The sequence below is a fragment of the Tachypleus tridentatus genome, chromosome 9, assembly GCF_004210375.1.
Source record: "Tachypleus tridentatus isolate NWPU-2018 chromosome 9, ASM421037v1, whole genome shotgun sequence".
Taxonomy (NCBI): domain Eukaryota; kingdom Metazoa; phylum Arthropoda; class Merostomata; order Xiphosura; family Limulidae; genus Tachypleus; species Tachypleus tridentatus.
The window spans coordinates 33,203,085-33,275,173 of record NC_134833.1 but is presented as its reverse complement, the minus strand read 5'-3'; the positions used below and the strand labels follow the sequence as shown (position 1 = coordinate 33,275,173).

Here is a 72,089-nt window from a genome sequence, read left to right as displayed (position 1 = left end):
TTTTTTTTTTACACTTCTGGGTGTGGGGGTCAAAGGCAGCCTGCACGCGCTTCCCTCAGCTTCAGTCACACATTGTCCTATCGGCTAGTAACGAGTGAGATTCCCTGTGATAATTTTATCCTCAAACTTCCCCAAAAACCCTTAAATATGAGCGTTCTGTATTTATTTATTCATTTATTTTCTATGTCTTTACGTTGGGTTATATTAAGTTTTAAAGAACGGCTGGTATTGAGTATGAACACTTTTATTGATAAGCAGAGAACAATGTTTCGAACTTTCTAGGTCATCTTCAGTTTAACAAAGAGAGTTTAGTTGTCCTAGAACTGTTCCTCTGGAATACATCTTACATCCATAACACTAAATCAATGTGAAAATAGAGGTCGATCTGCCTAACTTTGTATGTAAAGGTAGCCACAATGTAAGTGAGAGAACTGATACCACACATCCATATCCGTACGGGCGCATGTATGTGTGCATGAGAGGACTAATACTACACATCCATATCCGTACGGGCGCATGTATGTGTGCATGAGAGAACTAATACCACACATCCATATCCGTACGGGCGCATGTATGTGTGCATGAGAGAACTAATACTACACATCCATATCCGTACGAGCGCATGTATGTGTGCGTGGAGTCCATACACATGATTTTCCGGTAGTTCAGTGGTGTTCTTGAGGTTCATAATGTTAAAGTTCGAGGGGTTTGATACCAGTGGTAGGGTCACAGCACAGACGGCTCATTGTATAGCTGGACACTTGGAGCCAATCAGAGAAATAAATAAATCCAAACATGTTTATAGCTAAAAATGTAGTAATGCAAAATAAAAGAAGTAATAATTGCAGAATAAAAATTATTTATTCTTGGCTTTGTTATGTTGAATAAGTGATATATTTTTTAATTTGCAAAACTGGCGAATAGATGCAGGATATTTCAACCAGTTTAACACTTCGGAAACGTAAAACAGTTTCTTTTCATTTCTTTATTTGGTCCCCCGCTAGTACAGCGGTATGTCTTCGGATTTACAACGCTAAAATCAGGGGTTCGATTTCCTTCGGTGGGCTGAGGAGAGAGCTTTGCTATACGAAACACAACAACATCATTTCTTTATTTATATAAAATGGGAAAAATAACCACAATAATAGATAAAATACGATTAATACAACTCAAGACATGGTTTCAGTTGTTTTATGAGATCGAAAGCTGACCTCGTGCAACAGAGGTCATTATAACATGACCTTTTTCTAGACCGCATGCCAAAAGATATACACTGCTGGCCAAAATCTTAAAACCAATGAACATAAAGAAAAAATATGCATTTTGCGTTGTTAGACTCAGCCACTTATTTGAGTGGAGCTTCGAATGATGAAAATAAGAAAAGGGAAAATCAAAATAAAAAAGTTTAAGATCATACCAAAAAATAAGTCTTAAACAGGGTAGGAAATGCCCAACAAGAGGTCTCAGTAGTGAGTTGCACGGCCGTCATTCCAAATAACTGCAAACATTCGTTGTGTTATGGTCGATATAAGCGTTTGCAGAAGGCTGGCTGGAATATTATTCCAAGTAGTCAAGATGGCTTCACAAAGATCATGCACTGTTTGGAATTGACGTCCATTTCTATAGACTTCCCTCGCTATCCACCCCCAAACATTTTCAATGGGGTTCAGTTCCGGCGAACACGCGGGATGGTCCAAAAGAATCACGTTATTCGCCATAAAAATGTCCTTTGTCCTGCCGGTATTGTGGATTGCAGCGTTGTCGTGCTGAAAGATCCAATCATTTCCACACAAGCGAGGGTCTTCAGTTAATAAGAATGCTCTCTCCAACATGCCAACGTAGCTAGCTGCTGTTTGACGCCCCTGTATAACCTGAAGCTCCATTATTCCATGAAAGGAGAAAGCATCCCAGATCATGATGGAACCTCCTTTACTGTGTCGTGTAGAAAATGTCTCCGGAGGAATATCCTTATCGTGCCAGTACCGTTGGAAGCCATCTGGACTATCCAGGTTATTTTTTTTTCTCATCAGAGAACAAAACCTTCTTCCACTTTTCTACGTTCCATGCTTGGTGATTCTCGGCAAAGTTTAGTCGAGCTGTTTCGTTGTATGGAAGGAGGCATGGCCTTTGAAGACGTTTACCGCTTTTAAAGCCTTTCTCTCATAGATGCCTTCTTATTGTTCTTGAGCTGCATTCTTCGTCCGTAAGCGCCTTAATCTGGTTTGACGATCGGCTGGTGTCTTGCCGGACAACCCGTCGAATCCTCCTGTTCAACGCCGGCGAAATTTTATTGGGCCGACTACTTGAAATTCTCGTTCCGTATCCCTCAAGGTCTTTTAAGAAATTTGCAACAGCAGTTTTACTACGCCCAATCTCACCAGCGATGGCACGTTGAGAGAGACCTTGCTTTTGTAGCTCGACAATTCTGCCACGTTCAAACTCTGTCAACTTTTTAACCTTTGCCATGTTTTTACCCAATATAACACAGGAGATGTCAGCGGGATATGTTGACAACGCTAATGCTTGAACAAAAATGACTACATTTCGTTACGTCTTTACCGATTAACGCTTTGTTTCAGTATGGTCTTTAACGTTTGATCAGCTAGTATTTAGGCTAATTTCATAGCGTTCACATTTTCCCTATTAAATGCTAAATTTTTTTTTATTTTTATTTCCCTTTTCTTATTTTCATCTTTCGAAGCTCCATTCAAATAACTGGTTGAGCCTAACAACGCAAAATGCATACTTTTTCTTCATGTTCATTGGTCTTAAGATTTTGGCCAGCAGTGTTTTTCCGTATAGTGAAGATATTCTGAAGAGTTTATTGAGGGTAGAGATTTTATAAGATTTGACAGACAGTTATTGGGGGTTTATTTAAGATCTTTTAACAAGAGCCTGTGTGATCCAATAGAGAGAAGTAAAACATGGTTGAAATTTAGTTGTATCAGTTCCGCTCGAAGTACAAATTACATTCTGCTATTCGCGGATTGACTAAGGTAGTGAATTAAGGTTACTAGTATAACATATTAAAATAAACGTACAATACGCTTATCATTTATCCCAGAACATTTACTTTCATTTTTAGAAGTGTTATATTTTGGGATGTCATAATCCAGTTAATACCAAATTTATTTAAAAACCAGGCACAAAACTGAGGTCTATACTATGTAAAAAATACGCTGACAAACACAACACCAACATTATTTATAAAATACAATCTGATAACTGCCACGACTTCTATATTGGAGAAACAAGTAGAAAAATGGAAACCAGGCTCAAAGAACACAAAAAGTCACCTTCACACTTTTCGAACACTGCAAATCAAATAAACACAACATAACCATAGAAAACACCCAAATATCAAATAAGCAAACATAAACAAACGCAAAATTAAAGAAGCCTTGCTTATGCAACAACTCAAACCCAAAATAAATCAATACAAAGGAACCTATATTAATAAATATATCCAACATCTAAGCACGCCCTCTACATTTCTACACTTTACACAACCGCCTTCAAACATGTGGCCAGCTACCGGTCAGTAACCCTTTCTTTCTTTTAGTTTGTCTGTTTGTTTGTTAACTAAACTATACAATCGTTTCATGTGTTGCTTTGTCCACCGCGGCAAATCGATCTCAGATTTTTTAGTGTTGTAAGTCGGTAAACTTTCATCTGTCCCGCCAGAGGACGTTTATTCTATTTTTTTGGAAAGCATGTTTAAAGATCAACCTTGGAGAACAATACAATGAATTAAGTAAACTGGAAACCTGTGAATTTGGGCAAATATTGGTTAATTTCTGATAATCAAAAGTTGGATAAAAAGAGAATTTAAAAAAGGTCTTAATCGTTTATTCTGAATTTCACAGGTTCATACATTACGTGTATGTCCCTTATTTTCTCTTTCACTTGCATTTTCCATTTTTCATTTATTCTCTATTCGTGACTTGTCTTATAAATATCGCCATATTCAAGAATCAAAGTTTAGAACAATTAACTAACCAATATTATTTTAACTGCATGACCAAAAAAGAATCTTGGATAGCTTACAAAACTAAATATTTCACAACGAATGAAATTTCTGTTTCGATAAAGATTCATTAAAAAAAAAAAACTTGTCTCTAATATCCTATTTCTCTCTCAGTTACGGCCCGGCATGGTCAGGTGGTTAAGGCGTTCGACTCGTAAATCTGATGGTCGCGGTTTCATATCCCCGTCGCACCAAACATGCTCGCCACTTCAGCCGTAGGAGCGTTATAAAGTTACGGTCAATCCCATTATTTGTTGGTTAGAGAATAGCCCAAGAGTTAGCGGTTGGTGGTGATGATTACCTGCCTTCCTTCTGCTAAATTAGGGACAACTAGCGCAGATAGCCCTCGTGTAGCTTTGCGCGAAATTCAAAAAACAAACAAACTCTCTCAGTTGAACGAATAAAAAGATATGACAAACCCTGAAACATCTTTACTTTGAACTTTCAACAAATAAAGAAATAAGTTCATCTTGGTTATGAACACACACATCAAGTGAGTTTGTGCCTTTTGGAGAAGTAATGCTCATGCTCAGAAAGTTTTCCCGTGACCCATAATCAAACAAGATTCCAAAGTGATGACCTGACACTTTCAAGCCGCTGATCTCTGTGTCTTTGGTAGATAAAATATCATGTGTTTCAAATGATATCAGTTTAATGGTTTCATGTTAAAATATTTTGAGGTACTGTATTATTGGTAGAAATTTATTTTCAGTTTTGTTTGACTTTTAATTCTATGAGTGTTACATCAGTGTTTTATTGGTACACTAACACAACACCATTTTTAAATACAAGCATGAATTTTTTTAACATTTTTATTTATTGGAAAAGTTCAGAGAACAACTATAGAGAATATTTAAAATTTGTCGTAGTGATTTCTCTGAAAGGGAACTAATGTCACTTAGAGGAATCATCCGTTCTTAACTACTCGAACCACTATACCATAGTGTATTATCTGTCAGTCAGTCATTAGATACTAAAATGGCGTCACCTAATGGACGCTTAAGACTGCAGTTTGTACTGTCGTGACGTCATTAAGATGTACCATAAAGGACGAAAAATATCATACACTCTGTAGACTACAACACTACATGACATGAATTTCGAAAGCAAGAAATAAAAATATTTGTTTCTCCTAAAACAGAACATTTTGTGGGTCCTTATGAAGTACATCTAGTATAATATTTCATTAGGACCTAGCACAAATGCTTATTGGCACTTAATTTTGTAAATTATTAATAAAGTGTAGAAAATGCTCATAAATGTATTTTCTTAAGTGTTGTTTGAACTGTAAGACAGCATCGTTTACTGAAGTAATATTGTGAATGCCTCAATGACATTTATATCAAATGAATTCGTAGTTGTTACATTTATAGCAGGTACGGCTTGGCTCTGTTATAGAAATTTGGATTTCAGAGCTGGTGAGCCGGATTTGAATCCGTGCGACACTACAAAAGAACCTCCGTACTTCAAACTGGATCATAAGAATGTCAAACGATACTTTAGTGTGGATAGTTTATTGTATTGTTGTCTGATTGTCACTCTTCACAGTTAGGGACAGTAGTAGATAACTTTAATCGCTTTGTTGTAAATACAACTACACAATGTATTTATAGCATTTGTAGACAAGCAGTACATTGGGACGTTGTTACTGTTACGTTTATTACTTCAAGTTGGTTTTGCGTCATCATGAACATTTAAGTTTGGTGAGGAAAAAAATACTCAAGAAGGAAAAACAATCAAACTTGTTGAGCTCATTCTTTGATCTTTTGATGAATAGACACGATCATATACATATAACTACTGTAAAATTTGTTTCTAATGCAACCATGGAGATAGTTGTCCAATGAAAGCGTTTACTGATGTAACTATGAAGATACTTGTTTCGTGAAGGCCTTCGGTGCGCGTTCAATACACGTTTACACAACAAGTCGATGGAAAGTAAGTAATAATGAGACTTTTTATGAAATATTTCACACATTATGAAGGAGCATTCTGTACTCCAGGTTTGTCTAAAAAGAAAATTTGGCCAATCATCGATCGCTGTCGAAATAGATAAATAGATATTAAAAAGAAAAGAATTGTACAGATGTAACTCTTGAACTGGAAAATCAAACTCAATCAGAGATGAAAGGAAAGCCGTAAATCTGAATAGTCGGTTTATAATCTTAAATCTTAAGCTTAAAATATGCAACAAGTGAACCAAACGTCTTAGACGTGAGAAGGATCTGAACTGGTGTATACGATGCTATTTTTTACTTCTAAAATTTGTACGTGTAGAAATCACGATGGATTTCCTTGTTTATAACAAGATTTGTTTATTATTATGCCTCAGTAAACCAGTTTTATTTCTTTGTTTTGTTTGAATACCACGCAAACCTATACGAGGGCTATCTGAGCTTGCAGTCCATGATTTAACAGTGTAGAACTAGAGTGAAAGCAGCTAGTCATCACCACCCACCACTAACTCTTAAGTTACCATTTTACCAACGAATAGTGGGATTGACTGTACATTATATCGCCCCAATGGGCGGATGAGATGGGAGAGCAAGCCAGCACGTTTAGTATGAAGTGGATTTGAACCCATGTCCATCATATTTCGAGTGGAGTGCCCTAGTCATGTTAGCAGAGATGCCAACCATTACGATTTGAGCGTAATCATTACGATTTTGGTGTATACATTACGACTATACGCTCATATAGACAAATATTACGACTTGTTACAACTCCCAAGTTATTGTATATTATATAGGCCTATAGAATAAAGTGATAAATTGTTCCCCATGCCTTGAAATGGGTAAAAAGAAAATTTATAGTGAGATACAAATAAATTTTGAAAATAAAAGACATAGTCCAAATGGCTACTTGCGATAATCATGTTTGTGCTTGAAATAATAAAACATATTTGTATCTGCGACGTCTACCAATAGTTTGAGTGCGGTACTTCTCCATACTGGCTACGTGGGGGAATCCATAGTTACGTCATCAGTGCTTGTCAGCCAATCAGCGCTCGCGTAGATGGGTATTTCTCGTTTTCTAAGTGGCATAGAAACACCAATGCGATTATTCACAAGATGGAAAAACAGAGGCCTCGTTCACCAGATTGTCGTGTTTCTGGCAAATCTAAAAGGACTAAAACTCTGAATAAAAATTTAGGAAATAGTATAGTGCAAAATATCCGGTCATTGCATCAAAAGTTAGTGACAGTCATGCGTTTTGTACAGTTTGTCACATCGATTTTTCTGTGGCGCATGGCGGGACAAACGATTGTTTCAGACATACAAAATCGGCATCTACCAATAAAAGACTGAGGCGAAGACAAAAACGATGCAGATAACGACATTTATGAGTATGAATTCAGAACATGAAACCATAAATGCAGAATAATTTATTTATTAAATACACAAAACACAGTCATAAGTGAGCAATCTATAGCAGTAATAAATAATAATAGTTATAATAATAATATAATAATAAACAGCTGAGAGACATTGGTCAGGCCTAGTAGCCGCAAATGATAAAGGGCTCTGTCTACAATCATTACGCTCAGTCATTTAAAATAGTTGGCATCTCTGTGTTAGGTCAAGCCAGTTTTCTATAACTCGATAACTACTTTATTACTGTGTTAATGTGGTTGACATTTCCACCCACCTCTGTTGTTATTAATGTTTTCTTAGTCTGTGTATATATGTATATTTTTATGTGAGTGTTGGGCACATATGTATGCAGTGAACCGATATGACTGATACGTTTCAAGATAAGACACTTCGAAATATCTTCTGTGTTATATCTCTCTCATCCTAATCATACACATTTATCTATGTTTTCCGAATCGCCAGGGTGTCACCAAACTTTCTTGTTAAAGTCTATGAATTACGTACGGGTAACTAACATGTTACACTACAAAATCGAACTTTATAAAGAGCGTTCCAAAGCACACGTGGTATGTGAGCAACGCAATGAAAATGACTCAAAAAATCTGCTCCGCGTGTGTTTTATGAAGATGCTCGTTCGTTCCAAAACACACTAAGTCATGTTAATTACATCCAATGGAAGTCTTCATTCAATGAAAAAGGTTAAACTGATACAGAAAGAGACGAAAATCTTCGTCCAGCGATTAACAAGACTTCAAATTAAACGAAGTTTAAATCTTTATTTAACACACGTTTCATAGGAATTCATTTCCTCGGATATAAAGAGATGTCCTGATTTTCATTAATTAGGTTTTTTTTCTGGTCCCGTTGTTTATCAAACAATTATGTAATTCCACATTAAAATAAAACAACGTTTATCATAAAAAGTATATTTACCAGCAATATTCACAACATTTATGTTGTTGTTCTTTTCTGGATATTACAGGTTTCTTGGTTTTTATTTATTTATTTGTCGTTGTTTTTTCACGTTTTTACACAAATATATCAAGGAAAATCTACGTATAACTTTTCTTAATTTTAATCTTACACACTAGAGGGAAGACACGTAGCCAGGCGCTAACATCTTACGTCACTCTCATCTGGTTGACTCGTCAGATTTTTCTGTCACTTTCATAAGGCACCCACGATCTCAAAGTGTATCTTTTACCCCGATAGTAGTAATTTTTATGTGTATAATTTATATTTTAAAAACTATAACAAAGGAAAACAAAATTTAAATACTGATATATTATTTATAAACATTTGTAAATTGTATAATAAAAAACTAACTTTCAAAATATATACCATTATGAATATTTGTCTCAGGGGTAGGTGAAAGATGGGAATTCCGAGGATCCTTTGTGTCGAGGACCCTGATAATAGGGTTTGTTTTTAGTACAAAAAAAGCCCGTATTGCCAGATGGTTAGGGCGGTCGACATGTTAAGTGAATGTCACGGATTTGAATCCACGCTCGCTCTTTTTTAGCCGCGGGGCACTATAATGTTATGATCAAACCCATTATACGTTGGTAACTGAGTAGAACAAATGTGGGCGCTCGGTGGTAAAGACTAACTAGCTGCCTTCCCTCTTGTGTTACACTGCTAAATTAGGGACAGCTAGTACAGATAGCCCTCGTATAACTTTGCGAAAAATAAAAAAAAAAGTAAAGTATTTTTATATTTTATTTCAGTAGCTGATTTGGTTATTTTTGAGAAGTAACTTTGATGTAATATTTAAAAGATTTCTGTGTACTCGCAACTAACAGATATTTGTCATTATTATGTGATTCGTGTTTCTCGCCTAAGTCCTTTTGAACAGCTTACAATTTTTAAAAACTGAAATATGTCCTTGAGTGAGTGTATGGATGATCCAACACGTCTGGAAGCCATAAAACAGCCTTGTTGTCTATTTCTGTTAACCAACTCACCATTCTCGTGGCTAGCAACGAAAAGTTTCATCAATAAATCATCCGCATTGGAGATGACATCGCTGACGTCGTTGTTGTTCCCATGGTAACATTAGCATGGATGGGGCCTATTTTAAGTTGCTTACATCACAAACAAGAAAGTTTTGTTGTAATAAACTTCAGCAGCGCTATTCAAAACTTCTCTTCTTTAGTGACATATTTAGCTGCATCGTGTTTATACTTTGGTTTGATATCACTTGTAGCCTCACGACATTTAGTTTTGTAGCTCCTGGTACAATATTCCCAGGTACACGGTGTTTACAGTTTGATATTATATCACATCTAACAACACGGTGTTTACAGTTTGATATTGCATCATTCCTAGATACACGGGGTTTACAGTTTTATATTGTATCATTCCTAGGTACACGGTGTTTACAGTTTGATATTGTATCATTCCTAGATACACGGGGTTTACAGTTTTATATTGTATCATTCCTAGGTACACGGTGTTTACAGTTTGATATTGTATCATTCCTAGATACACGGGGTTTACAGTTTTATATTGTATCATTCCTAGGTACACGGTGTTTACAGTTTGATATTGTATCATTCCTAGATACACGGGGTTTACAGTTTTATATTGTATCATTCCTAGGTACACGGTGTTTACAGTTTGATATTGTATCATTCCTAGGCACACGGTGTTTACAGTTTGATATTGTATCATTCCTAGGCACACGGTGTTTACAGTTTGATATTGTATCATTCCTAGGTACACGGTGTTTACAGTTTGATATTGCATCATTCCTAGGTACACGGTGTTTACAGTTTGATATTGCATCATTCCTAGGTACACGGTGTTTACAGTTTGATATTGTATCATTCCTAGGCACACGGTGTTTACAGTTTGATATTGTATCATTCCTAGGCACACGGTGTTTACAGTTTAATATGATACCACTTCTGCCTACATGATGTTTAAAGCTTAGTATAATACCATTTCCAAGACTGGTATCTTATCGTTTCTAACTACGTTGTGTTTACAGTATTGTTTAGTATAATTTTTAGCTACCTAGTGTTTACAGTTTGGTGTGATATCACTACCCTCTAGATGTGTATATTTTGATATAGTATCACTTCCCGCTACTTGGTGTTTACAGCTGATATAGTACCATTTCTAGGTACTGGTATAGTACCATATTCTATTTACATGGAATTTAGTGTCTGGTATGATATCAGTACTCCCTACTATACAGTACTGTTTGCAGTTTGGTATAGTATAATTTCTAGGCAGATGTTGTTTTACAGTATGATATAGTGTTATTTCTAGGTATATGTTGTTGTTTTTTACAGCATGGGATAGTGTTATTTCTAGGTATATGTTTTTTGCAGTATAGTATAGCGTTATTTCTAGATAGAAAATTTTTTTTTACAGTATGATGTAATGTTATTTCTAGCTACTTGGTATTTAGTGTTTGGTATAATATTGCTTCCCACTACTTAGTGCTTACAACTGATACAGTATTATTTCTAGGTTCTGATATAGCATTATTTCTAGCCACTTGGTATTTAGTGTTTGGTATAATATTGCTTCCCGCTACTTAGTGCTTACAACTGATACAGTATTATTTCTAGGTTCTGATATAGCATTATTTCTAGCTACTTGGTATTTAGTGTTTGGTATAATATTGCTTCCCGCTACTTAGTGCTTACAACTGATACAGTATTATTTCTAGGTTCTGATATAGCATTATTTCTAGCTACTTGGTATTTAGTGTTTGGTATAATATTGCTTCCCGCTACTTAGTGCTTACAACTGATACAGTATTATTTCTAGGTTCTGATATAGCATTATTTCTAGCTACTTGGTATTTAGTGTTTGGTATAATATTGCTTCCCGTTACTTAGTGCTTACAACTGATACAGTATTATTTCTAGGTTCTGATATAGCATTATTTCTAGCTACTTGGTATTTAGTGTTTGGTATAATATTGCTTCCCGCTACTTAGTGCTTACAACTGATACAGTATTATTTCTAGGTTCTGATATAGCATTATTTCTAGCTACTTGGTATTTAGTGTTTGGTATAATATTGCTTCCCGCTACTTAGTGCTTACAACTGATACAGTATTATTTCTAGGTTCTGATATAGCATTATTTCTAGCTACTTGGTATTTAGTGTTTGGTATAATATTGCTTCCCGCTACTTAGTGCTTACAACTGATACAGTATTATTTCTAGGTTCTGATATAGCATTATTTCTAGCTACTTGGTATTTAGTGTTTGGTATAATATTGCTTCCCGCTACTTAGTGCTTACAACTGATACAGTATTATTTCTAGGTTCTGATATAGCATTATTTCCAGCTACTTGGTGTTTGAAATTTGAAACAGAAAAACTAACCAAGAGGAAATGAAATATAGTTTTGTAGTTTTAGCAACTTGAAATGACACACTCCAAGATAGCTGTAGCATCAAACCTAATTTGTTTCTTTTTTGAAGTTCGAGCAAAGTTACACGAGGGTTATCTGTGATAGCAGTCCCTAATTTAGAAGTGGTAAACTAAAGGGAAGGCAGATAGCAACACCACCCACCGCCAACTCTTTACCAACAAAAAGTGCGATTGACCGTAACTTTGTAATGCTCCCTTGGCTTAAATAGAAAGCTTGTAAGATGACGGGATGAATGGGTTAGCTTTTATTTGCTCGTTGTTACTAAACAATAAAGAAAGTATTCGAATACGTAAAAACAAAACCTCATTCAAATGTGTCTTTGTAAGTACTACAAACTTTTGGTTTAATGTAATGTTTTATTTTATTAGTTCTGTTATAAGTAAAAACAAGAGGGAATCCTCAGTAGCCGCGGCACTTGAAATTCTGTTAGGGAAGATTAAAATAAATAAATGTATGAGATATTCTTTTTTTCATTTTTTTATTAGCTATATTTTTGTGCACCATTGGAGTCCTCTAATGTAACAGCGGTAAGTCTTCGGATTTGCAACATTTAAGTCAGGGTTTCGATTCCCTTCGATGGACACAGGAGATAACCTGAAGTGGCTTTGTTATAAGAAAACACAAACCCACCAATAGTTTGGGCGAGCACATACCTAATACAGTTTAATTACACATAGCATCTTTACTAGTTTATCTTCAAATTGAAATTATTTTAGGCAGGATTAGAGTAAATTAATCCACGAGACCTTGGACGTGATCAAATACATAAATATCCTGAGTCCAAACCTGTAATTACATCTCAAATTGATCAAAAGATGAAAGAGCTACGAGCTTACAGTTTGTACTTGAGAAAATATCACACACACAGAAACCCGGAGTCTTTATATAAGCTGTTATACCGCGGCTAAAAATAACATTGGACAAAACTTCCATCTACTGGGACCAATATAAACAAAGCATTCTCATGCTTTTTCAATAATGTATCTGAACACGTTTTATAAACCGTGCTTTTATTAAATATATTAGACACGTAAGGCATTGTTTGTATTAAGCCTGTTTGTAAGGAAAAGACAAAATACACTCAATATAGTTCCCAAGAGACTTGTTACTATATGTAGTAGTGAGTCTGGATTTATTCTTCTATTGTTATAGTTGGACAGAAGGATTGTCTTATACTGTTCACCACACGACAACGGCAGGTCTTCATCGAAATATGCCCCGAAGCTATGTTTATTATAAAATTAAATTACTCGCGAATAGAAATATATTCCTTAGCAAGAAGGACACGTGATAACGTATATTAATTAGACTGCTTAAAACCCAAATGTGACCTCCTCTCTAATTATCTGTTATGTCTGTTCCAAATGGCCCCAGTGGCTCAGTGGTATGTCTGCGGACTTACTGACGCTAAAATCCGGGTTTCGATACCCGTGGTGGGTAGAGCACAGATAGCCCATTGTGTAGCTTTAGGTGTAATACACGGGAATTTATCCAAAACGAATATACTTCTGTACAAATTTGTTCTATTTAATAGTTCGTAGTAACAATGTTCATAATTCAGTTGCTAAAGTATGATATAATGCACTTAAAATTACCTGTTTTAATCTAAAACTGGACAGGACACTTTCAAAGCTGTAAGAAATATGATTTTTTTTTCTGTAATAAAACTATGTTGTCGAGTGCTTTATACATAAAGATTCATTCCTGATCATATTCTAGTGTGATCTATATTTATACATGAATTATCAAAGACAAAACTGTTGATCTATTAACAATTTCTGTTAAGGACAAGCGTCAATTTATTAACAGAGTCTGTGAAGGTACAGGCGTTGATTCATTAACAACGTTTGTAATAGAGAAGGCGTTGATCCACACAAAAACATCTGTCAAAGAGCTGGGAACGAACCACTAAAATCACCTGTGAAGGTGTTGACCCACCAATAGTATCTGTAAAGGAACAAGTCATAAATCACTTTCAATGTTCATAAAGGAGTTAGGGATGTACCATGAACAAACAAGTGTAAATGTACAGATAATGAAACCACTAATAACATATGTAAAGGTTCAGACGTTGACCCACTAAAATTGCTTGTGAGGGAACAAGTAAGGAATCGGTAGAAACACGTGGGAAAAATTAGCGATTGATCCGCTAACCTAACTGTGTCCGTAAAGGAGCAAGTAATGAACCACTAACAGTATCTATAAGGAAGCAAGTAATGAACCACTAACAGTGTCTGTAAAGGAGGAAGTAATGAACCACTAACAGTGTCTGTAAAGGAGGAAGTAATGAACCACTAACTGTGTTTCTAAGCGAATATGTAATGAGCCACTAACTGTGTTTCTAAAGAAGTACGTAATGAGCCACTAACTGTGTTTCTAAAGAAGTACGTAATGAGCCACTAACTATGTTTGTAAAGAAGTACGTAATGAGCCACTAACTGTGTTTCGTAAAGAAGTACGTAATGAGCCATTAACTGTGTTTCGAAAGAAGTACGTAATGAGCCACTAACTGTGTTTCTAAAGAAGTACGTAATGAGCCACTAACTGTGTTTCTAAAGAAGTACGTAATGAGCCACTAACTGTGTTTCTAAAGAAGTACGTAATGAGCCACTAACTGTGTTTCGAAAGAAGTACGTAATGAGCCATTAACTGTGTTTCGAGCCACTAAAAGAAGTACGTAATGAGCCACTAACTGTGTTTCTAAAGAAGTACGTAATGAGCCACTAACTGTGTTTCGAAAGAAGTACGTAATGAGCCACTAACTGTGTTTCTAAAGAAGTACGTAATGAGCCACTAACTATGTTTCTAAAGAAGTACGTAATGAGCTACTAACTGTGTTTCGAAAGAAGTACGTAATGAGCCATTAACTGTGTTTCGAAAGAAGTACGTAATGAGCCACTAACTGTGTTTCTAAAGAAGTACGTAATGAGCCACTAACTGTGTTTCTAAAGAAGTACGTAATGAGCCACTAACTGTGTTTCTAAAGAAGTACGTAATGAGCCACTAACTGTGTTTCGAAAGAAGTACGTAATGAGCCATTAACTGTGTTTCGAAAGAAGTACGTAATGAGCCACTAACTGTGTTTCTAAAGAAGTACGTAATAAGCCACTAACTGTGTTTCGAAAGAAGTACGTAATGAGCCACTAACTGTGTTTCTAAAGAAGTACGTAATGAGCCACTAACTATGTTTGTAAAGAAGTACGTAATGAGCCACTAACTGTGTTTGTAAAGAAGTACGTAATGAGCCACTAACTGTGTTTGTAAAGAAGTACGTAATGAGCCACTAACTGTGTTTGTAAAGAAGTACGTAATGAGCCAGTAACTATGTTTGTAAAGAAGTACGTAATGAGCCACTAACTGTGTTTGTAAAGAAGTATATAATGAACCACTAACTGTGTCTCTATAGGATACGTAACGAACCAGTAACTGTATTTGTAAAGGAGTACGTAATGAGTCCCTAACTGTGTTTCTAAAGAATACGTAATGAACCACTAACGGTGTCTGTAAAGAGTACGTAATGAACCGCTAACGGTGTTTGTAAAGGAGTACGTAATGAACCACTAACGGTGTCTATAAAGGAATACGTAATGAACCGCTAACGGTGTCTATAAAGAATACGTAATGAACCACTAACGGTGTCTGTAAAGGAGTACGTAATGAACCACTAACGGTGTTTATAAAGGAATACGTAATGAACCACTAACGGTGTCTGTAAAGGAGTACGTAATGAACCGCTAATGGTGTCTGTAAAGGAGTACGTAATGAACCGCTAACGGTGTCTATAAAGGAATACGTAATGAACCGCTAACGGTGTCTGTAAAGGAGTACGTAATGAACCGCTAACGGTGTCTGTAAAGGAGTACGTAATGAACCGCTAACGGTGTCTATAAAGGAATACGTAATGAACCACTAACGGTGTCTGTAAAGGAGTACGTAATGAACCGCTAACGGTGTCTGTAAAGGAGGAAGTAATGAACCACTAACAGTGTCTGTAAAGGAGGAAGTAATGAACCACTAACTGTGTCTCTAAGCGAATATGTAATGAGCCACTAACTGTGTTTCGAAAGAAGTACGTAATGAGCCACTAACTGTGTTTCTAAAGAAGTACGTAATGAGCCACTAACTGTGTTTCGAAAGAAGTACGTAATAAGCCATTAACTGTGTTTGTAAAGAAGTACGTAATGAGCCACTAACTGTGTTTGTAAAGAAGTACGTAATGAGCCACTAACTGTGTTTCGAAAGAAGTACGTAATGAGCCACTAACTGTGTTTGTAAAGAAGTACGTAATGAGCCACTAACTATGTTTGTAAAGAAGTACGTAATGAGCCACTAACTGTGTTTCTAAAGAAGTACGTAATGAGCTACTAACTGTGTTTCGAAAGAAGTACGTAATGAGCCATTAACTGTGTTTCGAAAGAAGTACGTAATGAGCCACTAACTGTGTTTCTAAAGAAGTACGTAATGAGCCACTAACTGTGTTTCTAAAGAAGTACGTAATGAGCCACTAACTGTGTTTCTAAAGAAGTACGTAATGAGCCACTAACTGTGTTTCTAAAGAAGTACGTAATGAGCCATTAACTGTGTTTCGAAAGAAGTACGTAATGAGCCACTAACTGTGTTTCTAAAGAAGTACGTAATGAGCCACTAACTGTGTTTCGAAAGAAGTACGTAATGAGCCACTAACTGTGTTTCTAAAGAAGTACGTAATGAGCCACTAACTATGTTTCTAAAGAAGTACGTAATGAGCCACTAACTGTGTTTCTAAAGAAGTACGTAATGAGCCACTAACTGTGTTTGTAAAGAAGTACGTAATGAGCCAGTAACTGTTTGTAAAGAAGTACGTAATGAGCTACTAACTGTGTTTGTAAAGAAGTATATAATGAACCACTAACTGTGTCTCTATAGGAATACGTAACGAACCAGTAACTGTATCTGTAAAGGAGTACGTAATGAGTCCCTAACTGTGTTTCTAAAGGAATACGTAATGAACCACTAACGGTGTCTGTAAAGGAGTACGTAATGAACCGCTAACGGTGTCTGTAAAGGAGTACGTAATGAACCGCTAACGGTGTCTATAAAGGAATACGTAATGAACCGCTAACGGTGTCTATAAAGGAATACGTAATGAACCGCTAACGGTGTCTGTAAAGGAGTACGTAATGAACCGCTAACGGTGTTTATAAAGGAATACGTAATGAACCACTAACGGTGTCTGTAAAGGAGTACGTAATGAACCGCTAACGGTGTCTGTAAAGGAGTACGTAATGAACCGCTAACGGTGTCTATAAAGGAATACGTAATGAACCGCTAACGGTGTCTGTAAAGGAGTACGTAATGAACCGCTAACGGTGTCTATAAAGGAATACGTAATGAACCACTAACGGTGTCTGTAAAGGAGTACGTAATGAACCGCTAACGGTGTCTGTAAAGGAGTACGTAATGAACCGCTAACGGTGTCTATAAAGGAATACGTAATGGACCGCTAACGGTGTCTGTAAAGGAATACGTAATGAACCGCTAACGGTGTCTATAAAGGAATACGTAATGAACCGCTGACGGTGTCTATAAAGAAATACGTAATGAACCACTAACGGTGTCTATAAAATTTATTATGTTTTATTTTGTACAAAGTTTCAGGCAGATGCTCTTCGTCAAGCAGTAATTAATGCGTGGTTCCGGTTTACAAAAGTATTATATAATAATAATATTCGTGACAGTTTTACGTGAACAGTATTGAAATACGCAATAAAATAAGCCTGCAAATTTTGCGGTCAAAACAGTTAAAATTGGATTTTAGAAAAGAAATTTACAAAAAGAGAAAAGTAAAAAGAAAGGAAAATTATAAGCAAACAAAATAATGAAAGAATCATCAAGTGAGATATTTCTCAAGGGGAAAGACTTTCACTTAGGAGATTGAAGAAAAGGATCGAGTTGTAAGTAAAACACAACTAGAAAAAAATTTAGTCTGATAAATATTATATTAGATGAGAGAGAGGTTTTAAAGTAAATTTTTCATTAATTGCATAAGGGAACTTGATGGTAAGTGGAAAAATAGGGCTACGTTCTTGCCTTTCTCGTATTAAGTAATTTTAAAGCCATTGTTTCGGTCAATATCGCCACGACCGAGCATTACCTATCTTACGAAAAGCCTTGTAGCACAATTTCCATTGCAAAAGGCTGTCATGTCAAAAGCACATCACTCCTCTCTATAGGCCTTCCATAATTCATCCAGCGTACCAAGACGTCGGTTTTCCAGCGCCCCTTAAAACAGTCCAATTGCATAGGTTTCAATATAGGTTTTTCGTCAGGCAACTCGAACGGTATATCTTCATATAGAATACCTATTACAGTCATACCTATTTCATTTTCTAGCTGCTTGTGGTATGCAACAGTTGAACAGAAGGTATGACTGAAAGCCGTTTCTTGGTGAAAGCAAGATTTATTATGACGTTATTTGCATGGTTATGTTACATAATGTTACCTGGGGCATATGAACAGCCTTTTCCAATGAATTTTGTGTTTTGGGTTTCTTATGTGTTACACGACGCCGCACATTGCTTGTAAAAGCTGAAGAAATATTTCTAAAAGGTATTTTTCTGAATGGTCCTGGTGCTCCAAGTACATAAATATTTTTATTTTTTTCGATGTCTTGGAAATTCTAAATCTCCCAACCTGTCAAATTTTATGATCTAAATATATTACTATATCATATAGGATAAGGTTGCTACACACCCTATCCTAAAATCAATCAATTTTCAGTGGCATCACGCAATATAAGAAACACCAAACAACATAAAAATGTAGTTCTAATACGTCTCATTCCGCCAGAAATTTGTATCGGCTGTGATTGTCACGTCACTTGTTAACATGCATAGTCAGAATATAACATATTCAACCATGTACATTTTGCGTTTTATTCGATGCCAAAACTATTATCTTAGATGGATCACTTCTGTCAATTGTATTTATCATCGCAGACAGTTCAGGGACATTGTTGTTTGGACCCACAGAAAGAAGATAGCCTGCCAAAGAAAAATAAAAACCAAGTTACTAATGACGTAACAAAGACATGCATTTTCACAAAGGGAGAATAATGCCACTTATAATGTAAACTATTTTCCGAAGCCTTATGATTTAATATAACCAGATTAACGATACTTTTTGTAAATTTAAATTATTTGCTCAAAGCATTAAGAAAGAATTATCCGTGTACATTAACCTTTGAAATTTATCAAACTACTAACATAATAGAAGCAAGCTGGAATACACAGTTAGTCCCAACCCCAAATAAAAGTATCATTAATTACCTTAGCTTTTAAGCAGGGAAAATTCCTGGTGAACATTTATAGATGAGATTTATATTGCAAACGTTGCCATCTAATTAATTACCTCAGAATCTAGAAGCTTGATGGAATAAAGTTTTTGTCCGGAAGAAACAGGGATACCTGAATAGAGGCTAGTAATAATGTTAAGTAATGGGTATGTAAGCACTTTAATTTATCTTGCTTCGTGAAAACTGACATAAATTACTTTTCGTTTCTATCGTCCTGCTGAAGTAACTCCCCCTGAAATTTGTGTATTGAAGGAAGAGTGCAAGAAGAATTATTAATGAATCGTTATTAATTCTACGAAAATTCAGTGGAGTTTATTCTTGGTATAACCTGCTTCATTTGTGGGTTGATTCGTGGTTTTGTTCATTACCCAACTTTTTCTATGAGACAAGGAGAGATGCACAAACTTAGTAAATGTGGTATAACAACGATGAACACGCAAAAAAATAAAATATGGAGTGAAGGGTTCAACATTTCCTGCAATACTTAATAGTAAGTGTATAAAATTAAACATCAAACCAAGCCTACTTTTACATCTTTATGTATGTATATAAACCACAACTAAGTGACTTTTTTATCTGCTTTATCTAATTGGATTGAGTTAACGCTGCTTAAAACATTGTAGTTTGCAGTTGTGGAAGGAATTTTATTTATTATCTAATGTAAACTAATACGTTTCCACTTTACAAGAAGAATAGCTTTCAATATATAAAAGTGCAGAGCAATGGATATAAATTTACCTGTGAAAAATAATTCAAATAACAATACAGAAACTACTGCTACTGTTTGTGGAAACGGGAGAATTTTGCTATAATGTTTTTTAGGGTTAGCTTGATAATATAAATAGTGTGTATAAGTAAAATACTCTCGTCCTTAAAAGCCAAGCAAACTGTATTCCTCAGGTAGTGACACTGCTAATAACCTTTTTGTAACCTAGACTGAGCACTAACCGTTTCCTGTGAAGTCACCGGAAGCTATAAAGCGGCCATATTGTTGGTCTCTTGTAATTTCGTTGCTAAGACCTAGTGTACAGTTTCAACTTATAGCCTGTGTCTGATGTAAATATGCCAATGTGTGTCGCGTGGAATTGTAACAAATGACTAAAAGTTGGTCTTGTACTGTCTCGTTGGTAATTTCACACTTTTTCAGTATTTTTGTTTCACGTAAGTAAGTTAATATGAATTGTTTTACAAATGCCAACATATTACATTGTCAGATTTAGGCCTTAAGTTACTATATCTGACAATGCAATATGTTGGCATTGGTAAAAAGAGTTAATATTAATTTACGTGAATAAAATTCTGAAAACACGTGAAATTATCAACGAAACGATACAAGACTATATACAGGCAATAATGGTATTTAACAGAAGCGAATTTTAACTTTTGACTATATACAACTTTCGTATATAAGCCTGGAATGCTCTTTTACTATTTTATGATATAATACTTGTCAACTCAATCGATTCCAGCATCTTTAAATGTCATACAACTCTCCAAGGCGATAGCCTGAAGTGTTAAGAAAGATGTATTATAAATGTTCGGAGAGACAAGTGGTATCGAACAAAAGCCTTTAGATTGTGATCTGAGCATTCTGAAGAAAGACGCTTTGATGGAATGGATCAAAATGTTCGTCTGAGAGGTAATGTTTTGTCAACTGTATTTTCATTTCCTGAGCACCTACTAAAGATATATTATCATCATGAGTTAGGAGTATAGTGTTCTAATTATTCATATATTGCTTGAGACTGTTTAAAGTTAGATAAAGAAGTTATTTTGAGTGAACTTTTGTTCATGTTCAAATGTCTAGTCTTGTTTGACTTTGTTATTACATAAAGTTTTTCAGTTGTTCAAATCTTCTTCTAGGCCAAGTTTGTTATAGCAGGAGTAAATAAGTAAATAAGCTGATATCACACACGTAGACAAATAGAACTGCCAAGAAACTAATCAACAGAACGTTCTTAATATATTTCAATTAAAGTATTAATAGTAATCTATCCTGTATCTAATTAATAAAATGGCATCTTTGTAAAATCAGTGAGAATATACTTAAAATTTGTGAATAGATAAGCAGTTATGATAGCACTATCATGTTTAAGAAAACTCATTTCCGTATGTAAGATCAAACTATGGCGTTCTTTGCTATATCTGTCTATATAAACAGACATTTATATTTTACTTGAGTGGTGCTGTACCATTTCTGTAGAAGTTGATAATTAATGAGAAATACGATAGTAATTACAATAATTAAGCAGTAAAGAAGATTGCTCATAGAAGTACTTTAGCAAATTAATGATTCAATTACAATTAATTTTCTTATTTTCAATTAGTCGAAGAGAAGTCATCAGTATAAAATTACTTTAGTTCCAGTTACTTCCAGGATAATATCTGTGAGGAACAGTGTTAGAGATTATGTACTTCTAGATTAGATCTACCAAGGGAGTGATAGTCCTCTAACAATAGAAAGAGAAATGGACAACAAAAATTATAATTTGAATACAATTAAGGAAAAATAAGGTTCTCATAATAAAAGCACACGTGATTGAGACGAATCTCCCCACTCCCGGTGGCTCGGCTTAGCGATAATTCTAAGGACTCTAAAACTGTGTTTCGATGTTCTAGATGGATACAAAACAAACAGCCTGTTGTAAAGATCTATGATTAACAACAAACAAACAAATTTAAACCAGCTTTTGTTTCATTAAAGGCGTTTCTGTAAGCTCTAAAAGGGGAAGAGTTAATATTTACCAATGGTTTTGTTACACCAAACAGCACCTTTTATGATACACATTTTATGAATTTTTAAGGTGCCATTATTTTACTAACAGAAAAAAGGAATTAGCTCACAAAAATATCCTCATATTTAGGGTTTATTTTTTTGACGCTGCAGTTTTTATTCCTTCAAAGCCTACGATTTTGTAAGACATATTTCAGTTTTGCTCTACCACAATTTTATCTGTTAAATGACAGTGGTATATCAAAGCATTATGGAGCACCAGACATTACACAAGAAGCGTTTAATACATTACAGAAGGTAACATAAAATGGAAAGAATGAACCAGTGAAGTTATTGTTCTTTGATGCTAGATTATATGGCCAACAGAAAGCATTTGGAGTGGGATGGAATGAATTTTCCCGGCTGTGTTGATATTGGTGCAGATACAAAAGACGATACAACTCTACTTTTGCCAGCGATGTGTCGGTTTTATTATATTTTTCTGAACATCAGCTGGAATGTGCCTATTGTGTTTCTTTACTAATGACATGACTGAACAAGAATGAGTAAAGCTGGTGAGAATACGCCTACAAAAACGCAAAAACAACGACATTACAACTGTGGTACTGGTTTGTGATGGTCCAAGTATTGTATTGCAAGAACTGGATTCCAATACGTTTTTTTTCAGCCATGTTTTTTTTCACCCTAACAATAAAAATTGCAATATTGATGTCACACGTAATATGTGCCACATGCTAAAGCTTATTTGAAACACTTTGCACATGATAATAATAAAACAACACGCGCGCGATACACAGCCATGATGTTTTAAGTACTAAGCCTGTACAGGATATTGATGATTTCGAAAATGAACCAAATTTCACGCTCTTTTCTTACTTACTTACTCTATGAGGGCAGGTGTAGGACGTACGGTTGGTATTGTAGTCAAAGTGGAGCAACAAATGAATGCATTGTACGAATTATTTGAAGACCCGGACAAAAAATAACTAGAAAACTGTCAATTTTACATAAAGCAAAAATGGAGTTGGGTTGATAAAAGCATTAACAAGTGCAACGTAAGTACGTCAAACAACAGAAGGATGTTTTGAAAGCATCCTGAAGTCAGCAATGGTGAACTTTCTCAAGCATGTGCTATTAGCCTTGGATTACAAATTGCCATATAGAAAAGTCTAGCTTTCAAAAGCATTTTCTATGGTTTAAAAGGACGCATATTTTATTGTACTTTAGAATATAGCCATGTTTACAGTTTGAGTGTTATGTAAAAGTACGAATACATCATTTTACTATACAACAATCTGCAAAAGCTGCTGGTGAAAAAAAGTGGAAAAGGTTTCTGAGTTTTATTTGAAGATCAGTAGTTTCGAATTTTATGAGCTATGGAAATGTTTTTACTTATACCACGCTGAATAGAGTGCTGCTTTACAAAGTTGTTAATGTATATAGCAGATTTATAAATTAATTATCTTATAATTTGTAGTCTCACATGTAAACAAAATATGCATGCAAATATTGTAGCGTAACCTAACCTAATTAATTAGCTTACTTATTGTATTAAAATAGCTTTATATGATGTAATAATAAATAACCAACAACAACTTTGTTCTATCTTGGTACAGTGTCATTTGATTATACTGTATTGCAGACTTGTTTGTGTAAGTTCACATCAAAAAACCGGCATGGCCAGGTGGGTTAAGGCGTGCGACTCGTAATCCGAGGGTCGCGGGTTCGAATCCCCGTCGCACCAAACATCCTCTCCCTCTCAGCCTTGGGTGCATTATAATGTGATGGTCAATCCCACTATTCGTTGGTAAAATAGTAGCTCAAGAGTTGGCGGTGGGTGGTGATGACTAGCTGCCTTCCCTCTATTCTTACTGCTGAATTAGGGACGGCTAGCACAGACAGCCTTCGTGAAGCTTTGCGCGAAATTCAAAAATAACAAATCACATCAGAATTTGTCATTTTCTTAATATTAATAATATAGCATACTAATAAAATCAATGCTGTCAATTATTATTTTCTCAATTTTTACAATACCGATTCTACAAACCAGGAAATATACAATATATATAACCAATTGCTTTTCAGAGTTACCACAAAACGGAAATCCTGATATATAAATAAATTAAAATGTACATAATAAAGTTACAAGAAATAACTGAAATTGAAACTATTAACACTTTTTCACTCGATAATTTAAAAACCAATAATATGGCTACCGTTTATACTCGAGTGACACTAATGAATGCACAGTCCAGTTCAGTGAAAAACAAAGATGCAAAATCTTTCCCTTCTGATGTTGGATGTTCTAATGTCAAATAAAGAGAAAAGACGTCGCCCCCCAGTACGTACAGTGGTAGGTCTGCAGACATATCTTCAGAAACATGGTTTCGATACCCGTAATGGGTTGAGAACAGATAGCCCTTCGTGTAGCTTTGTGCTCAATAGCAACAAAGAAAAACCAAGAAAAATAATTACAAATAAACATTTCACTAAGACGACGAACTCTAATCGAAAGTGAGGAGTCATCAACACTTATAAATGTATATATACAACGTTACCTCCCCTTTTAATTACAATTTTAAAGGATTTCCGTTTTGTTAGACTTACATTATAGTCACATAAACAACACTTAGAGCTAGACTTTATCATTTTTCCACACTGTTATTTTCAAATGTATTGTTTTGGAGTTCCGGCCAATGGATAAACAGATAAACTCATTTTCGATTGTGTCTTCATCAAACAAGCCCTGTCAAAGTTTATTCGATTTTTGGTCCAGTCTAACATTTTCCAGGAGGTGTATTCGTTGTGAAAGAATATTACTATACGTTATATTTTATATACGTATAATATACGTACTTTTAGATAAGTCAACCTATAAATTGTTTATCAAGCTATTCTGAAAATCATTTTTTTCATATTATCGAATATAGTGCTAGAGTATGAAACGGAAATTAATATATTTTAAATATTATTGAGTTAAGATTTTATATCAATATTGTTGTCAATTGTCTTTGATCTCTGACAATCAGATCATCAACTCACAAGCAGTTAAGTATGTGTGAAGGACTTCAAAATTCAAATAGCCTGAAATATACAGGGGTGGACAAAAAAGTGACCAACTTGAAAATATTGTTAATTTGTTGTATCTTTTATTAAATAGCATAAAATATGTAAAACTAAAACGCACTTGACGAGATCTGTTCAAATATGATCACAAATTCTAATTTTAACACCGGTTTTCATAAATACCTGAATTTTTCATGTTGAAAGCCGGTGTTAAAATTAGAATTTGTGATCATATTTGAACAGATCTCGTCAAATGCGTTTAAAAAACACACAAATTCTAATTTTAACACCGGCTTTCAGAAATACCTGAATTTTTCATGTTGAAAGTTTCATTAGTTTGTTGTGGTAATTACTGAGCACAAGCTACATGATGGGTTATCTGTACTGTGCTGATCGCCGATGTTGAAACTCGATTTCCAACGTTATAAGTCCACAGAGTTGCCGCCGCGACCCTAAAGGGCGGTTTCATCAATTGAAACTAAATATTTTTCAGTCATGTCTGGAGTATCGCTAGTGAAAGTATAAAATATCCTTTAGTCATGTATGGAGTTTCACTAATGGAAACACGTAGCATTTCAACTTAAAGTGCTTTAAATAATAAAAGAGAACTGAAATAAAATATGTATTGAAGTGAGGAAACTCAACTAGTATTATATCAAGGATCAAAACACTCTGAATCAGGCCAAGCCCTTTGGTGTCTCTTAAGACCTTAATCCTTTCATGTTATTTTAAATTAGAGCTCAAACGAAAGCAAATAAATACCTTTGATAAGCCATTTGAAAGATTTGTTTTGTTTTTGTTTGGAATTCAGGGTCTATATCCAGGGGCGTAGATCCTGGGGGATGAAGGGTATACATCCCCCTTCATTTTAGGTGGGGGGTATGGTGCATACAATCATCCCCCCCTACAGTTTGGTCTGTTGAATTGTTTTATTGCATCACAGGCCTACAAATAGTGTGTGTGTTACTGTTATTCATTAGCCTAAAAGCCGTCACTTCATTGCTGTTTTCCATTAGAATATCTATGGTCCTAAAAGATATCTGCCTTTCTGTTCGATAGAAAATCTTGTATCAACGAACATTACTTCCTTCCTTTAGTTATTGAAGTCTGAAGTCCTAAAAGTTAGTTGTTTTGTTTTTGTGTGTGTGTACAACCTTAAGTAAAAGTCGAGCATATGCCCAGCAGCATAGTTACTCTTTATAAAGTCTGTAATTCTGACATTTGGGGCTCGGTATAGCCTAATGGGTAAAGTACCGGACTGTGGAACTCAAGTTCAATGGTGTGTGTCCCATTGCCACAAAAATAAATAAATGCCGCTCTTCGCAGTTTAGGACCATGGGTGCGCGAGAAGTTTAAAGTAGCCCAAGAACTGAAAGAGAACATTGTTTACAGCTGCTTTCCCTTCAACCTGTCAGTTCAAAATTGGGAGCGATTGAATGCTAGCTCCGCTAACTATTTGATATTATTGCTCTATAAAAACCTTTTACCGTATAGTTGGTGTTAAGAGTATATTTAATAATTTAGTATTTAAACGATATATATAAATATATTCGACTTCAGTTACAGTTATTAGGTAAAAGCAGGGGCGTAGATCCTGAAGGGATGGGGGACACATCCCCTTCATTTTAGGTAAGGGTATGGTGCATGCAATCATCCCCCTTACAGTTTGGTCTGTTGAATTGTTTTATTGCATCACAGGCCTACAGATTGTGTGTTTGTTCTCGTAATTCTCGTGTTCTTACAAATCGAAATACATAATTAGGCCTAGATGTAGGCTTTTTCAGTAGCCGAAATGTACATCTTTAATATAGGCGTGCTTCTAAGCTTTTCGATCTAAGCGAGAGTTCGTAAGTATCAGTCAGTAGGCCTAAGTATACATGCAAGTATCGTGGCAACAAGATTACTCTGTGACTGCATGTTTACAGCTTTTAGGTTAACGTAATCAGAGATTACCAATTTGCAAATTGAACAGTCCACATAAGTGGTTGCAAAAATCATCCCCCCCAAAGGGTGTAAAAAAGTCTGCGCCCCTGTAGACTACATCTAAGCTTTCAGCCTTTGATATTAGGACTCGTGGTACAGCACATTCTACTCTTGGCTTACAGCAAATAAGTTAGAAATAGACCAAGAAATGCTTTAGCGTTTCTTGTGATATATTTGAGCTCTCTTAATCCATCTTTATCAAACAAGATCGACGTACCTGTGTTGAAATGTCGAACCCAATAATATTAATGTTGAAAAGAGTCACTTGCCAGACTGCGACCACTTATGGTAAGTTTTGTTGCTGTTTGTTTTTAATTTCGCGCAAAACGACAAAAGAGTTAACTGCGCTAGCCGTCCCTAATTTAGCAGTGTAAGACTAGAGGAAAAGCAGCTGCTAGACATCACCACCCACCGCCAACTCTTGGGCTACTCTTTTACCAACGAATACTGGGATTGACCGTCACATTATAACGCCCCCACGGTTGAAAGGACTAGCATGTTTGATGCGACAGGGATTCGAACCCGCGACCCTTGGATTACGAGTCGAACGCCTTAACCAACCTGGCCATGCCGGGACTCTATTTGAAAGAAGCCCCCTCAACAGGAAACAAGAAAATTGACCTTATATATTAAAAGAACTAATTTTAAAAGCTATCATAAGGACGTAGACTTCTTATTCAAAAATGGTTCATTGTATAGCTCTGTACTTAGCAAAACAAAGTAACATTTTTTTATAAATATTTATGTCTTCGTCAAGAAACACACTCTTTATATATTTGTTCCTCATCTTCCAAACACATTTCATCTGTGGCGCTCGACTCGTAATCTAAGGGCCGCAGGTTCGAATCCCTGCCACATTAAACAAGTCACACCAAACATGCTTGCCCTTTCAGCCGTGAGGGCGTTATTATATGACGGTCAATCCCTCTATTCGTTAGTAAAAGAGTAGTCCAAGAGTTGGCGATGAGTAGTGATGTCTAGCTGCCTTCTCTCTAGTTTCACACTGATAAATTAGGGACGGCTAGCGCAGATAGCCATCGTGTAGCTTTGCAAGAAATTAAAATACAAATAAACATTTCATTCGACTACCATTATTCCATTTTTCGGCGAATTGACCTGAAACTGGTAGGGTTACATCTGAGTTCATTCCACCCAAACATGTTTTTTTTCTCTTTTTTCTTCAGTTCTTTTTTGAGAATCTTATTGAGTTACGGCTCGAGCAACTCAAATTCGTTTATTTTGGACTCCTGTGCGATCATATTTAGAGCTATCAAGATGAAAATTGGCACACATATAAACGTGCATGCGTTCAACACACTGGCATACGAAAAGGTGAGATTAGTCCATTCTGTGTCTATTTAGAGAGGTCATAGCTCCCAAAAAAACATAATTTTGGTGTATTTATTAAAGAACTTGGTCATATTTTGACAAGTTTACAAAGGATTTTGTACAAAGATTCCTTTTTACAGATTTAATACATACAGAAATATGAACTTTAAGAAGGGAATATAGGTTACATAAAAGCATAATTTTAGGGATTTTGGTCCATTTCTAGGCTATACTTCGATCACCCTATGTGGGATTTAATACAAAAAAAACTATTTGCAGGTCTCGAACAGATATATAGACAATTTGGGAATATTTGTGTTTTGCTCAACTCTTCAGTGAGGAAAGCACAATTTGAGATTTTTTGTACTATTCAGGTGTATATCACCTATCTTACAAGAGATTTGGTACAAACATACCGTATTACAGGTGTCATGCAGTGATATTTACAGTTGTCGATTTTTCTATTTTTTTCACAGTTTTTCTAGTGTCAGAATCGGTCATGTTGAAATTGCTTTACGGATTCAAGTTCTATTCGCCAGCAAACGTTGGCCTATTTAATCTAAATACAAATTTATATATTTGTTACACAAATACCAATTTCTCAAAAGTGTGAGTGGTGGTTTATTTCATAACATAGTTTTTATCATTCTAAAAAATAAGTTTATATTTTTTTGTTTTCCTGAATGTTTCGAAAACCTACTCGAGGGCTACCTGTGCTAACCTTCTCTAACTTCGAAGTAACAGGGAAGACAGTCAAAACCATCCATCGTATTGTAAAGTATTAAGTGTAAAAGTAAATATTGACCATCATATCATGTCGCCTCTATGTTCGATGATAGAATTCTAACCCGCAACTCCTAAATTACAAGTCGGGTCCTCCAACCACCAGACCAGGCGAAACACCTAGTAGTTTGTGTTTATCGTATAGTAATCCTTTTTGAACATTGCATTCGTCTGTTTATGTTCTGTCGCACAATAACATTCTTTAACGTTTAGGAGTAATTTTTTTTTTCTAAATAGTAACACTTCTAACATTGTAAGTAACAGTGTAATGTTTTGCATTATACTAACACAAAAAGAGTGATCTATATTACTGGCTAACCATACAATACAATGAGTTAATCTGATTTTCGTTGAATAACCAACAGGAAATGGATCAATTTACTATTAAGTATTATGAGAATCAAATACGCAGCCATTTTTCTGTGTGTTTGCTGGCTTAAACGCAAGTAACCTGAGACAGTTATTAATGAACAATGAGAAAGTTGTCAGTGTTGCTCTTCTCTACAGAAATAAGCACTTACAGCTCAGACGAGACTGTTTAATTTCCTATATACGTTTACACGAGCATCTTGTCTGCAATTTCGAAGTTATCGAGGCATCAGACGCGTCTGTAACGCGTCCAGAAGTCGTATAGCGAGTACTGGAGCTTCGTTTGCGATGAGCAATGAAGAGGAGCGAATATTTGACGAAAGGTGCATCTAAACAGACAAATTTCATTTCTGAGAACAAAAGGGAATATTTTTCTACTGACACTGAACGTAAATGATGCAATACCAGTTAAACGTTTACACTTTAAAGACGACACGGAGAATCTTGGTTTGTTTTAACACAAGGTTCGAGGGTGTCAGTTAATAGGGTACTTTGTTCTTTCTGTTTCATATATGAACGAATATATGCGCTCGGCTCGCAATCTGAGAGTTACCGGTTCGAATTCCCGTCACCTAACATGCTCGTCTATTCAGCACAGAGAGCGTTATAATGTTACGGTCAATTCCACTATTCGTTGATTTTAAAAAAAAATTGTCCAAGCGTTGGTGGTAGATGACATTGACTATTTGCGTCCCTTTAACTTATCACTGCTAAATTGGGAACGAGTTGCACAGATAGTCCTCGGAATATTATATCAGATACTAAAAATACGTACATGTAGATTAATCTTGCTAAGTGGATCCGCAAAAATGACATGAAAAAAATAACACCAGGTAATTTAATTAGATGCGCCCTCTGCTGTATTTAGTTCCTTCCAATCAGATGCAGATCCTTCTAATCAGTTGCGCCCTGCACCGTGTAGAAGTCCTTGTTTCTAATATGTTAAGCAATGTTATTAAAAACTGGCTAAGTCACACTGAAACCTGTCACGAAGAGATATTATAAAGAATATATCAGTAAATGATAATTTCCCTTCTGGAAGACAAAGAGGCTGAAAAATGCGAGTTATGAAATTTCTAAAGTAACGTCAGATGAGTTCATTTTTAACAATGAATCGCATTAAACAAAATATTAAGGTACAAGACATTAAACAGCGTCATGCCAGAAAAAAGTATTTTTCTCCAATTTAGAAGATAATTCAACAAACATACTTCACATCTGTGTGACCAAACCTAATTAAACTGGGCTATCAAATCCCTTCCCTTTGAGTGTTGTGTGAAATGCATTCTTAAAAGAAACTAAACATTCAGTGTGCTAAGATAACAAAGTAAGTCTACAATATTTCTAATAAAACATGAAATACTTCCTTCACTCCCTTTGAGTAAATTGGCTAAGCCTTTTCTGTGTGTAATATTACGAAGAACGGAATTCGAATTTTTGTGACGGCTAAAATTAGTTATATAATGGTGTCAAGCATGATAAGTCTTGTACAGAAGACATAATTTTACACATGCTACTACTATACAGTAGGATAAGACAAGACTTGGATGGTTAAGGATTTAGACGGAAGATAGAATTCGGTATATACTGGTACATAGTAGAGTAGGATATGATTTGGAAAGTGAGAATAGAATGCTTTAAATAATGATGTAAAGTAGAGTGCGGCTTCAATGCTCACCGGCGTAAGAACAAACTGAATTTATTAAATCACTCAGTGTGTTTCACAAAATATTAGTATTCTATGGTAAAGTAAAAGTTTATTGTTCCTGAGTATTTCAAACAAACTATAACTTCTCTGAGGGCTAGTGATCTGAACATTCGACTCGCAACCTGCGGGTCGAGAGTTCGAATCCAATTTTTGAACATTGTCTGTCTTTCGGTCGGGGGGTGACTTTATAAAGGGGGCGTTTCATGCCATTATTCCTCATTTTTGTTTCATATCGTTTAGGCTTAACTGCGATTAACTGTTGCGCGGCATATCAAATGACTAATGAAAACATTTACCCACTGAGTATTTTCAAAGGTGCTTGGGGACCCTTAACATATTACCTTAAACATTGTTAACCTACAGTAAAAGGAACGAGGTTAAGTCGCTTGTTTAAAAAAACATATTATGTTTCAGGAAGATATTTCATATTTTAATCTCGGTGTTTTTTAGGCTAAACGTCAAGACCCCCCAAGCTTCAGGCATAACCGTCCACAATATAAAATTGTTGATCAAAGGAAAGGAAATCAGTCAATTGAATTGATTTTTACTTTTATACCGTGCCAACGAATGAAATTGCAAAACTTGCTCAGTGACATATTACACCCTCGAACCTTGGACCATCTAATCCTTTGCAGCCAACGCTCGAATAACTACGACAGATAACCCGATATGACTTTGCTATAAGAAAACAAACACGCACCTGGTCAATAAAATTATATTTTGCTACTTTTAGTTCAACTTTAAATATATACGCTTCTTTTATACCATAATAAACCATCTTCCCCTATAAAATAAGACCACAGCTGTCATTCACGAAGAAAACAACGACATAACTTATTAGATGAAGTATGTATTATTTAAGTCATATTGAATATTTGTAAATGATCATTTTAAACCTTCTTCGCATTAGCCTTTACAAGTTTGGTTATCACAACCTCAAGAAAGTAGGCTTAGTTGTTGCTTGTTTGTTATCCCCTGGTGACTTAGCGGTAAGCATGGGGGATTATAATTTGTTTGTTTGTTTAGAATTAAGCACAAAGCTACACAATGGGCTATCTGTGCTCTACCCACCACGGGTATCGAAACCCAGTTTTTAGTGTGTAAGTTCGCAGACGTACCACCGTGTCACTGGGCAGCGGGGATTATAATGCAAAAACTTTAGTAATTTTATTTCAATTTCTGCAGAGGGCGCAGCAGAGGTATATCATTGTATAACTTTGTGCTTAAAAAAATATATATATATATAAGCTCTAAAATCAACAGTACAACTGTTTAGACAATCGGTCAGTTTAACTGGTCAGTTGATTCAAGTTAAGTTATTCATTTGTTCTGTTTCCATAACTGTTAAACTTAAGTCCGTGATAATTTTCTTTGAGAGCCACGACATATGCAGTGAGGCGTCACTAGTTTATTAGGAAAGCAGAAAGCTATTAGGTTGTTAGGTCAGTCATTAATGTTGTTGTTCATTTTGTTGTAAAATCTATATCTCATACCCACCCACGTGAACGTTGAACTGCGTGACGTATTTAATAAAAAATATTAATTAAGACAGTGATGTGGAAATAAGGCAGAGAGCGCTGTCAGCAAAAGCATACTGCAGTTCACGATCGGAGAAATAGAATGCAACCGAAATGACATGGTCTCTTACATCAGTGGTATAAAGCGACCTCTAGCAGTGGGAGAGAGCATGATAAAGCGTTTGTTAATCTCGAAATTGTCACAAAATCGAAGACAAGCAGAGCGAATAGCACATAGTTCAAATTGTTGCGGACGTCATGGTATTCTTTTCAAGCTAAACCACGCCGTGTCAACCTGATTTCGCATCCAGAGTTGAACTCTTATCGTAACACGTTGTAAAGTACAGACAACCGGTTAGTCGTGTACACACAGGAAATTAGCAGACTATAAGTTAGTAACGTGATATGTTGAGAAATTAAGTTTGCACACAAGTGACAAACGCACCGCTTCGCCCCACTAAAGATGAAGTGAACGAAAGTAAGAAAAAATCTAAGGTAGAGGTAAGGTAATGTTTCTCACCTCTGTGTTTGTTAGCAATATTTCTTGTAAATGGCAAAATGCATTTGGTATATATTTTGATTATGGTTCAAGTTAGAAGTCATTTCTATTTATAGGATCAAAGGTCAAGATCGTAGCAAAGTCGCGACAAATAAAAATTCCATATCTGTTAACATGGGGACCGATTTTTTTCACATTACTGCCCTGTGACTTAGTAAAAAATGATCGGGTTTTGACGAAACTTTATGGACTTTTGTAGAATATTATTTCTCAATGCCCCGCTAAACGTGGTCCATATCTGTTGAAACTAACAGGCATACAGACACATCCCATATTTATTTTTGACAGCCGAATATGATGAACGTTGCTTGGCGGAGGTATACACTCCAGTTACTTAACTTCTTATAAGAGATAACTACGGTTCTGAATAGATTCAAGACCAGCTATTCTCTTTTACTGCGTAAACATTTCTTGCATGTCATATTCTAGAAGAGTGCAGAACAATCTCTATTATGTTCTGATATCACAAAATTAATCTTAATTTTACAATTACGATCTTTCCTTAACAAATAAGGAGTTTGACTGACCTTCAGACATTGTCTAATTTTTCACGACAAAGACGACGATCTAAACTGCTTCAGCCTAATTTTTCAATAGATGTTTTCCTCAGATCTGTAACGACGTATTGAAATACAAAAACTGAAATTGTTCCTTGCAACTCAGACCTAGAGGTGCAAAACCCGAATCGTGATCCTTCCCTGGTGGTCTTGTTTTAATAAAGTGTTAATCTGGTATTTGAACCTTGATAACTATTCTAAAAAGTCTGTGCTCTTGTCGGCCAGACATGGCCAGGTGGATAAGGCACTCGATTCGTAATTTAAGGGTCGCTGGTTCGAATACCCGTCACACCAAACATGTTTGTTCTTTCAGCCGTGATGGTGTTATAATTTTACGGTCAATCCCACTATTCGTTGGTAAAAGAGTAACCCAAAAGTTGGCGGTGGATGGTGATGACTAGCTGCCTTCTCTCTTAGTCTTACACTGCTAAATTAGGGACGGCTAGCGCAGATGGCCCTCGTGTAGCTTTGCGCGAAATTCAAAACACACAAACTGTGCTCGTTTCAGCTTGTTATGTTCAGGACAGTCTGAACAACTTCAGTTCAGGTACAGATTACCTTGGCTTAACCTAGGTGTAAGTGTGTCGGGCTGCGGATCAGAAAATTCAGAGTTTTATCCGTGATCCTTTGATGAATTAACTCGACAGTGAAAGTCAATATCAACATTGGTTAAGAGTACCCACTGAAGAGGCGGGGGTTTGTGGCCAACATTTCTAAACTAGGACTAATTATCCCTGACCTCTCGGGATCGCGAGCCTGCCCTTTTATCCCATGTATCGCATAAATGATAATCAGGTCTCAGATATCGTTAACAGTGAAAGATAGATTACATGTACATTTTTACTGACAATTTTCCGTTACTTTACCATAGGCTATAAAACATAAACATGTTGTTTACAAGTGATGTTTTAAAATTGTTTAACCTTATAAACTTCTTGATATGCCATACAATAATCTAAGTTTAATTAGTAACTTTGTTGTGTATCTGGGTGCTAATTAGTAATTACTTTTTTCCGTGTTTCGATTGCTATTCTGTTGCTGTTTACGAGAAAGTTCCAAAATATTACTATTTCTCTGTTTGTGGTCGCAAGAATTCGATCCCAGATCTCCGTCCTGGAATACCGAGTGACGTAGAACGTCCCTAACGAGTATAGTAGATTAGCAGTCGAAACGTAGGATAAACTAATTAGAATCTAGTTGTACAAAAAGCTATAGTAATTAATGATCAGGCATAGTACTCGTATAAGCTATTAACCATAACAACGATTTATATCATAAAAACCATTTACTAAGTATTAAACTGCTAAACTTTAGAAACTTAGTATATTCTAGATAACTCGTAAAGAAAATAATTAATAATTATTTAAAATTAACAACAGAACTGTCAAACTATCTGCCGAGGGGAAAGTGTATCATTCTTTAATGGCTCCACCCCTAAAGTCGATCCTGTTGGGCTGTTTCAACATCTCATTTGTTCCCTCTCTCGCCAGTATTTTCAGCGTCGATTTCAGTATCACTCGAGCAAACAGAGGGGTGGTCAGAAGTAAAACGTACGATTCCGTTTTCTCTTTCCATCTTTTCATTCTAATTTGTTGTCGTCTTATTTTTTATTTTATTTCTCACGTTTTCTTGTTTATAAATGATCACAGTTATTTTTTACTTTTGTTTTCTAAAGTTAGAGAACTTTTAAACAGAGTACTTTACTGGCGGGCCCGGCATGGCCAGGTGGGTTAAAGCGTTCGACTCGAAATCTGAGGATCGCTATCTCGAATCCCCGTGGCAAACATGCTCGGCCTTTCAGCCATGGGGCATTATAATGTGACGGTCAATTCCACTATTCGTTGGTAAAAGAGTAGCCCAAGAATTGGCGGTGGGTGGTGATGATTAGCTGCCTTCCCTCTAGTCTTGCACTGCTAAATTCGGGACGGCTAGCGCATGTACCCCTTGTGGCTTTGCGCAGAAAACAAAACAAAAAACATCTTCACTGGCGATACGCTGAATTTTTCGAAATTTGAGGACCCACTTAAATTGTTTATTATATATTCTTGTGATCTAACAGAAAATGTATTGTCAGAAGGAATTATAATTACTTATTTTAAGTTATTACGGCCCGTGTAAAACGAGAGGAAATCACTTTCTGTAGTTAATAAAAACGCCCAGCGTTTTCCCCCCTTTTTTTTTTCCCCTCGAGAAACAAATTGATACAAGCATTTGCCTCGTCTTCTGACGTAGGCTGTAGCCCGTTTACTTCGCTATTAAGTTTTAATAAATGACAAACTTCCTTATGGCCTTTTAAAACAAATACTAAAGAACAGAAGGTAGGCTATGTGACTGATGAGCTTTTAAAATACCAAAATCATATTTCCCGTCAACCCATTAGAAGAATGAGAGCTTGAGGTAATCCTTGCGTAAACAACAACTTGAATTTCAGTGTTATTTTTATTTCATAAAACTTGTATAGTTGTTGTTCATGTCGTTATTTGTTCCAAGAGCAAATGTAGGTGAAAACTGGAAAAACAAAGTCTTGTTGTTTTTCAGAAGGTTCGCCATTAAGTGTATCAAGTGCTACATTTAGGTAACATCTTGTTTCAGAATTTTTGTGTAAAGACTCACAAAAGACTATTTACGCGTAGTCGTCCATAAGTATGAACTCGTAGACCAGAGGAAAGACAAGTCAGTCAACAGTGTCCGTTGCTAATACTCCGGACAGCGGCCGTTACTAATACTCCAGCTTCTCTTGTCTGCCTCAAAAGTTGGATTTGGTTTCCATTCTTATAGAGTATCAACGACTCTAAATTAAAGAAAGCATTTTGCAGAAACAGAACGCGAACCATGCACCTTCAGGTCACAATTCAAATATTAACTACTGGGCCACACCTTGTACACTTAAAAAAAAAAAAAAACGTATGCGACCACTTTATGCTATTGAAATTATAAAGTATATTTAGTTTCTTGTTAACAATACCTTGATTCATTGAAGAATTATTTTAAAAGCAACACAAGCTCATGTGATCTTACGTCACTGAGGTAAGCAGTAGAAATAATTAGTACCAGAACCTTCAGCACGAACAATGAGACGTGGTTATTTGCTTGTTTGTTTTTACGCACAAAGCTACACAGTGAGCTATATGTGTATCGAAACCAGGTTTCTAATACTGTGAGTTTGCAGTCATACCCCTGTGCCTGGCCAAACATGACCAGATGATTCGGGTCCTCAACTCGTAATCTGAGTGCCGCGGTTAGAATCCTCGTCACACCAAACTTTTCAGCCGTTGGAGTATTATAATTGCGGTCAGTCTCACTATACCTTGGTAAAAGAGTACCCCGAAAGTCGGCGGTGGGTGGTGATGATTATCTGCTTTCCCTCGAGGAATGGCTAGCGCAGATAACCCTCGTGTAGCTTTGCGGGAAATTCGAAAAAATAAACAAACCGTTTTGCCATGGGGAGGATTCCACACGAAACTTGTTTTTATCGATCAAATGTAAAACTACGCAAATATTAGGCTTATTTGAACACAGTCAAGAAAAGAAGCGTAGCTTAACAGAAACTTCTTAACTTGGATAATATTTTCCTTTGTTTCTATATGCATGCCAACCAGTAGATGGGGCTGTAGTACTGTGTTTTAATTTTTCATTCTCTTTCTCTTATTTTCTGTTTCGTAAGAAGTGGGCGAGGAACGGTGTTCCCATACTAGCTCCCAATACACTAACTATCAGTGTTTCATTTATTTAACACGTGACGCTTATAAACAGTGATCAAGTGGAATAAATAATGTCTCCCCACTGTTGTTCAGGTCCTACATCTTTGATACATTTCTTGCTATGGTAACTTTACTACTCACAGATCGTAATTTGTTATTTGGTTGTCCTCAGTGTTTAGTATGTGTGAAGGACTGATTTACCTCACGATGACTTGTGTGAAAATGAGTTAGAGAGACGATAAGTATCACGTTCTCTGATGGCAGATAATCAACTTTTCAGAAAAACCTATGACACCTTTATCACAGTGGTTTCTCGTGTGTCTTTCCCGCATTAAAATTGAGTTGAACACTAACTTTTATTGGTGTTTTCTACAAGTTTTTAGTTCATTTTAATTCCAAGAACGTGATTGGGTGATATGGAGAACTTTCTTTCCATTGGTTATTACTGATCTATATACTTGAAAAACATATTTTGTGAGGAGTGGAATAGTTGCAACGTGAGTTTGTTTTTGTGCGTGTGACCGTTTCACTGACACACAAACTACTTGATATACCACTATTTGTTTGTTTCTTGAATTTCGCGCAAAGCTACACGAGGGCTATCTGTGCTAGCCGTCCCTAATTTTGCAGTGTAAGACTAGAGTGAAGGCAACTAGTCATCACCACTCACCGCCAACTCTTGGGCTACTCTTTTACTAACGAACAGTGGAATTTTCCGTCACATTATAACACCCCCACGGCTGAAAGAGCGAGCATGTTTGGTGTGATGGGGATTCGAACCAGCGACCCTCAAATTACGAGTCGAGAGCCTTAACCATCTGGCCATGCTTGGCCGATCAACCATTGTGATTCTTCACCAAGTATTATAGTAATTCCGTGAAGAAGTTCCTACGCCAGTGTTCTGATAGCTCTATTCCACTGTCACGTGGATTTCACCATTTTTCGTTTTTTCAGCCAAGCGTGGCCTGGAGGCTAGTCTGTTAGACTGTGAATCAGAGAGTCTGTGGCTCGTGTATCATGCCACAAAATCACGCACCGCACTTCAGAGGAGGGAAGGGTAATGCGATATGAGAGCGACTATTCGAATAAAGTAGTCCAAGAGCTGGCGGTGGATACTTTATACTGTCTGCCCTTTCTCTTGTCTATGAGTTAAATTATTGACGGTAATCGCAGGTAACCCTTGTTTAGTTTGCGAGCAAGTATCCCAAACAAAAAAGTAATTTTTATAACCGTCTTCGTAATTCATCTCTTTATTCGGTTAATAACTATAATTCACAATTACATGAATATTTTCTCTGGCTGTCTCCAATTAACTTTATGTAAAAACCTGACAGTTTTACTTACACAATGTAATATTCTAACTGTGAGTTTAATGTTCTGAGAAATAACTTGTTGCATCGAGAACTTGCTCTTTTTTAAGGTGGTTCGGAGTAAAGTATTGGTGAATTGAAAATAAATGTTCATTTATAAGTTTGGAGAAACACCTATGGTTTACATATTCCATGCCACAGTTAGAAGATAACTTGAAAACAACCAATAAGCAATTATTTCTAAGTTCCTCAGTGGCACAGCGGTGTGTCTGCGGAATGGCTCTGCTAGAAGCTGGTTTCGATACCTGTAGTGAACAGAACACAGATATCCCATTATGTAGTTTTGTGCTTAATTGCAAATAATCAATCAATTAATCTTCAAATTTAATCAAATTCTTAATTTAAATACATGTTGCATTATGAAAATACGTTTCTAATTACTCACTCGTACTAAAAAGTCATATTATACGTTCCTTCGTTTATCAGAAAAAACCTTTTACACCTTAACATGACTTTAAGCATTAGCACGAAAAGTTGAAAGTCCTGGATGATATTTGAGTTTGAGAACTTTGAAAATTTACCTACTGCGTTTGTAAGATTGTTCATGGAAAGTGATGTAAGTGTTGAAGATTTCCTTCTGTGTAAAAATATCTTCTTAGTTATGGACGACTGCTGAGAAATCGGTACGAAGCATGGGCTTTAATGTTAATCTTCCGCTTACAAAACCACAAGAGAATAAACCGTGTGTTGTTTAAGGATTCGATTTCCTGAAAAGCTATGCAACTATCGTTATGTCACACAGTTAAAGAACCAGCCCATATTTATTAAGTGTTTTCACACTCTATTACAGAAGTATTTTGCTCTTCGATTTTTGTCTCCAGTAATTGGTTGTGAGCCATTAGTTTCGCAGCCCGACATGCAAACCACTAGAGTATGTCTGATTCTCATAAAAAAAACAAAAAACTCTTAATGGCAACTGGCCCTGATGTAGCCAAGTGATTAGGGCGTTCGACTCGTAATCCGATGGTCGCGATTCAAACCACCGTCAGACCAAACATGCTCGCTCTTTCAGCTATGGGGACGTTATAATGTGCGGTCACCTTTGGTAAGAGAGTAGCCCAAGGATCGGCGGTGGGTGTTGATGACTAGCTGCCTTCCCTCTTAATCTTACGCTGCTAAATTAGCGACAGTTAATGCAGATAGGCCTTGTGTAGCTTTGTGCGAAATTCAAAATTTTAAACAAGCAAAGAAATTTTATGAAAATCAATGACTTCTTTGCAAAATGTAAGAGAAAAAAACCAAAGATCGGGCTCACAATTGAACTATAGTTCGTAACACTTGGAATCAATATATTACAAACATGAGGGGAGAAAAAATATCTGAACTTATCATATGGTAACTTATCACATTCGAAACCTAACAACTTGTACAAACGTTTGTTTTGAAACTATTCTTAACATACAAACAAAGTTAAATACATGATTAACCACTCTACGAATCCGCTATAATTATTTGCGAAAGTAAAAAATAAAAAAGGAAAATCGAATAAAATGAAGATACTGATGGAGACTATTCCTACGTATTCTGTCACTGGCATCCAAGTTAAACACTTAATCCACTCGTATACGAAGTCTCTCAAAAAATTTCACTACGTCGTAAAAAATAAACTCTGCATTTAATTTAGGTTTTAGAATTTTGAATAAAAGCTTTCTAAACTTTAATCAGTTTGGATATTATCTAGTGTTAACAGAATTGAGCTTTTCCGTGCAAATACACGACATGAAATTCATTTCACGGGAACCGTCAGCCTATTTTATTCCATAAATAATAACCTGCGTCAAATCTCTCTACAAATAACAACTAAAATAACATGTTGCTTTACTCTGAATCAATAAATACCATAAACACGAAGATATTTACAATAAAAACAGGACGTTGTCTTACTCTGAATCAATAAATGCCATAAACACGAAGATATTTACAATAAAAACAGGACGTTGTCTTACTCTGAATCAATAAATGCCATAAACACGAAGATATTTACAATAAAAACAGGACGTTGTCTTACTCTGAATCAATAAATGCCATAAACACGAAGATATTTACAATAAAACAGGATGTTGTCTTACTCTGAATCAATAAATGCCATAAACACGAAGATATTTACAATAAAAACAGGATGTTATCTTGCTCTGAATCAATAAATGCCATAAACACGAAGATATTTACAATAAAAACAGGATGTTGTCTTACTCTGAATCAATAAATGCCATAAAAAGATATTTGCAACAAAAACAGGATGTTGTTTTACTTGGAATCATTAATTGCCATAAACACGAAGATATTTGCAACAAAAACAGGATGTTGTTTTACTCGGAATCAATAATTGCCATAAACACGAAGATATTTGCAACAAAAACAGGATGTTGTTTTACTCGGAATCAATAATTGCCATAAACACGAAGATATTTGCAACAAAAACAGGATGTTGTTTTACTCGGAATCAATAATTGCCATAAACACGAAGATATTTGCAACAAAAACAGGATGTTGTTTTACTCGGAATCAATAATGCCATAAACACGAAGATATTTGCAACAAAAACAGGATGTTGTTTTACTCGGAATCAATAATTGCCATAAACACGAAGATATTTGCAACAAAACAGGATGTTGTTTTACTCGGAATCAATAATTGCAATAAACACGAAGATATTTGCAACAAAAACAGGATGTTGTTTTACTCGGAATCAATAATTGCCATAAACACGAAAATATTTACAACAAAAACGGGATGTTGTCTTACTCTGAATCAATAAATGCCATAAACACGAAGATATTTACAATAAAACAAGATTTTATTTTAGAAAAGAAAATTGAAAAACGTTCTTCTGGATGTATCAGGATTCTTATAATCAAAAGATAATGCGCCTTTTTTTCTCCATTTAGAGAACTGTATTTAAACTGCTTATGTTCGGTTATGTCACATTCAAATTTTTTTTTTTTTTTAATAATAGCCCTGTATAACTCCCGACCGCCACTCATTAAGTCAACTGTAACTATCATGCTCTAAACAAACCTTTATACACCGTAAGGTGTGCATCCGCATAAAGTAGTGCCAAGTTATTAAATGACTTTATTCATAATTAAAAATATTAGAAATAACTATTTCTAATTATGAATAGGATCATTTAGCAACTTGACACTACTTTATGCTGCTATACTGTACTACTTTACTAGTTAATTTAGATAACTTGATGGAACACTTCATAGTAGTATAATTCGTTTACTGGACTACCAATTGGTGCCTTTCTACCCGTGTGGGAACTGGAATGCTAATTTCAAGATGTAAGTTACTTAACTAACGTACCCCGAAATGGTAGTACATTATTTTTTCTTCTTTAATTTGGAGATCAGGCACCTTCCCACGAATGCCTGCAGGCAGTGGAGGGTGATATAGATGTGGGACGTTGTGGACTTGAGTACCCACATCTTGCTCTCCTATTTTCTATATCTATTGCTACTCTTTTATTTCTTGTGTGAGACTAGCGAAAGAAGGTTAAGACTGATAGTGTATCCCCACTGCAATGTTAGTCCTACTTCCTCGGTCACCTCCATAACCTAGGGTACATTTTACATTCCACATTATAGCTTGTACCCTGGAATCCTTTCAAGTAGTGCATCGTTTTTGCTTTTTATTTTTGTTTCGGCTTGTTTTTGGTTATAACAATATAATTGGTCAGAGGTTTGGGTTTGTTGTTTTCAACGCAGCCCTTCCTTTTGATTGTGTTTATTTCACTCTATCAGTATTAATTTTCTCTAAATATATATATATATAATAAGCATATTGCAGGGAACAGTCGTGATATCTGTGGCTAACACCACATGCACGTCCACGTTTACGAAGTATTGATTATTTAACAACTGTAAAAGGTCCACAGTGAAACTACAGGAACTAGTTGCTCGAACGAATTTTAATACATCTGTATTACTTAGAAGGTGGGAGTTCTTGTGGATTGAGCACATTTAGACAGAGATTTCCCCTACCCCAGCTGCGGTTTGATCAAAAAGATTTCCCAAGGCGAACTAGCACTGTCAGTAATGAAGTCTAGTTTGTTCTATCAAGATTTAATTTTACAGGTCACTTTTTCAATGTTTATTTTCTTCGTGATGAATTAACCTGGTGATTAATAATAAATAAAAAAGAAAGATTAACACTGATAAATCGATCTCGGTTAAAACCGAAAACTGGAAACAAAATTGAAATATTAACAGAACATTCAAAATAATATGAATCATTGCACTCTTGTATTACAGCTGGGAATCTTTCAGAAATAAAGGTAATTAACTCAATATATACTACATAGGGTACAGTAATAGAATTAAAAGGGCGCTAGGGAACAGCTTGTCTTCTTGTGAATTTCGCGCAAAGTTGCACGAAGGAAGGCAGCAGGTAGTTATTACCACCCACTGCCAACTCTTGGGCTACTTTTTTACCAAAGAACAGTGGGATTGACAGGTTTGGTGAAATGAGTATTCGAACCCGTGACCCTCACATTGCGAGTCAAATGCGCAATCCACCTGGCCATGCAACCATAATTTTGCAGATAACAAACCGGAAATTGTAATAACCAAATTAACATATTGTTTAATGCAATCTGGAAAAAGAATATCGACTCTTCTAGATAGTTAGGCCTAAAAGCCTGACGGAGTTAAAATAAGCTAAATATAACTGTTTAGAAATTTTCTAAAGTTTTCTATCCTTTAAAATTATTATCAATAAGTACCAGCAAAAGAAATGCATCAGTTAAAAGAATGATACTGTTTTTACCGAAGTTTAAAGAATATGGACGATAACTACATGATTCAGATCAAACCTTTCCGAAGGTAACTGAACTTAGTTCACCTAAGTGCGTCCTGTAGTCTTGAGGTCGTACATTGTTACTTTCTTCGAAGTCGAGCAGTTTTAGATTGTTTGTTTTTTTTGAATTTCGTATGAAGTTACTCGAGGGCTATCTGTGCTAGCCGTCCCTAATTTAGCAGTGTAAGACTAGAGGGAAGGCAGCTAGTCATCACCACCCATCGCCAACTCTTGGACTACTCTTTTACCAACGAATAGTGGGATTGACCGTGACATTATAAGGCCCCCACGGCTGAAAGGGCGAGCATGTTTGGCGCGACGGGGATGCGAACCCGCGACCCTCAGATTACGAGTCGCACGCCTTAAGACACTTGGCCATGCCAGGCCTAGCAGTTTTAGAACGGTTCCGCTTGGGCAAATTTATAGACGCGGTGGTGTTTTTATAATCTAACTCGTTTTCCTGGCATTTCTTAAAGATTACAAGAAAAATCTGGAACGCTTTCATTACTTTCTATGAATATAAAACGATTTATTGAATCTGAGATTGCTCTTAAAAAATTATGGGACATTTAGAGGAATTACAAAATGCGAAAATCATATATATACATATTATAGGACTAGGTATGAAAATTAATGTATTAATGTTTGTTTCTTTAATATTAAGCGTAGAGCTAAGCGAACAATGAGCTATTCGAGTTGTGTCCACCGCTCTAACTTTGATTTTCAACACGATAAACCTTAAGCCAATGACGTTGACACACCGAGAGGTGTATTAAAACGATGGAGGATCTGGTCTAGAAGTTTGTCATTCTTATATTCCATTTATTATTCTTGGTAAGTTTTAATTAACAAAGTAATAATTTCCCATAAAACTACATATTTAAATGAAGATTATATTGACTGAAAAAGAAACGCATTTCATTCAAAGTGACTTTTTAAAAAATCATGCAAGTTTACAACTTTCAATTTATATTTAAATAAGCCTGACTCTGTTCTAAGAGTTTGAATTTCCGAAACTAATAACCTCAAAAATACTCTGAATTATCCCTCCTTATCGTAGGCACGTAAATTCCTTCTTTATTATTTAGAAATACAGAACAGTACAAACATTGTTCTATAGGAACATATTAACAACGAAATTGAATTTTAAAGAAGTATTAACTGCAATGCCTCGTATATATATATAAACATTCTCAGACAAACTAATGAAAACATTTACGTGCCCGCACATACGTGTGCAATGAACTGATTAAACACCGATAGATGAATCAAATATGATGGAAATTTGTTTGTTTGAAATTAACCACCACGTTACACGATGGGATATCTGTGCTCTGACCACCAAGGGTATCGAAACCTAGATTCTGGTGTTGTAAGCGCGCAGACATGCTGCTGTGCCACTGGGGGGAGGGGCAACAAAAGAAAACGATAAAACAACGGTGGACGTAATTTTATATTCATGGGAGAGAAAAAAAAAAGAACCTACACACATTTGCCATTTCTGTTGTAAATCGAAAAAACTCGAAATCATTTTCGAAGTACGATAGGAAAAAGTTTTAAATGTTTGAAAAAAGTGCTGAAAGCGTGCGAAGACGATGAAGATACGTATTCCACTCTCCCTGTCTCGACTGGTTAATTGGGTTTGAGTGTGTTAAGGACTCGACTTGTGTGCGTAACAATATTGTACGCGTTTTCTGGACTTGTAGACTATATTGATTTTCGAGACTCATTAACAAACGCAGCAACTTGTTGACTAAGCCTTAATTATGAATCTCTCTACTCTGTGCTTGTACAACGATTGTGCTTCATTCGAGAGCATACTAATTATTAATTAATTTTGAAGTTGACAGGCTTGTACTATTGCATTAATCGAGTTAAACTAGAAGTTCGTTGAATTGAAAAAAGTACGTTTATTAGTGTGACTTAAATACAAAGACGCTTTACTTGGTGTGTTAAAAGCAAATATAACTTCACAGTAAACAAAACTCTTCAAAACAAGTGCCTCACTCGCACCTCTAGAAACCAGGTTTCGATACGCGTGGTGTGGAGAGCACAAGTAGAGCACTGCACAATCAGAGTCCACACATAATATAATGATCTTATTAAAGTGCAAAATATTTGATTTCACATAAATAAGCCAAAGACTCTAAGACCCCCTACGAGTGTGTGTGTGTTTCTTATAGCAAAGCCACATCTATCTATTTGCTGTGGCCCTACGAAGATTGGACGTGGTCTAGTAATTAATGTGCTCAGAGTATACGTCAAAGGTTCATGGTTCGCAACTTACTGTCAAATAATGCTCTTTGAGGACTTAGGTGCTTAAAAATAGTGCTGATCATATTCCGCTGTTCAGTTAGAGTAGTCCAAGCCTTGACGGTGGATGCTGTGGACTAACTTTTATCAATTTATCAGTTCAAATTTAGGGATAAGCTAACTTGCGCCAAAATGGGGAGAGAATAAAATTATACATCAACCAAAACCTATAAATAGCGAGAAAAATACTGCGCGCTTTAATAAATCTGAAAGAATCTTTGGAGAAAACTTCTTTAAAAGTGCAAACTATTTACAACTGAAGTTATCAAAGAAACAATTCACTTTGAAAACATATCTATACAAAAGCTTTTCTTTCTCAATTTTTAAAGTATAATTTCTCCACGACATATTTTGCTTGATTTTATCACACGAATAGCGTTATAAATCATAATATAGCCAATACGTCAATATTATTATGTTTTAATTGTTAAATTGAAAAAAGCTTTTAAAAGCCATTAAAATGTTTTGTTCACTTTGAATTTGGAGTAGAGCTACACGAGGATTTCTGCGCTAGCCGTCCCTATTATAGTCGTGTAAGACGAAAAGGAAAGCAGCTAGTTATCGCCACCAACAGTCAATTCTTAAGCTACTCTTTTATCAATGAATAATGGTATTGACTGAACGTTATAACGCCCCCACGGCTGAAAGGGTGAGCATGTTTGACGTGATGGGGATTCGAACCCACGACCCTCAGATTTCGAGTCAAGCGCTCCAACTACCTGGCCATGTTAGGCGTAACAAGTAAGAAAACCTATTTTTAATACCTTAAACATAAAAGCAAGCCAATAAACAATTATTCCAGATGGCTTGTGTTATATTTACCTTGTGATGTTATATATATTAACTGGTCATTCTTAAGATGTTCAAAGTATCGAAAAGTTCAAATTACATAGGACTGAGATGGTTTAATCTTCCAGCCTTTTCGTCATAATGCATATTTCATATCTGTGTTCTTAAATGACGTTTGACGAATATAGGCTTAGAAGTTTCTCAAATAGCTTCTTGAATGACAACATTTTACGTGATAACTTTGTTAATACATAGAGTAAAGGACGACACACATAGTCAAAAGACTGACGCCAAGAACTGCTTAAAAGCTGCTTTTCTTACAAAATATTATCCTTTCGGTTTCAAGTTTCTCGACCAAAACTGTTCTCTCAATAAACCAATGAACGTCAACACCATGAAATATTACTGTTTCAATGAAATACTGGAAAATAAATTATGATGAATTTTTTAATGATTGTCTTATCGTAATTAATAGATGAACGAAGCAAATATTAAAACAGATGAGGATATATTAGCACTAAATGAGCACTTTAAGTCTGATCCACAACAGTTACATTTTCATGATGACGTCAGTATACGCATGTTACATCAGTGTGACTTAATTCTGGCTACTGCTTCGTACTCGTACAAGTAAACACACCACAATATATCTTCTCAGAATGTTTACGTAACATACCCAAAAGGTAGCAAATTTAAAAGAAAGGCGAGTCATTTTTGAAATGTTGTTTCGTAGTGGTTTGGTTTGAAAAACTCGCAAAGTTACACGAGGACCATCTGCGCTAGTCGTCCTTAATTCAGTATTTATAAACTAGAGAGAAGGCAGCTATTCAATGCCATTCGCTGCCAACTTCTGAGCTACGTTTTTATAAACGAATAGTGAGATTAATCGTCACATTATAATGCTCTCACGGCTGAAAGGACAAGCATGTTCGGTAACATTCCACATACTCATCAGGTAAAATACAAAGTTGGATAAATTTATGACTTATAAAAATTGGTGTTTTGTACTTTGTAAGACTTCTAAGCGTCTTTGTTTCGATTTTGAAATGCTAATTAATTGATCTTATGATCTTAACCCTAATATTCCTTAGAATGACCTTTACACGAAAGGGTGTTGCTATTTCTCTTTTAAAAAACGTACATTATAATGAGAGTAGAATAAATTGCTGAAATGCATTGCAAGAACACATTTAAATTAAAATATACGCCTCCCTCTACTTCAAATGTAACACTGAGGATATAACACGCTAAGATTCGAAGTTCGATCCCTGAAATTGTCATAACGCATGCAATTAAATTTGCAGCTTTGCGCTTCAAACAAACAATAATCACATAATTCTACAGCACGGAAGTCTTGTTTATTAATAATAAATAATTCGTTGGGAAAGGTTTCGCAATGTAAAGGTAATGGTTTGTTTGCGTGTAATAACATCTTACGACTCGCTTTCTTTTCTAACTTAGGAAAAAACAAGAATTCACTTGGTAGAAATCACCTGTATCTAGATTCAACTAACTTTATTAGTTACGGTTTACTGTATCTAGATTCAACTAACTTTATTAGTTACAGTTTACTGTATCTAGATTCAACTAACTTTATTAGTTACAGTTTACTGTATCTAGATTCAACTAACTTTATTAGTTACAGTTTACTGTATCTAGATTCAACTAACTTTATTAGTTACGGTTTACTGTATCTAGATTCAACTAACTTTATTAGTTACAGTTTACTGTATCTAGATTCAACTAACTTTATTAGTTACAGTTTACTGTATCTAGATTCAACTAACTTTATTAGTTACAGTTTACTGTATCTAGATTCAACTAACTTTATTAGTTACAGTTTACTGTATCTAGATTCAACTAACTTTATTAGTTACGGTTTACTGTATCTAGATTCAACTAACTTTATTAGTTACAGTTTACTGTATCTAGATTCAACTAACTTTATTAGTTACAGTTTACTGTATCTAGATTCAACTAACTTTATTAGTTACAGTTTGCTGTATCTAGATTCAACTAACTTTGTTAGTTACAGTTTACTGTATCTAGATTCAACTAACTTTATTAGTTACAGTTTGCTGTATCTAGATTCAACTAACTTTGTTAGTTACAGTTTGCTGTATCTAGATTCAACTAACTTTATTAGTTACAGTTTACTGTATCTAGATTCAACTAACTTTGTTAGTTACAGTTTACTGTATCTAGATTCAACTAACTTTGTTAGTTACAGTTTACTGTATCTAGATTCAACTAACTTTATTAGTTACAGTTTACTGTATCTAGATTCAACTAACTTTGTTAGTTACAGTTTACTGTATCTAGATTCAACTAACTTTATTAGTTACAGTTTACTGTATCTAGATTCAACTAACTTTGTTAGTTACAGTTTACTGTATCTAGATTCAACTAACTTTGTTAGTTACAGTTTACTGTATCTAGATTCAACTAACTTTGTTAGTTACGGTTTGCTGTATCTAGATTCAACTAACTTTGTTAGTTACAGTTTACTGTATCTAGATTCAACTAACTTTGTTAGTTACGGTTTGCTGTATCTAGATTCAACTAACTTTGTTAGTTACGGTTTGCTGTATCTAGATTCAACTAACTTTGTTAGTTACAGTTTACTGTATCTAGATTCAACTAACTTTGTTAGTTACGGTTTACTGTATCTAGATTCAACTAACTTTATTAGTTACAGTTTACTGTATCTAGATTCAACTAACTTTATTAGTTACAGTTTACTGTATCTAGATTCAACTAACTTTGTTAGTTAGTTTACTGTATCTAGATTCAACTAACTTTGTTAGTTACGGTTTACTGTATCTAGATTCAACTAACTTTATTAGTTACAGTTTACTGTATCTAGATTCAACTAACTTTGTTAGTTACAGTTTACTGTATCTAGATTCAACTAACTTTGTTAGTTACAGTTTACTGTATCTAGATTCAACTAACTTTGTTAGTTACAGTTTACTGTATCTAGATTCAACTAACTTTGTTAGTTACAGTTTACTGTATCTAGATTCAACTAACTTTATTAGTTACAGTTTACTGTATCTAGATTCAACTAACTTTGTTAGTTACAGTTTACTGTATCTAGATTCAACTAACTTTGTTAGTTACAGTTTACTGTATCTAGATTCAACTAACTTTGTTAGTTACAGTTTACTGTATCTAGATTCAACTAACTTTGTTAGTTACAGTTTACTGTATCTAGATTCAACTAACTTTGTTAGTTACAGTTTACTGTATCTAGATTCAACTAACTTTGTTAGTTACAGTTTACTGTATCTAGATTCAACTAACTTTGTTAGTTAGTTTACTGTATCTAGATTCAACTAACTTTGTTAGTTACAGTTTACTGTATCTAGATTCAACTAACTTTGTTAGTTACAGTTTACTGTATCTAGATTCAACTAACTTTATTAGTTACAGTTTACTGTATCTAGATTCAACTAACTTTGTTAGTTACAGTTTACTTATCTAGATTCAACTAACTTTATTAGTTACAGTTTACTGTATCTAGATTCAACTAACTTTGTTAGTTACGGTTTACTGTATCTAGATTCAACTAACTTTGTTAGTTACGGTTTGCTTATCTAGATTCAACTAACTTTGTTAGTTACGGTTTGCTTATCTAGATTCAACTAACTTTGTTAGTTACGGTTTACTGTATCTAGATTCAACTAACTTTGTTAGTTACGGTTTGCTTATCTAGATTCAACTAACTTTGTTAGTTACGGTTTACTGTATCTAGATTCAACTAACTTTATTAGTTACAGTTTACTGTATCTAGATTCAACTAACTTTATTAGTTACAGTTTACTGTATCTAGATTCAACTAACTTTATTAGTTACAGTTTACTGTATCTAGATTCAACTAACTTTATTAGTTACAGTTTACTATATCTAGATTCAACTAACTTTATTAGTTACAGTTTACTGTATCTAGATTCAACTAACTTTATTAGTTACAGTTTACTGTATCTAGATTCAACTAACTTTATTAGTTACAGTTTACTGTATCTAGATTCAACTAACTTTATTAGTTACAGTTTACTGCATCTAGATTCAACTAACTTTATTAGTTACAGTTTACTGCATCTAGATTCAACTAACTTTATTAGTTACAGTTTACTCTATCTAGATTCAACTAACTTTATTAGTTACAGTTTACTCTATCTAGATTCAACTAACTTTATTAGTTACAGTTTACTCTATCTAGATTCAACTAACTTTGGTAGTTACGGTTTACCGTATCTAGATTCAACTAACTTTGGTAGTTACGGTTTACCGTATCTAGATTCAACTAACTTTGGTAGTTACGGTTTACCGTATCTAGATTCAACTAACTTTGGTAGTTACGGTTTACCGTATCTAGATTCAACTAACTTTGGTAGTTACGGTTTACCGTATCTAGATTCAACTAACTTTGGTAGTTACGGTTTACCGTATCTAGATTCAACTAACTTTGGTAGTTACGGTTTACCGTATCTAGATTCAACTAACTTTGGTAGTTACGGTTTATCGTATCTAGATTCAACTAACTTTGGTAGTTACGGTTTACCGTATCTAGATTCAACTAACTTTGGTAGTTACGGTTTAAATACCGAAAGATGGCTAAGAATTAGATAAAATTCAAGTTAACGACAGATGTTTGTTTGTTTTTTCAAACTCTTTTGCCCCCCAGTGCTCAGCGGTATGTCTGCGGACTTACAAACGCTAAAAACTGGGTTTCGATACGCGTGGTGGGCAGAGCACAGATAGCCCATTGTGTAGCTTTGTGCTTAATTCAAAATAACAACATCATCAAACTCCGCTTAATTTGACGGCTTGCGATTCAAAATCAAATGCACGCAAGAAGAGCATTTTAGATCTATCTTATATTTTATCTCCTACAAATCATCACCATCCAAGAGGCTTTTCGCGTAACATCAAAACTCTTGAGTTGAACTGGACGATAAGTGAGAAAGAAGGAATATTCTCCGAAACTCTATTTACACATAGAGATTAATATGTTAACGTTACGATTCAAACGCCAAAAATAGTTTAAAAAAAAACGTTACTTGTGCTTAATAACTTACATAGATAACAACATTTTACACATAAGAGCTTTTGCTCAAACATTATTCCAGTCTCTTTCGAATCTATCATTCACGCATCCAAATCGGATTGATTGTGTGCTGAAACACCAAAAGGTTTAGTTAGTATCCATATATAGTTTCTCTTCTTTCAGAGTTTATCACATTTGCCTCATTATCCTAAAGCATCACAAGATGAAACCTGTTAAACTGGAAGGTGAAAACTGTAAAAAATTCGTTTCACAGAAACAATATCTTTACCATCTTCACGATTATCAAAAACATCTGACGATGTATATCCAAGTATTTAGATCTGAAAATACTAAAATAGTATATTAAATAGAGTTGCATCATAGGAAGTAAAAAACAAATTCAGTAATAGACTTGATGTGTGCATCGTGTATTGATGACGACATGAAACTGATACGACTAAAATGGTTCAAAGATTTCATATTATTAAAGAATATTTCTAACTTGCGGCTGGTAGATAAAGGTTTGGTTTGTTTTGAATTTCGCTTAAAGCTACTCGAGGGCTATCTGAGCTAGCCGTTCCTAATTTAGCAGTGTAAGACTAGAGGGAAGGCAGCTAGTCATCACCACCCACCGCCAACTCTTGGGCTACTCTTTTACCAACGAATAGTTGGATTGACCGTCACATTATAACGCCCTTACGGCTGAAAGGGCGAGCATGTTTTGCGCGACGGGGATGCGAACCCGCGACCCTCAGATTATGAGTCGCACGCCTTAACACGCTTGGCCATGCCGGGTCGGAAACTTTTAGAACGTGTACATATTTATTATCTGATAATAATCGTAACACCTTTAAGATGAGCGTGAAAGGGTCCAGGGATTAAGAGGCGATGTCGCTGAACGCATTTCGCACCTTCAGCTGTGGGTGCGTTTTAAAAGTGACAGTCAATTCAGTTATTTTGATTCAAAAAGTAGGACAAACCTTTGGTGCGACAAATGCTGCTGATTGATTGTTCGGCTTCCCTCTGGTCAGAAGTTCAAAATTAGAGATGGCAATGCCTGAATCACACTGGTCTTTGATTTGATGGTTTAATCTACGTTCTCAAAAAATTATATTTAGTTTGAAAATTTCGTAGAGTGGCACATAATATACCAGCGGTCTACAGTATTACTCATTCAGTTGTAATGAGAAATTTAGATGCTTGGTTTTGTACACGATAGCAAAGTGAGACGCTAAAATAGCTTGTAAGATACACGGATATAATTAATTATTAATTAAGTGCATTGCTTTCATACTTAATAAGCTGCATATTCTTGTCATCAAGTGTTCGAATAGTAATGATTTTATTGTTTAAAACATTGGACTATCTGTTGTGTACACCACAGGAAATCGAACTCTAGATGTTAGATATACATGACTGCTTTATTTCAGATTTAATGTTGGCATTATGATTTGGATCATTAACATAGCTCGGTTATTAAAGCTAAGTTATTTTACAGGTGATACCTATAGCATGTTTGTTTACGTAACTGTTTACAAATCATTTGTTGTTTGTTCAACTGTCGTGAATAGATGCCATGTTACTCCAAACTTCGGGGCCCTCCAGTGGCACAACGGCAGGTCTCTGGACTACAACGCCAGAAACCCTGTTTTCATACCCGTGGTGTCACAGAACACAAATAACCCATTTTGTAGCTTTGTACGTAACTTCAAACAAGCCAAACCAAGTTCAAACATTCTGGATTTTTCTCGTTGCTTTACGTGAATATTGTTGTATCCTAATATCTAATAGTATGTGAAATGTTCCAGATTACTGTCGGTAATGTATATACATACTAGTCGAGGAAGGATGTCAGTGTTGTTAGTCCCACCTAGGGACAATAATAATAATTAAATTACTTAACTTATTTCTATACGTGATTTTCTATATCACATTATTGTATAGTGCGTAATTTCATTATGTTGAGTTTTGGACCTCTGTTGGTTAAGTCTACGGATTTACGACGCTAAAACCAGGGGTTCGATTCTCCTCGGTGGACTTGGTAGATAGCTCAATGTGGCTTTGCTTTAAGAAAAAAAACACACAAATAACCCATTGTATCTCTTAATTACAAAAAAAAAACAATTTTCTACTTGGGTACATTTCGTTGTTTGGTATGTGGTTGAAATGACATAAACGTAGTTCGATTTATGTATGATAAAAGAAATAGAATTTCAGAAAGAGTAAGTGTTAGTTAGCACTGCAACAAGTCATTCAGAATTAATAAAAAAAGTAGTGATAGAAAATAAAGAACTGTTAAATATAATATCCGAGAAAGTTAGCGATTGCTTATTCAAGTTATCATATGATCATGAGGCTTTCAAGTGTTGTCACAAGGCTTAAAAAATAAATTGTAAGATTATTTTTAATCTTTGTAGCTGGAGGAATGTCTAGTTGAAATCGTGATTTTTAAAATCGATTATCTTTGAAACGAAGCACGTTGTTGTTTTGCTTTGACACTTGTTAACTGAAGCATCATTTTTTTTTGGTTTTCAAAAATTCTGTTGGTCAACTGTCAGTATCAATAATTGGAAATGTTTTCAACATCTTGAAACTGATGTTTAGTGTTTTTGCTAGTTTCAGTAACTAGAGTAATTGTCAACAATATTGCTTTTTAGTGCCTACAATAAACGACCTGACAGCAATAAATTCATTTTTTCTTTAACTGAACACTCAGTTTCATTTTACAGCTTTTTAAGAGGCGTTGCACTAAAACACAAACCGAAACGCGCGGTACAAGGCTTTAAATAATTGAAGCTTTCTACCTACAGTTACTACTTATGTTTTGGTGAAACGTTTCTAAAGAAGTTGCAAAGCAAAACTTCGAATGTCCACTTAAAGAACAATAATTTAAGTGTTATAAGGTCGTTTATTTCTAGTATTGAAACGTATTTTATTTACCAATATGTTATACACAAATTAAATGATACTGCTTTTGGAACGTGATAAATATTTTATTAAATGTTGCTATAGTTGTAGTAGCCATCACGAATTAAGAATAATTTACGTTCATAATAACCGAAACTAAAACCTACGTCAAACGACGAGGACTAGTCTTAAAAGCGTAAACTCGGTGATTTCAGGTGTAATACAGTGAGACATACCCTAAATGAAAACAAGTGCAAATGGTTAAGCTGAAGATTTTATTTAATATATTTTTCATAGCTTACAGCAGTATCCTGCGACCTCTGGCTACCCAAAATGGCGCTTGAAATGAGGTTAAAACTTGTTTTTAAAGAAAACATGTTTCTATTTCGAAGTACTCTTGTTGTTTGCGAGTAGGCACAAAGCTACAACATGGGCTATCTTTCCTGTGCCCACCACGCATATCTAAACCCGGTTCTTAGCGGTGTGAGCCTTCAGGCTTAACCCTGAAATGTTAAGTGGTGCTCACAGTACAACTGACAGCTCGTAGCAAACGTACATTTTCTCTTTTTTAAGAAAAAAAAAGAGTAAACGAAATAAGAAACATAAATAATTTAAAAGCAGTTCAGTTGTTGTTGTTGTTCTAAAAACAGTCGATATGAAAATAACCCACGACCTTCTACTCTGTACTTCGCTGTACACAAGACAACAAAATCCTCGTATCTGCACACACCCTCTCTCTGGATGTTCTTCATGCATAAGTCAACTGTGCAGTCTACGATCAGCTCACACACCAAACAAGCTGCCAGTTGTTAATAACTGCTGATTTTACTGTTTCCCTCTTTATTCCAACACTTCTTTAAGCAAGACAACCTTGGTTCGTCTCAATACCTTATGGAGGATTGATTGAACTGGGTGATACATCCGGGTTAAAGCCAATCGAAACTTGTCGCTGTAGAAATAAGGTCAGTGCGAAGACTTAACAAGCGAATGCTAACACACTCCTAATCTGGCTTGCAGATGCTGCTCTCGGCTTCCTGAAACCACTAACACCCAGTCGAGCTGAAGGCGCCATGAAAGATATTGTGAACAGTGCTATACGGTATTTCCACGCATAAAAAAGGAATAAATAGCCTCTTCTTTTTTATACCAAAATATAGTGACGATAGCATTTGACGTCAGCATAATCCTTCTTAACTTGTATTTCAGTTATTCTTACGATATTTTTGTTTGTTTGTTTGTGACATTTTGACATTAGGCTCTGTTGAGCCCTCTAGTGGCTCAGCGGTGAGTATAAAAAAAACTATAACGCTTAAACACGTGATGGGCACGACACAGATAACTCATTGTTGTAGCTTTGCGCTTAACAGCAAGCGAACGAACGAATACTTTTGGCCGAATTAAAATCAATGAAAAAATGCATATTTCGATCTCGATACAAAACAAAGCAACGTAACTCATTCTGTGGATCACGGTTCTAGTTTTACATACAAACATTTCTAGCCCAAAAGCTTGCAGTCTACTCTAGCATAGAATATTCATGGCATATTCGCTAAACACTATCAAACTGTGAAAGAAGCAAATACATATCTAGTTCCTCTAACATTGCTTCTCTATTTTTCGCATGTCTATTTGAAAGAAGCTTTTCGTTTACCTCAAAAAGAAACGCCAATTTTCGTTTTCTTCTGACTTGTTCCACGTTTGAGGAATACCGCTATTTGCCTAAACATATAAAACCGCGATAAACAGTAGAAGCGTAGACGGATATGAATTCTTCCCCGAAAGGTTTTCCGTTTTTAAAAATATGCAGAACCAGCGTTATTAAAAACATTTTTGGCTCACAATTTTCTGAGAGGGGCATGCCCTCAGACCCCTCTAGTTATAACGAGCTCCGCGTGCTTATTTTACCTATCACATTATGAACAGTCATCTCACACCTGAAAGTGTTGGCTTTTAACCTGAGAGCACTATGGTTACTCAACTTGTCTTCCCCCTCCCTCCATGTGGTTGGCCCTAGATACACCTGTGTGTGGAAGTAAGAACAAACCTTTCTTAAGGTGTAACCAAACCCAGTTATACTGTCAGTGTTCAAACGATAGAAACAAAATACAACTACTGATTAACTTCTACATTTTTGAACAGAATCATTTTAGTCCCGTAAGATATTCTAAAAGTCGGTTACTGATGAATGTTTGCATACGTTTACAGAATAAGATGTCTGTTCTCAAACATTTGCACAGTACTGACAATGCTTGGAACCACATCCAAAGGTTCATCAATGATTAGTGCTATTATTTTAAACAAACGAAAAGTATATTGTGGTGGGCGCAGCGTGTTTTTATGTTTAAAACAAACAAACATGTCTCTTTTTTTTATTACAAAGAAATAGCAAAAAATAATACATGGCCCAGGAAATTAAGGCACTCGACTCTTAGTCTGGGGGTCGCGGGTTCGAATTCCCGTCCCACCAAAGATTCTCACTCTTTCAGTGGTGGAGGCGTTATAATGTTATGGTCAATCCCACTATTCGTTGTTAAAAGAGTAGCTCAAGAATTGGCGGTGGGTGGTGATGACAAGCTGCTTTCCCTCTAGTCTTACACTCTAAATTAGGGACGGCTAACGCAGATAACCCTCGTTTAGCTTTGCGCGAAATTCAAAACAAACTTAAAAAATAATTTTAATTTACTCAACTTTACAATAGCAGCCCACTTTTGAAACCCACTGTATATCTTATTGAATCCTCACCTATTTTCTTCTTTGCGTAATGAAGTCAAATCAACCCAAGTAACCGGTAAAACCTCGAAGGAAATAAAAGTCTTATGCTTGGTGTGATCTTCGTGAAATACTATCAATAAAAAAATTAAATGAACATTTATAAAAGTCTTTGAAATATTGGAGTTTTCAAATGTTATATCGTCATAAAAAGTGCAATTAAAGAAACTTGCACAGTTACGCGATTTTAAGTATAATTTTTAGCTGAAACAATAGTTTTTTTAATTATGCCACGTGCACGACATCTGAAGACTTTATTTCCAAGGGGTAAAACTAGACGGGAAGATAAAATATTTCTTTTGAAGAAACGTCTTATTTAAGGGTGTGTGTTTGTTTTTGTTGGTTGTTTTTCCAACTTTTTACATAAACGTAGAAATTTACGTGTCATTAAATTTGATGGCGACTCGTTAAAGAATAATAATACTGCGAAAAAATAATAATAATCGTAAACTCCTTCAAACAATAGTAAATCGGTGAGTAGGTTTAGCGTTTGGTGGTTGCTCCTTCAGTCCCTGTGGTTGCTGTGGGAATGAGATAGGCGGCTTAGTGAAACGGTAAGTTTTATTAAAGACCGCAAGTAACGGTGCACTAGAAAGATAAGGTCTCAAAATAATGAAACTCAACCCACAGAAAAAAAAAACTGTTACTGACTCTGGCGTACAGTTTTCTGCGGTTGTCTGGCTATTATCTTTATATTTAAGACAGACAGAGTAAAATAACAGCTTTTTAGACGATCTCTCTAGTCTTCCGTTAAATACGCACACATATCAATATATTAAAATTCTGGCAATCAAACGCACTGGAAACCCCGAACTCTCTAAGATGGACCAAAGTCTTTATAACGAGGACAGAACTAATGGAAGCTGTAAAACAAATCTTATTCTTCTATGTATGCATATTTAATTTTTTTTAATATTATCTTCCCCCCTCTCCCTTACCCAATGATTCAGCGGCACGTTTGAAAGTTTGTAACTGTTTCCATACCTTTGATGGGTACCGGTAGAAATAGCCCATTGTATAATTTTGTTTTGTCAACAAACACATTTTAAAAACATCTTGTTTTTCCATCGGTGAAGGATAGTGCTACGGCATATATCCATACAGCAATAAGTAAGAACAAACAAGTAAAAAGTAGTCTTTGTTTCGACTCTTTGATTCCATACCACTAATTGAAAAGATTTCTTTGCCTTTCCAGCTAACCCAATTATTTTGAAACGAACATCATACACTAACAAGGGTTGATTTTCAATGAGTCGATGATTTTGAAACGAATGTCATATACAAGCAAGGGCTGATCTTTAATGACCCAATGATTTTGAAACAAATGTCGTACGTGAGCAAGTAATGGACTTTAATAATGGCTCGATGATTTTGAAAAGAATGTCATACATGGGCAAGGAATAGACTTTAATAACCCAATGATTTTGAAACGAATGTTACACACAGGCAAGGAATGGACTTTAATAACCCAATGATTTTGAAACGAATGTTACGCACGGGTAAGGAATGGACTTTAATTACCCAATGATTTTGAAACGAATGTTACCCACAGGCAAGGAATGGACTTTGGTGCTTCTCTGAGAATGTTTAATTTAAAGTTGGCCGTTGTACTGGCATTTTTCTTGAACTGAGAAAAGAGACACCTAGTAGTGGATATTATTTATTTATTTTCACAAATAGTTTAAATGTATCTTAAAAATACTTTACTACATTTTATTCCTAACATGTCAAATAAAGCTTCCTAGTTTGATGAAATGTTGTAGAAGTGTTAATGATATTAAAAATTAAAAAAAGATACTTATTGGTTGACTAGTAGAACACGTGGTTCTGTATGAAACAAGTTGCATATATAGCATAATATTTTAAAGTCCTTCATAAATAATTGTCAAATTATCAAAACAAAAGTTTTTAATGATTCGCAATATAAACATTCTTGATACAGACGCGTTTAGTGAGATATTTTTGCCATTTTAAATTGTGCCCTTACATATACGTCCAAGTAATCTTACATAACTAAAAGAGAGATACAAGCAAGTTCCATGCTGTCATATGAACAAATAGCTGTTGTTATCCTACCCTTACATGCTTGCTCACATGGCATTATTTAGTAGAGGTAGCAGCCTGGTGAAATATGTTTTTTTTTTTCATCTGCTGCTGCTGATGCTTTAGTATGTTGGCCTGAACGTGTAAACAGTAGAATACCACATAATGACCAAGTCAATGAATACATAACGGTAAAAATGCTTCCATTTTACTGGAGGCCTGAATGAGAGTTCATTCTGGTTTAAATATTATCTCGAAAACAACTTTATTTCACATGTGCAACTTTACACACTTGTAAAGTCGTACATTCATTCATTTTATTTGGAAACAAAAAAACAAAAATGGTATTACTTGAATCTTATTTTTATTGTAATTTTGATAATAAAACTGTAATCTAAATCACTTTAATTTTTCGTTTGTTTTTGGATTTCGCGCAAAGCTACACAAGGGATATCTACGCTAGCCGCCCCTAATTTAGCAGTGCAAGACAAGAGGGAAGGCAGCTAATCATCAGCACCTACCGCTAACTTTTGGGCTACTCTTTTACCAACGAATAGTGGAATTGACCGTCACATTATAACGCCTCTACGGCTGAAAGGATGAATATGTTAGGTGTAACGGAGATTCGAATTCGCAACCTTCAGCTTACGAGTCGAGCTTCCTGACCACCTGGTCATGCTGGGCCAAATCACTTTGATCTTGTAAGCATAATTAAAATCAGATTCTTCTTACAGAGGTAAATTACAATTGTGATAAAAGGTAAACAGTAAAAAAAAAAAAATTGACCCCAAACTGTACACGAAAAATTAAACTGGCATATCGAAAACTAACCCCATCTGGCAAAATATCTTATTAAATGCCATATTTTATTTCTCTCTTTTTGAGGCCCGGTATGGCCAAGCGTGTTAAGGCGTGCGACTCGTAATCTGAGGGTCGCGGGTTCGCATCCCTGTCGCGCCAAACATGCTCGCCCTCCCAGCCGTGGGGGCGTTATAATGTGACGATCAATCCTACTATTCGTTGGTAAAAGAGTAGCCCAAGAGTTGGCGGTGGGTGGTGATGACTAGCTGCCTTCCCTCTAGTCTTACACTGCTAAATTAGGGACGGCTAGCACAGATAGCCCTCGAGTAGCTTTGTGCGAAATTCAAAAACAAACAAACAAAACCTCTTTTTGAACTTGAAAAAATTAAACTGCGTAGAGCATCTCATGTACAACAAAAATTCGGTTTGTGGCACAGCGATTTTATTTTATAGAGGAATCATTCAAGGGTTAAGGCGTTTGTCCCATTTTAGTATTTCTAAACTTTCTCAAATAGAGTGTCACTGGAGAATTAAATATAGCGTACAAATATGGCACTTAGTAACATCTCTGTGTGTCAATTTAAAAGAAGTTATGTCTTGGTCCTCTCTATTTTCACTTATGGAACAACGAGTGACATGGTTGGCACATCTGCTTTCAGAACCATGATCCTATTGCGTATTTTTAGGGTGGTTAACGCAATTAGCGTGGCCCAGAATTCTTCTTGGTAAGATTCCTTGACAATTTAAAAAGAGTACTGACCCATGTTGCTCATCAGGTCTTCCTTTTTTTGTTAGTAAAAAAATATTGTTTTTCATTTAATGTGACAATGCGATTTACTTTGTTCTCATATTTTCAGCACGTGTACGAGATTCATCTAAATAAACACTGATATCTATAAACTCGGAGATATGGTGATATTTATAACCATAGGAAATCTTCTTTAACCAACTCATAATAAGGTGATGTCATTCCACGATATGTCGGAATTTATCATCGTTGTAAAATTTTCCTAGATATTGTGTATTTAATCATTTTCTATGACCCCCCTGTGGAGAGTAATAAAATATAGATATAGATATTTTAATGTAAATTATGCCGTACCGTTCACTGAGTTCTGGCCATATAAAACTGGTATACAGTGGATATATCGTAACCCCAAAGGAAACTCACGAAAAATTGCTTGTGAAAGTTCGCATTATATTTAAAATAATTGCGTAGCATTACAGAACATTTATAACCATCAAATAATGACTTGGTCTTGCTTGCGAAAATAGACTATCAGAGTAAATTTGGGTGATGAAATATTATTTATTAATTTCGACTAACTTTAAAGAAATAATAGAAAAAAATTGTTATTTTAGTTGGATGGCAAATGCTTGTTTTTTGTTTTCGATGTAAGTTAAATAAAAATGTTTTCTTAAAATTGAACATGTCATTCACAAAGATTTATAAAAGTTTTGTCAGCGATAAGTCGTACCTGCAATGCTGAAATTCGGGATAGTGGTGGAAAGAACGCTTGTTTGTTTGTTTTTGTTTCTGAATTTCGCGCAAAGCTACACAAAGACTTTCTGCGCTAGCTGTCCCTAATATAGCAGTTTAAGACTAGAGGGACGACAGCTAGTCATCACCACCCACCGCCAACTCTTGAGCTACTCTTTTACCAACGAATAGTGGGATTGACCGTAACATTATAACGCCCCCCACGGCTGAGAGGGCAAATATATTTGGCGCGACGGGGATGCGAACCCGTGACCCTCAGATTACAAGTTGAGCGTCTTAACCAGCTGGGGAAAGAACTGTTATCTCGTTTTGTAGCTTGGCGAAATAGTTGTAACAACATCAATACAAAGTCTAATAATAGTAAATAATGTGTTTTTTATTTACATTAGGATATAAATGTCTAGAAATATTTTTGAAATTTCTGAAATTTAGTCTATCACAGAGAATGGTCTATGTGAGCTCATATCGTTTTCATTAATTTATCGACAGGTTTCCGGCAAAACGGCCGAATTTAAAATTTCCCTTGTGATTTATTCACTAGTGACTTTCCATCTTATGAATAAAGATCTCTTAGATAAAAGAAAGAAAATGATATATCCCGAGATTAGATGTAACTTCACTAAAACTAATTTATTTTCTCACTATTCCTAAACACGTTTCGTAAAAGTTATATTTCTGCGTTACTATGGTTACTTGTTATTATCAGCGTCAAAATTTCAAAGGATGTCAACATTTATTTTTCAGTGTTGAAAAAAAATAAAATTCATTAACCCTGAGAGAAATCTGTGTAAATCATTGTATATGTCTAACTTTCCTTATCTAATGTTCTACATGAATTTATTGCTTACATAAAAGAAAACTGTCAAATGATACAGTGGAAACGGTGAGATAGTTCTCGATTTGAATCAACAACAGAAATATATTTATTTATTCCAAATTTAATTTGTGGCTCAGCGTAAAATTTAAAGGTTTGTAATGCCGAAGTTCGGGGCTCGAACCCTTTGGGGTACATAATGCAGATAAATTAAGATCACCCACACTGCAGCTGTACGCTTAACAACAACAAAACACAATCTGAAAAAATAATTTTTAAACATTATGTTTTTGTTCTACTTTTGGTTTGTTTGTTATACGTCAAAGAATTTTCTTTCCACGTACTCCTACATTTATCTATCTGTACATGAAAATCAAAATATTCCTTTTAGTCTGGTTAGATAAAATAATTAAAATTCAAACGATTGACAAGAAATGATAGCATTAAATGTATCAAAAATGTCGTAAGTCGTTTATAAATATATATTTACATTACATTTTCAAGTAATATTATTTCTTCTTTATAATTTGGCTGTTTAGTTAAATTATTTTAATATTTAAACTGTATCTGGGTATTTAAAAAAAGCTGTGGACCAACGAGCAATTTAACATAATTGGTTTAGAAAAATATCTTTAAAGAAGCCTGGTAGTTCTTCGATTAACAAGAAAGTGGTGAGCGTATCGCGAAAGTATTTTATGTTAAAAGCTAGCATAATGTTTATGTTTAGTTGTTGTTAAATGCAAAGCTGTACAATGAAGAACCAATATAATGTTTATGTTTAGTCGTTAAGCGCAAATTATACAGTGGACTACTACTATTTGTACTGTACTCACCACAGAGATTGAACCAGAAGTGTGCCATAATAAGTCCTCACATTTATCGCTAAACCACCGGGCTACCAGCACAATGCAAGTTACAAATAAACATTTAGTAAATTTATTAATACATTAAAATGACTGATTCACCAGTCTGAATAAAAGCAGTAAAACCTACGTCTCTGTAAATTATTAACTTATATATACATACCAGAACATCTCGCGTTATACTGAACAGACATACGTTTTCCTTTTCTTCTCCAACTTAGCAAATGTAAAAATAAAATAAAATAAACTTTTCTTGAAATGACTTGAATATATCACACTAGATGTCTTTCCGCAAGGTCCCTGAAAGTGTTCAGTTTTAAGAGTAAATAAAAACAAAATTTAGGGTAACTATAAGTCATGCTCTGTTGTAACCTACAGAGTACATAATTCTTCTCGTGATTTATGACGTGCCCTCGTTTTAGTAACCTCACAACAGTACAAATTACAACGTCAATCATCTCTTAGGTGCCGTCATTCTAGTTTGGTTTGTTTTGAATTTCGCGCAAAGCTACTCGAGGGCCATCTATGCTAGCCGTCCTTAACTTAGCAGTGTAAGACTAGAGGGAAGGCAGCTAGCCACTACCACCCACCACCAACTCTTGGGCTACTCTTTTACCAACAAATAGTGGGGTTGACCATCACATTATAACGTCCCCACGGCTGAAAGAGCGAGCATGTTTAGTGTGACGGGGATTCGAACCAGCGACCCTCAGATTACAAGTCGAGCACCTTGACCACCTGGCCATGTCGGGCGGTCGTTACTGACTGATAGCTAACACACTACTGTATAGTGGTGCGAGTGGTTGAAAGAGGCGACCTATCGAGGCTGCCCTTTCGAATACATAAGTAACAATAAATGAGAGTAGGAGTTATTGTTTATTTTAAAATATAAATGCATCATTTGGATACGTTAATAATCACTTAAAGATAAAATAAAATATTTTTCCATGACTTTCTGTCACGAGATGTAAAGTTTGATACAAAGCACTCGTGTTAATATGATGTAGTGCTCGCTCTTTAATTTGTTTTGGATTTATGACTAAGGCAGCAGGTTTACTGCCGTACATAAAATCAAGTCCAGGAATGTTTATTGTTAACTACGTATATTTTTATTACAGAAAGTTACTCGCGCCCTCTTCACCTAAGCTTATCTCTTTACTCGTGTTCATAAAAAAAACGTCATGCGGAAAACGTAGTTTGGACAAGATCTAAACAAGTTATCTGGTGTTTTATGTAGTTTCTGGGTTGTTGTTGTTTTTTTTTCTCCAAAGAGAAATATGACCTTTCCAAAACTTACAGACTGCAGGTACCTCAGTGTGCTAAACAGTGTAACGTTTCTTATCGGATAACGTAATTATAAAACAAAGAAAATGAACAATTTCCAAATGTTTGTTTCCGAATTTCGCGCAAAACTACGCGAAGGCTATATGTACTAGCTATTCCTAATTTAGCAGTGTAAGACTAGAGGGAAATACATGAAAATAAGAACTTGTCCAGATTCTTGCTTGAGTCGGTGTTCGCAGTAATTCATACACTGCTAAATAAGGAAAGACTAGCGCGGATAGCCCTCGTGCAGGTTTCGCGTAATTCAAAAACAAACTGTTAAACAGCAATACCTGGACGAAATACTCAGTTTCTTTTCATTTGTTATAATTTAAGTATGACTTTTTACTAACGACAAATAGTCACTATTCATTAGGTATTTGAAGGATTTATTCCATATCATTTCCTAGACAAACTACTTTGATAAATGTCAAGTGGAAACAAGCACACAATGCAATGCTAGTAGCACACAATGTTTGTCCTTTCTTTTTATACCTGGTGTACAAAAGAAGAAACTTTTGTGATATTATGTAGAAACTCGACATGTGTACTACCAGTGCCTATTTTGTCCAGATATTCCACGCACGCAAATTACATTAGTTGGTTTTAGTTGGTCGTGCTTCAATATTTCTAGACGTTGTTAACCGAACCTGAGTCTCGGCACGTACCGCCAAACAAGAAGATGTTTCCGTTATCCCTAGGAATCCGGTTTCTTTTCACCATTAGGTAGTCTACTCACGTGTAAGTCATCGTTCTCTTGGAACACTGTGATTTGTTAGTGCAATTCATCAAGTTAACATTACTAGATGTCCTTCTGCAGTTTTCAAAAGTCGATATTCCAACAATTTGTACTTTAACAGGTCTAAGCCTAATTAGCGTGTATCTGTTCAACTATCTTATGGGTAAAACGTTTTTACCCATAAATGAATAAAAAGTCCGAAGCTATTTATTTCTAAGCTACTTTAATTCACCTAAACCTACTCTATGATAAATAGTTATTCATAACTCCTCATCAAATAAATCTACCCACAGAGGTCAGAAATACAAATTAACTTGATAAATAATTTATTTAATCAATATACAGTCTAAATAATGGAAGAATGTAAGTTTTTATAATCAGAACTTGCAATGATCTGATTCATCACTTGGGTACCATCATTTTTATCGACATTTTTTAACTGGGCTACAAACATTCGTAATCAAAACCTAGCTTCAATTCTATACTAGTAAAAATTGGTAAGCATTTTAGGGTAGACTAAAGCTAGTTAACAAAAGCTTGCTATAATAGTAAAATCACTTCTCGTTTTTTTCTAGCAAAATTAATTGAAATTTAATTTATTATTTATTAATGGGTTCGAAATGTGGTTATATCAAAAGAGAGCTTAACCTTTTTACGGTCGGGATGCTCATTTTTATTGGGATATCTCAATGAATGAATGAGACATACCAAAAACATTGTGAAAAACTTCTAATTTAAGATATTAAAGTTGCTTTTTTAACATAACACAACAAATTATCTATTGTAGTCATTTAAGTTTTATTTATTTATTTATTATTTTTTACTTTAGATGCAGCTTGATGAAGATCAGAGAAGAGTTACTACAACAAACGCATGATGTTGGACATTTTGCGCCGTGTGTAACACCACAGGTTTGAGTTAAAGAAAAGAACACAGAACCGAACATCGTTGCCACAAATTGTGTTGTATTAAGGATGTTCGCCATGTGGGGTTGGTTTAACTAAGTTACATTACGCTTCTCTCGGGCCAAAATACTTGTTGTTGTTGTTTTTTTTTTTGTTTTGTTTTTCGTCTAGACTAGTAAATTGGCTTGAACTATATTACGTTGCCTGTCGCAAGGTACTTGTGCGTTTAAGCTCGGTGGAGAAGAAGAAACGCTGTTATCTCTATTGGGATTGAACTAAAGTGGCCACCTCATTAAATCTGGAAGTATCCAAAAAATCTGTTAAAACCAGATGTCAGGCGATTTCTGATTGGTAGAATACAATAATGTTGCGATTAACGAACTATATTGCAAGCAATTTACAAACACCTGCTCTCAGTGATAAGGACTTTGAATGAAATTCATATTCCACAGTAACCTGATTGTTCGTGACAAATAGATTTACATAATCCCTTGACTCGTGTGTAATGCGGCAAAGAAGTGAACAAAGAGTATGTGTTTCCAAATCTTAGCGGTTTAACTACTGTTCGTTGATTTTCGTCCCTGAGGGAATTTTGCCTACTAACAACGTTAAAATCTGCGGTTCGACTCCTCGCAATAAACACATCAGATAGCTCCATGTGGCTTTGCTCTGAAAACAAACAAACAAATATTATTGATTGTCTGTCAGAAATGTTACGGCTGCACAACATACTAGTTAGTTAAACTCGAAAAGGGCGGAAAAAACTGTTTTTATATGCAACTGAATAGTTTGTATCTCGTTTGAAATCTATGACCTGTGGACGAACATCGCCATGGGAGAGTCTGAAGTGATACATCCTTTAAAAACAACATTATTTCACTCGGTAATATATTTGAATATCATGCTAGCAAAGGGTTCACTAGCTTGTCCGTCTGCTTGCTTTTGTGACGAAGGGTTCCATTATATTAGCTGTGTTGGAGATGGCTCGTGGGAAATGCCATCTGACATTCCCAAAACGGTGATTCGACTTGAGCTTCGAAACTACATGATCCCGTACTTATCACCTACAGATCTGACAGGCTTAGAACAGTTACAAGACCTCATAATTCAACAAACTCAGCTACAAGTTATTTCCAATGATACCTTTTTAAATCTTAAGACTCTGAAACGCTTGGATTTAAGTCAGAATTTTCTCACTATCCTGAACAAAGGAACATTCGACGGTGTATTGGCATTACGGTACTTGGACGTTTCTTCTAACTTGCTTGTAAGTTTTGACGAAGCCTTTGGGGAATTGTCTTGTGTCGAACAGCTCAACTTTCGGGCCAATCAGATTCCACGACTGACAGCCAAGAGCTTAACAGGATTAAGAAAGATTCAATATTTGAATCTAGACTCAAACAATATATCTATGATTGAGGTCGGGTCCTTTCAATATTTAACAAATCTAGCTCATCTCATTTTGAGCAACAATCCCCTTACTACCTTATGTCGCTTGGATGTTTTTGGCAATAGACTTCAGTATATTGATATATCAAATATTGGAATACAGCGTGTGCCTCAAAGCCTTACTCGATTTGTTAGAGACTTAAGACTAGCCAAAAATAACATTACCTACATCCCAGCTGGGGATCTTGAAAGCTACAACTATATTGAGCTTCTCGTTCTGGATGATAACAACATTAAAGAAATTGAAAATGATGCCTTGGGGCGGCTGGAATTTCTGAATAGACTGTGGCTAAATGGTAATAAACTGAGTTCAGTTCCTGTCAACTTACCACCCTCTTTGATAGACCTTTACATAGAGGAGAATAGATTGAAAACAATATCGTCATTTAGTTTTCAAGGGCTAATTAACTTGGAACAGTTATTTCTTCAAAGAAATCAGATTGAAGAACTGGAAGAATGTGCCTTTTGCGATCTCTTTAATTTAAAAAGTCTGGACCTCCAAGCTAACAAGATAAAAAATCTAACATCTGGTATTTTTGAAAAGCTCACTCATCTTCGGATCTTGGACCTTTCTCAGAATGAAATTAAAATAATGGAGCCAAGATGTTTTTTTGGATTAAACCATCTTCAAATCCTCCAGGTTTCCCGCATTTCATCCTTTGTACAATTTGATGAGCTAATGTTTGACACATTGACAAACCTACACACTTTGGAGCTGTACGACAGCTCCCATTTTTGCAGTCAGGTTCTTAATGCCACCAGAGCCCTCTCTGGCCTGCGTAATCTCAGAGAGTTAAATATCATGCACAATAACCTTATCAACCTTCGTTCTGACTTTCCTTCTTTCTTCCCCAAATTGAACATTATAAAAATGAGTGGGAATACGTGGCATTGTAACCAGTCCATTTTATGGCTTCAAGAATGGATCACGACCTCAGCCGTTCAATTCTACCAAAGCTATGACGTTCGTTGCGCATCTCCTTTACAACTTAAATTCAAACCGATAATGCTTCTCAGGAAGGAAGACTTTACAAATACACAGAATATGACTTCTTCAAAAACAGAGAAGGATTTTAGGTATCACGAAGAGAACGGAGATACACCTGGTCTTTCAGCAAAAGAGTTCTTATCAGTAACAGCAAAGCCTGTTGGAAGATCTATCCCTGTATATGGAACATTCGTGTCGGTTAAGTTAAACAGAAGTCAACCTGACTTATGGATGGAGCAGTTGGAATCAAGATCAACGATAAATGGAGAACCACATGCACATGCATCGGAAGTATCGTCTGATAGTGAACCCTTCAATCCATCACGCGTCTCCAATGACGCCTTAATAACGCCAGTAGTGTCGGGCGCCAGTCTTATTAATCGTATTTACGTCACTGACGATAAGAATAACATAAGTCATGTTCAAACAGAAACATTAAATATTACGAGAACAACCGTTAAGAATGGTGAGATCACAGATTTGCTCGAGAGTGTTGAGGTACCACTTGTAAGCAGGAGTAACATCTCAAACAACAATAAGACAATGGGTTCTACTGAAGGAAACCCCAACAAGCAGCAAGAACAGTACAAACACCCCACTGTCAATGCCCGTAGAGGAGACGAACTCCGATTGAAAAATACGCCACCCCCTATAGTAATAACGTTTTCATTGGTTGGTGGCTGTTTGCTCGTGATGGTAGGGTTATTAATATTATTCGTGACATGCCGTCATCACAATTTCTCTTGTAAAGCAGAAGACTATAAATTGCGACGAAGCAGTAATATTTCATACAGCCCTCAAAGGGACGAGGTGTCTATACTTACAGTACCAGATGGAACTCTGAGAATAAAAACAAGTTCCCATTATGGATTGGGAAACAAAGTGTATTACTTCATGGAGAGTAATGATGCGTATCCAGATCAGCAGTTCCAGGAACTCCTTCCACGGACACTGGAGGAAAATGGGCATTTCCTTAGTTGAAATCCTAATATACAGTCCGCAGAAATAGAAAAGCCTTTCTTTTCCACTCGTTGACTTCCTTTTCACAATCTTGAAAGCGAACTTTCCAGTGCTTTCTGTAGTAATGGATACCTTCTGGAAGCCCGAAGTGTTAGAATGATAACTTACAGGAACTAAGGTCGTTCATTTCCCAGATGTTAAATGTTTTGTTTGTGATAAATTATGATAGGTCTTTCCTTAAAGTAGTTCATCAATAGATCGTAATGGATATTAGTAAATACACATGATCACCGAAACTTGCTTGAACTATCATTTTATTTCTTAAAAAAAGAAATTGATACTTTGATGCAATGTGGAATATCCATTATATATTTTTTTTTCATTTAAGAAAATATTATTTAAAACACATTAAACAAGGTTTTGCCAGCTGTCAACTTATATTCTGACGTTTATAAATGTATTAACGCGATAGGAAAAACAAACAGCTTATGTGGTCACATTTTTCTCGGATAGTTATCCTTTAATGGTATTGGAAAGGCTCGTCTGTTGCATCTTGTAAATACAACAGAAATAACCATCTTCAGTGTATACGTTATTTTCAATGATATATCATGTGGGAAGACTTTAACTTGATTCAATTTGACTTTTATCAAAACTTATAGCTCGAACCACTGTTGCCAAAATTATATATATTTTTCTAAAAATGAAATCCAAAAATAAATACAAAGTCAGCTGTGTAATGTTTCACATCCACAAGGTTTATCTACTTTTTAAAAAGTGAAATTTCTTATTTTATAAAGTTTTTGTTCATGTAAAGAAAACAATGTTTTTAGCTGAAATCACCACTTTATTGTTTTAATAATATTTTCATATAATTCAAGTAAATATTGATGAAATTTGTTTCAAATGAAACTCACGTGTTAGAGCTTAAAGTATGGCTATCATTAATTTAGGCCTGGCATGGCCAGGTGGTTAAGGCACTCGACTCGTAATTTGAGGGTAGCGGGTTCGAATCTCCGTCGCACCAAACATACTCGCCCTTTCAGCCGTGGAGGCGTTATAATGGGACGGTCAATCTCACTATTCGTTGGTAAAAAAGTAGCCCAAGAGTTGGCGGTGGGTGATGATGACGAGGTACCTTTCTTCTAGTCTTACATTACTAAATTAGGGACGGCTAGCGCAGATAACCCACGTGTAGCTTTGCGCGAAATTCAAAAACAAACAAACAATTATTAATTTAAAATAACACAATAGTTAGATTAAATAGCGATAAGTTTATGGCCTTATAACGCTAAAATCAAGGGTTCGATTCCTCGAGGTGAACACAGCATAGAGCTCAGTTTGACTTTGTTCTAGAAGAACAAACAACATGAAACTGCTGAATGAAATTATGAACATCGCACGGATATCGTCTTAAAATCAAACTCCATTACCGTTCTTCTACATTTCATTCATATAATGCCCCCTACTGGCCAAACGATAAGTCAGCGGACATGTCGTGCTATAAATCTGGTTTCAACACTGGTGTTGAGCACAGATAGCCCTATATAACTTTATGTTTAACAAGAAACAAACAAGTAAAACATTAACAGAAATCAAGGAACTCGCTTAATCATTATGTTCAATTTTCTGTTAACTGAAACTTTTTTTGATTTTTAAAACCGTGCCTTATGTTATCCTTATCTGATATTTTAACGCGAAACATAAAAGTTCATATTAGTTCAACATCATTATTTCAAATTGGCAATTTCATTGTTTAATAAAACTGGACATAATCTAGTGATTAGCGCGTCTGTACTCTAAATTGCGACCCATTACTATTACAATTTAAAAAAAACGCGTTTCGCACTTTAAGACTGTGAGTGCGTTGTAAGAGTGACAGTCAATATGTACTATTCTGTCATACAAGAGTTTGCAGTGAATGCTGTTAACTAGCTATTCCCCTCCTTGCATATAAGTTAAAGACAAGGGGCAGTCATGAAATTATATGAATCTCGTATAACTTCGCGAGAAATCAAGAAACAAAAATAAAATATAATTTAAAGTATTTTTCAACATGTTTGTGTAGCCTTACCACCTCTTCCTTCTCTCAGCGACAAACAAACGTTTTACCCTTTGGCGACGCTTCCTAATAACTTCAATCTAGAGACAAACAAACAAACATAAAACATCTAGTTTGCAGATAACTCTGGGGCATTTGAATAACAATTTACATATATTTTCCTAATATTCAGTTGTCAACAATAACAGTGTTCCAAATTTTC

General features: G+C 35.4%; 1 protein-coding gene across 1 annotated transcript; it reads left to right on the top strand.

Moving 5' to 3' along the window:
* The first annotated feature begins 32,725 nt into the window (after positions 1–32,725).
* LOC143225017 (uncharacterized) lies at positions 32,726–70,176 on the top strand. Its single transcript, XM_076453660.1, has 2 exons — positions 32,726–33,122; positions 66,353–70,176. The coding sequence occupies exon 2, from the start codon at positions 67,261–67,263 to the stop codon at positions 69,844–69,846; it is 2,586 nt and encodes an 861-aa protein (XP_076309775.1). The 5' UTR covers positions 32,726–33,122; positions 66,353–67,260; the 3' UTR covers positions 69,847–70,176.
* The last annotated feature ends 1,913 nt before the right edge of the window (positions 70,177–72,089 follow it).

Coding starts and splice junctions, on each gene's coding strand:
- LOC143225017 (XM_076453660.1), top strand. CDS start 67,261: ATGGGAGAGTCTGAAGTGATACATCCTTTAAAAACAACATTATTTCAC.